Genomic DNA, 61695 nt, shown 5'->3' on the forward strand with positions numbered 1-61695 from the left:
GTCAAGTGGCCGAAAAGGATTTTCGGTGGGTGCGGATGCGGTTTTGTATCTTTGTATCTGTGTATCTCTGTATCTCTGTGTCTGTCTGCCAATGTCTAAATCCCCCAAGCCAGATAAATTGTATTTTGAGGGCATTACTGTGGCAAATGAATGAATCACATGCCTTGGCATCCGCACAGCCACAATAGCCGTAAAGCAATATGTTGACAATGACAATGAGTTTGGGGTCAAGACGGGGTGTTAAGATAAGATGGTATTCCAATACCTGTAGCTGCTTTCCATATCGCAGATGAGTGGACCACCGCACAATGGTCAGCAACAAATACACCATTTCGCCATTTGCCCTTATCAATTCATCCATCATTCATTCACTCAGGCGGCCATTCATTAAGTCACGGCCAAAAAGGGCGTGGCCCCCGGTCACAAAGCTATATATCTTTCGACAGCATTAATCATGTGACAATTGCGCTGATAGACAAAATGAGATGCGTTTTTCATCAAAGGATGCGGCCCAGTCTGAATCGCTCTTTAATTGATCGATTCAAGGGAAGTCAGAGGATGGGTTTATAATAAAACAGTAAAATTTGGAAAAGATGATATGTAAATAACGATTTTCACTTCCTTTTTTACTAAAATAGTTTATTTATTTTAGAATATTTTTTTTTATGTATTTATAGCCAATCCGAAACATAAATAAACCACTTTTAGCTAATCTTATTTTATCTTGTATATTTTTTCGGTTATAAAAATCTATTTTACTTTTTTTTATATTTTTAAGAATTAACTAAAGTCGAACAATTAAACAAAGTACGAATTTAGGTCATTGCAAGACTTTCAGTTAAGCCAAATTGCAGTTTGTTCAAGTCAGCATCAGCAGATAAGACAATATGCATACAACTCAGGCCAATATAAAACTGCAACCGCAATATCTTTACCCAGAAAACACAGTCCATTCATAAAGGCGACATCACAAAGGGAGATTTGCCCTTTTGTGAAAGTGTGAAATATTTGCGTGAGATGCCCAATGAATATCTCTCTTTTCTGTCGCATTGCGGGTATGGTATATGTATATTTTAGTCTTTTGTATTTTCGTATTTTCGAATCGCCAGGCCTTTCTGGCTTTCTGGTGAAATGGCCTGACACTTGACGTGGCCGAACATGAGACACCGGGCGAAAAAAAGGATGGGAATCGTTGAGTTACGCGCATCCAATGGCCATAAATAAATGCGCAATGCATTAAATGCCGCGCACACACAACAACAGCAACAGCAACAACAACAATCAACGGAACAACAACAACTTCGGCTCGATTCCCGCATCGCACGTCTCAGTAATTAATTAAAGCATTAAGTGCTAATTTTACGACAACTCGATTTGTGCGTTGGCCCCCTTGCAATCCGCAGTTCGCAATTCGCAATTTGCATGCTGCCATCTCACCATCGCCATCTCTCGACATCTCGCCATCGGAATTTGGCAGCCGCTAACAAAAAACAAAAAACAAAAAACAAATGTATATAAAATAAAATAAAACGTTGAAAAGGAAGCAAAAGTGTCGTCTGGTTTGCCTTTTGGTAATGGGAGCGTGACTCACGCTAGAAATTGATTGGCATTTCACAAGAACAAAAGCGACAGGTGCTTAATAGGCTGCATACAAATCCATTTTAGTTTTTTATAAAATTCCATGTCAGAATGTTCTTAAAGAATATTAAAGCATAAGCTATATAAATCGTTGTTTAAAACTGTAACCCTTTTGCATGCAAAAAGGCTAAGCTTAGTTAACCAGTTTAAATCCATTTAATTATATTAACTGGTTTTAACAAGCGAAATAATGCTTACTTTTTTTGAGAATTTATCATTTATTCAATCTGTTTTCATATTTTTTTTCTTCTTTAATATTTTTTCATTTCTTGTGTTGTAGAATTTATTTTTTTTTCTTTTTAAAAATGTTTTTTTAATATCGCTTACTTTGTTTGTTTTTAAATACTTTTATTTTTCTTAAATTAAATAAAACTTTATTTGTCTTACTTTCAAACAGCAGACCAATTATAAACTTGTTAAATATATTACGCAAATTTTAAAAGATGATTGTTAGTTTGTGAGTAGTAGGTTTATATTAGTATTGAGTTTTACTGAATTCTTTTTAAACAAATTTTTACTTGATGGTTTTTGTAATATCCTTTTTAATTTTAACTATTGAATAATATTTGTTTTAATAAAGAATTTTGACTGAATTGAGTCTTGCTGACTATCTTGGTTTTCCTTGCTGGTTTTGGTTACTATATTACATACTTTAAAGCAGTCATACACATTTTTTGGGGTATTTTCGTTAGCTTGGGTCTCACGTTTCCATCTCCATAAAATCGCTGCACCTTGGCTCTTTTCCCCCGGAGATTTCCTGGACAGTGTCGACTGTCAAACGTCAAACGTGGAGTCGCCTGTCAGCCAGACAGTCGTCAGATGAAAATGAAGATGAGGACGAAGACGAAGACGAGGACCAAGATGCGGCTGAAACAAGTTGGCCCATGCCAATGAGACGATCTCCCCAAAGGCAATAATAACAGAAACAGAAACAGAAATACAACAACAACTGTTCAACTTTTCAACTGTCGCCAAGATTTTCATCAGTGCCTTGGGTTTTCCACTCGCAGCACACACACACACACACACACACACTTCCCAATTTTCCCTGCATCTTCACCAAATCGCTTGCAGTTTGCAGTTCATATTTTCACTGGCCTTTTGTTTGCTTTGATGTTATTTTTAAAAATGCGGGGAAGTCGAGGGGTTGAGACCACATACTATACAACATAAAAATGCTCATTTGTTGTTGCTGTCACAGGGACAGAGACTCCCTTGTAATTAATCATATGCATTTGCTTTCATTAGCAAGTCAACAAGAAAAGATACTCTTCGGTGCATCTTACAGATGCGTTGATGGCTTATCGAGGAAAAACGCATTTTCAGATATGGGAAATAGGTTAAACAATGCTAAAGAAAAGATGAGTGGGAAAGCTGGTTTAATAATAAACAAGTCAATGAAGAAATTTATAAAAATATCATTATACAAATATTAACTGTGATAAAAATCAATTAATATATTATAGTTGTAGCGCAAATATAAAATTAATTTTTATTTGGCAAATATCATGCATCAAATTAAACTTAAACTATTTCAATCATAAATTTTAAAAGGTTAAAAGGTTAATCCATTTTATTATTTTGAACAACAGCTAAATTTTAACAAATTTTTTTTTTTAATCTATACAAATTTTGTTAATGTTTGTAAGTATCTATAACGTGTTGAATATTTAAGATCCCTGTATCAATCAGCTTGTCTTGTGTATGCTGTTACCATACAACATTCAATCTTTGCTCTGAAAGTTAATTTTAGATTGAGACAGCTCTCGATAAAGCATCGTTTTATTTTCGTTCCTTTTTTGGCTGCCACAACAAATACGAGTTCTTAGTCATCGGTTAAACACAATGGATTAGGCATATAAAGAGGAAATAATGAGTGGAAATTTATCAGTTGGCCCCTAAGCTTTGTGCATTTATAGTTGGCCATTAGGGGATTACACAAACGTTGGCCAAAGTTCCTCAATCTTCTCGTTTACTATATATCCCATAGTTGATCGGGGGGATTATTGTTTCCAGTTGGCGAGGAGGGTGAAAAGGATCGGAATCATTTGCTTGAATGATCACTGGAGTCGGACAAAACCACAAAATCGGTAAAAGATTTCACAAAGGTGGCAGCCATAAATTTCGCATTTTGCATACGCAATTCAGGTAGATTCAGCCATTAAAATTGTAGCACAATTGTTGGCAAAAATGTCTGTAATTACGGCAATGGCCATGGAAACTGCACCCTGGCACTCTTGACTGCGTTTCCGATTGTTCAGGATGTTCGGGGACATGAGAAGAGTGTTGGCAAATAATTGGTTATGGGTGATGGTACGAAATATGCAGGCTACGCCGGGAAAAATCCGAAAAACAAATGAAATGAAATACTCTCGAGTTGGAAGGGGGAAAAATCGCTTTCATTTCCCAGTAGTTATCTACGCATTTCTCCATTCTGACGTCTGTCAGCCGCATTTTATATGGCCCGAAGTGTGTGCGTGAGAGTTTTGTTCAATCAATGCTTGTAAATTCTGCCTACAAATCACATAAATCCTGTCCGTTGGAATAGAAACTAGCCTGAGTTATGAATTCAATAAATAACAAACGGAATTTCGAGAGCTTCGTTTACCTGAAGTGAAGTTGTTGAAAATCGAAGTTGCAATAAATAATTATATCAATTTTTGGAGTTTTGAATAATTTTTATTGCTAGGAAATGTAGTGGGTGTATGCAAACAGAATAATAATGCATTTTATTGAAAACTTGATTTATTAAGAAATCACTTTATAAATGGTGAAATCAATAGGTTAATAAATGCATTACCTACATAAAATCAAGTACAGCATTTAAATACTAATCAAAGTACCCAATATAAAAAGTATATACTATTTATAACTTGCATTATATTTCATTTACATATACTTAACATATTTTTTGTAAATACAATTACAATCCATCACCCGTTGAACTTTGTTCCTTTCCCCTATAAAATCATCATCTCCGCACTTCCTTCTTCTCAATTCGTCTCAATTGACGGTTATGCACTTCCTTATGCAAATGAAGTTCAGCTTTGGGTTGATTGCCATCGCAGATCATTAATATTAATTCCGGATATGCCACACAAAATCTTTGTAAGTATAATTAACCGCAAATGCATAGCCAATCCCAAAAAAGCATCAGCATACGTAATTTCCCGTGACATCGAACAGCTACTTACTCGTATGAGTTCTACTTAAGCCTGTTTGCGCAATATATACCATATACCATTCGTTCTGTAAGACATTTTCGGCTGCAAAGGAATGTTAATGCTGCAAATACAACAAAACATATTCCCAGTCATTAGGAGGAATCCCCATGCCCCACAACTTTTAAGGAGGGTTGGCAAACATGGCAGAAGGTGAACATCAATTTTGAAACATTTTTCTCCAACGCACGCAACAGTACAAATCGATGTCGATGGGCACGCCCCCACAGGGCAGATACACTGATGAAAAATAGTATTCAAGTGGTCTGACGATTTGGCACTCTCTTGAAATGGCAAAGGGAACAATGATAAAAATGGAATGGTAAAAACAAATGGCTATAAAATTCAAAATTTGTATTCAAATTAAAAGTAAAATCATAATATTAATAAAATTCATATTAAATTAATATTTTAGTTTGCAAAAACTTTGTATTAATGTTTAAAATTTTACATTTAAAATAATTTCTTTTTGCTATATATATTTAAATTAATTCTGGTTTTAAAAATTAATTACATATTTGTGACTTTAAAATCTATTTCGATAATAGTCAAATTAAATATTGAAAAACTTGGAATATTGCAATATTTAATATTACTAAAATTGCATTGAATGACAATCAAAGCGAAAAATATTAAAAATTTAGTATAAGTAGTTAATCGATATAATGATTTACTAATTTTTTTTGTAATTTAAAATTCCAGCTAATGTGATTTTATTCACAGATGATCAGAAATGTTTCAGTTCACATGTTATTTAATTATTTAGAAGGCTGGTGCAGAATTAAATCGTTAACTTTTCTAGGTGTAGCAATCCAAATCCAGTCCGTTGCTGATTTGTAGGTGTTGTCGTCTTCATCTCGCCCGTTTAGCCGGCCATTCCGATTTACGCTGTGGCCACACAATTATGCTCATCAACATCCGTCAGTCGTCGTAGTAGTCGTCGTCTTCATCGTCGGTGGAAAAGTGTTAAGTAATGAGTTAATCTGCAACAAGACTCGCATGATTAAGTGCTCTGGGCCTGTTTTCACTCGGGAGGAGGTTAAATATGGATGTGGAGGAGGAGGTTGGGGTCGAGGTGGCAGTGGAAGTGGATGTGGATGTGGATGTGAATTCCACATTGAAATGGAGGTGGGCCAGTCAAATGGGAGGTGGTTGTTGCTAAGAGTGGGTCTTTAAATAGATTCGTTCCGTCCAGGCTTTGAATTCATGAATTCATTTAAAAAAACTAAGTTAAATATTAATATTTATAAATAATATTTATAAAATAAATTTGGAGGAACTTAAAGTACTTTGTGTTATTTAATATTAACTAATATTCTTTTTAAAGGGATAATGATTTTTTTTCTTCAGGGTCTTAACTAGCAAGTGAGTTATAAAATTTTGTTAAAAGGCTTATCAAAGAATCCTGATTTTTATGCTGACATTAAGTTACAACTTATTTATAAGTTATTTATTTTTGATAATATTTATGCTCCCATTTTATCCCCAATTTTCGACCACTGTACGATGGGTAAAACTGATAATTATGATTGTGGCTGGGCAGACGATTTGCTCGAATGGCGGGGCGCACATTTGTTGAGCTGCGCTTATTATTTATCACGCAAATTGAGTTAATGTGGCCGAGATTAAGGACTAGCAGCGATCATAGGGCAGCTATTGATCATTCCACCTCCAGATGCAGACATCGCGGAGACTCTATCTCTCAGGGGCCTTATCAATTTGATAAATTACGATATAGATATAATGCCAGCCCCGCCAGTATCTATGTGGGTGAGTTTGGTCAACGAAAAAGTGGCAGTAGCCGTAGCCCATGACTGTGATTGACATAATTGGGCGCACCATAAACGCACACACACACTCTGTAGTGTACACTGAAACACATAGTTTATGATCGCCACAGACAATGATCAATTACAATGAGCAATCTGAATCATAAATATTGTCAGTTTGACGGCAGCAAAAAAAAAAAAAAAGAAATAACAACAAACGAAAAAAACTACTCAATGCGTTGATTTTTCTTTATGCCGAAACTCCAATTAAAATTGTGATTATGATGAAGCACTGCGAAGACGCAAGAGAAGCCACAAAACAAAATCAAATAAATAAGGAGAAGTAAATGAAGAAAAAAGTGAACTGCATCCAGACTTAGTTGGAGCACTTTTGAAGAAGGTGAACCCACAGCGAGCCATAAATTATAATTATCGACGAGATTAACTCTTTGCCGCGCCACTTAACTGCGATGACACACGCTCCCAAGACGACTTGTAAGTGAGAGAGAGACGGGGCTAGGGGTAGAGAAAGAGACAGCCGGCGAGGGGCTAAGGGGGCGAAGAAAGAGACAGCCAGAAAGGTGGATCTGAGTCTTCTGCTAAAAGAAAGCCACCGCAGATAAGCAACAAAGACGACACTAAATCGTATGCGATAGCAGCAGGAGAGATGGAACAAATAATGTAAGGGTAGACTTCGAAATTACCTTTAAATTAATACAAGTTTTAAAATTAAATATTATTAAAAAACAAGAAAAATGTAATAGTTAAAATACAATAATATAATATTTATAGAAACATATATAGAAATGTTAAATACATTTCTTAAATAATCTTTATCTTATTAGTCCTTAAAAATCTTTTTAAAATGTAAAAATAAAACAAATACAAAACTAAGAATTAAACAGGTTTTTTTTTACGATTTTTATAAATTGAAGTTGTATGTTTTGAATTCAATTTCATTGGTTATTTTATTCAATTTTTTTCAATTTCATTTGTATTATTATTAACATAACTTTTATTTTTATATAAATACTATAATAAAATAATCTTTCCATTATCCCCTAACATGAAGGGGCTTAATATCTCATTTTAAGTCACCCTTCAGCGCAAGTTGTCATGTCAATACCCCTTTCAGAAATACCCTTCACCGATAATTCCTCTCTTACATGACACATACCAATATAAAAATACAACCAGAAAACAAAAAATAAAAGTTACATTGAAAGAAAGAACAGAACTTGTATCTCCCAGTGGAACATTCTTTATTTTTTTGGCGATAACTTTGGACGCAGGACGGCCGGCGGCTACTTCAATTGATATTATTTTTTTCAGGCAAACAAAACGCAAGAAGCTCGAAAAATTTATGACCCCCTGTGGTTTTATCGACGCCTCTGCGACACAACCCTGATTCGATGCTCCGTTCCTGCGACGATTGAAATGCAGACGAAAGACACGGGAATCCGACTTCGAATCCGAGGATGTCACAGCTAAACAAAAACTATAATCATAAATGCGGATGGGGATGGAGAGCATTGTTTTTTGTGTCTTTTAGCTCGAATTTGCCATGGCGATGAGTCGAGAGATTGTGAGATTCCCAGACCCATTTCATTCAGTACGCATTTCATTCATGGCTGCGATTTCAGATGCCCTCCTACCCTGTAAAAGTATCTGTATCTGTATCTGTATCTGTGCCTGTGTCTGTGCATCTGTATCTCTATCTCGTTGTGTTGGTAATTTTCAATTTTTATAGGCGTCTTGGGTCGCCAACGCTCTTGACCTGCCAGATAACGATTCCCTACTCCTCATCCCGTATTTCCAGCACCGATTTATGACACACCACAAAGGCTAATGCTTAATTATGGCAAATTGCAAATCGAGGCCGTAAAAAAATTAACACGAATTTCATTTCTGTGTGTGCATTCTCCGCCCAGTTCCGCTGCAGCAATCGTCTCGGCCAAATATTTTAATTAGCTTCGACGACGATCATTAAACTCGACGGCGGGGGAAAAAGAAACTGTGAGCGTTTTACGATCTGCCAGAAGCAACAGCTTCACAGTTTTGTTCTTGTGTCCAAAAGAGTTTGCACAATGGAACGCCTTAAAACGAAAATGCATTAAAATTTAATCATGAAACTCACTCGCCTAACTGGAACATAAACAGGGATCACGGATCAAGTTAAGCAATGAAATTCGAAACACATTCTTTTGGGGCCACAAAGAGATTAGTCAACAAACTTTGGACGTTTTACAGTTTTTGTGTAAGCTTTTTTTGCCTCAAAGGGGCTTAAATCCCACGAAGGTAGTAAAAGTCATTGCAATTTTAAGGGGAGCTTAGTCATTTTTATGCCTTCTTCAGTATAATAACAAAGTAAAAATACTTTTATCTTTTAATTAGTAACAGTTTTGTTTAATTAGTTATTTACTTATATTTATTATCTGGGGATCGTGGGTGTCTTAGATGATAGATTGTACACAACCCTTTGGCTTCCTGGAACTCATATAGATCACATTGATTATTATCATCACCACATCTTCATAATCATCATCATCAGTGATGTTCGGAGCTTCCTGTCCGTGTTCCGTGTTTTGGCTACTCAAGTCGATCAATCGACCGAAGCCCATAGAACGCCAATGTCTGCATCTTCCTCCTTTTTTTATAAATTCTCAAATTATCAGTTTATGGCTGCTTTTAGTTTTATGAGCCGATCACGTACTAACCATTCAGACGCGATCACTTCGCCAGCGCCTTTGCTTTTGCCAAAGGCACTGCTAAAATCTGTCCCTCTTTTAAAGATGGGCACAGTGGTCAATCTCCTAAAGAAAAATCATATATTCAAAAACAAAATTTAAATTAATATATGATATTTATTAAATTATTATTTACTCTATTTATTTTAATTACTCTATAAAATTTGTAACAAATTGAAAATTATAAATGTAATATTTGTTTTTTGAATTTCATTTGCCAGTGTTTACTGTACTTCTATTTCTGCCTTTGCTGACATCCAGAAACCCCGCTCACCTCCCTTTCTTCGACTTGTCTGCGTGCGAATCTTTTGCCGGCTTAGTGATGTGATCCCCCTCTATCCTCTTATATCTATACATTTTACCCCCTTTCGCTGCCCCTGATCGGTTCCCTTTGTTATTGTTGTTGGCCGGAGCCGTTTCGCTTCATTTTCAGCGCATTTTTATCGACTGCACAGCTAATTAAAAGTGAAAAAGAACGTCGAAAGAGACGAAACTGCGGTTCCCGAGGGTCTTTGTGGTGCGCTGTTAGTTTGGCAGAAATTTAACAAATTATTTAATGATAGATGGTTGTTAAATTGACTGGCCCATGGTCCGTCTGGATGGATCTCCTCTGACCATGGGTTATTGGCGGGTATTAAGTGATTAGAAAAGGAAAAGGGGATCCAAATGGTTGTTAGGGGATTAGCCAGAAAGCCGAAAGCAAAGCCAAAACCCGCTGAACTTTTCAATCGCAATTCAATGGTACTCGAAAAAATGCTCATATGAAAAGGGCAAGCAGAAAAGCAAACAAATGACAATTCGAACCATTTCGTAATCCCCAATGTCGCACAATTGAAATATGTAATTAATTATGCCCATAGGCGGTGGTCGCCTGCTGTTTATTTTCTGCTACCAGAAAACAACAACAAAAATGGAAGCCAAAAAAAAAAAAAAAATTGAACAACAAACATTATTTTTTCGATAGAAATCTACAAAACTATTTGCCACACACTGAAAAGTCGGGGGACTGTTGTGTTTGGGTTTTTGAGGGACCGCCAGCAGCTTCAAAAGCGTCGCTTTTTTGTTTTTGTTGCTGCTCATATTTCGATTTTAATGAATCCACTCTATGATTATCTTGATTACGAAACAGTTCCCCAAAAACAACAGAAAAAAAGCCAAAAAGCGCCACACAAATAAACCATTCAAATGAAATACTCCCGCCCACTCAAGCCAAAAGCTTGAATGCACGACTGAATGCATGAAGAGTTATCGCCATCGCTATCGCTATCTCTGTCTGTCCCCTATTGCCGTCTCGCATGGTGGTCTTTTTCGGCGGCAAACTACTGAAAATATTAATTAAAAGCCATAAAAAGCAACAAAATGTTAATAAGCAGTTATCATCGCGTGCATTTCCAATTTGAAATCCAAATGAATATTAAAGCACATGCAAATTTTAAAGCACATGCAAATTTTACAAAACATTTGCAAATAAATGTGCTCTAATTTCGCGTAGTAGAGGGTAAATGAGGTCGTTTAGTTGGCAGCTAGAAGAGAAAATAAATGAATTTTGGCTTTAAAACAATATTATCCTTGTACAAAAATAAACATTATATTTTATTTTGTTACAGAAAGGGACTTGCATTTTATATTACTAATGCAAAAGTTATGTAAGTGCGGTTGTTTCGCATATAAATCTATTTATATCTCAATTTATTTTAAGTAAATGCTAAATTTAACTTTAAAAAACAAATCACAATTTTATACTTCAGTGTTTTTCATATTTATATTTATGAAAAATTTTAAAACAGTTTTTTGCCTTTTTAAGTAAGGGCAACTTATATATATATATTATTTTTAGCCTTCTCTTAGTAACTTTTTGGTAAATTCCAAAGGTCAAAAATAATCATCATTAGGCTCCAACGAATTCGCTTGTTTAATTTTGCAATTAAAACCAAAAACAATGGCTATTTGAGTGCAATTATGCTGGCCATATCCTTATAACGCATTCAATTGTTGCCATTTGAAATATTTTTGTTTTTTGTTAGTTGATTTATTTTATGAGCATAGGAGGAAAGTAGTCATTGATTTTTATTGTTCGAGTTAGTTAAACTTTTATTGACTTTTAATTTCATTTGTTGTATTTAGTTTATGCTAATGGGATTACAATTTTATGGCAGAGCTGTGGCTTTTTCATTTTGAGTGCCATCTGTGCATATTTTTAGGATCGACGCGATTAGAGTGTGTGGTGTGTGTGGTGTGTGTAGTGTGAGTGTGATAGACGATGTGTGAAAGGGATGGACTTACACTTTCAACCCGACACCTTTGAAAGGCGTAATATTTTATATACATAAATAATTTGAGGAAATTTTTTTAATTACAACCATAAGTCATTGTGGAAATCATAGAAGCAGCACTCCTGCCCATAAATTTCACACTCAACTCATTTCCTGCTCATTATCATATATCCAGCAATTGTACAAAAACCTCAGACACAATCTCAATGCGTTCTGGGTTGGGTTTTGTTGGTTTCATATTGATACACAACAACAAAACAAAAATAAATAAGTAAATAAAAAAAATGTATATAAATAAACACAATATAATCAAATAAATGCCGGAATATCATATATTTGTTTAATGATATCATACATTTATATTGTTTTTTATTTACTTATTTAACAGAAACTCATAACATTAACTATTATATTGTTTTCCCAGTACATTTTTGTTTTTAATTTCAACTCCTATATTTGAAAATTGAATGAAACATATTAGAGAAGTATAATTATTTCATATTAACATAATTTTCCTACATTTCTTGTTTGTTATTAATGCCTTTGAAAATATTTTTTTATATATACGCCCCTTGTTTTTTTTAATTGCCTAGTTATTTTTTGTGATTGGTTTTAAACCATTTTCTTTCGATTTAATATCAACAAACTTTTTGTATAATTATGGTTTTTTTTATTGGTTTTTGGCAGGTAACTAGGTTTCCTCAAATTTGTCACATTTTTCCCAGTGTAGAGGATGGGAATCGGGAAGGCAGAAGCATCCACACTCGTGGCCTGTCCAAAAAACCCACTCAATAGGGGTTTGGCACTCGGCGAGTGGGCGTTTTGGAGTCTTTGGATACAAGATGCGTGTGTATCTGTATCTTTGGCCGCGTATCCGCATATCCGTATATCTGTATCTCGCCCTCTCACCTCACTTGTGTGTTTGTCCATGAGATTTGTGGCCTGGGCGGTTCCCTCTGGAGATGTTGGGGAAGGTAATCATGCTGTCACAGTCGCTAATTTCAATTATCTTGAGTGTGCACGTATACGTAATTTGTTTACTTTTGAGCGCACAAATGTCCCAAAGAAAAAAAAAGAAGGCAGCCGCATCCTTCCAATAAAGTTAAACACGTACATTAAAGTGCATTTATAAGTTTCGTGATTCCCTGATTTTTCCTCTCATCTTTTTCGGCTTTGGCTTGACAATCAAAATGTCATTCCATTTCGTTTTGGGAAGCTCGCAAATCCGCAATTGAGACTCAACTTACATGTCATTAACATGGCTTAAAGCAACCGACATGACAGACAAACAGTCAGTCAGTAGATTGTGAGTGAAAGAGAGGGACAGCGTTTGGAGGGAATGAGAGGGAGATAGGCCCAAACATGACAAAGGCAATGTCAACATTTCAGCCTAGATAATTCCGAATGCACTGCCATGTTGCCAAACTTCTTGGGAAGGCAGTTAGCTGAGGTCATGGGTTATAGCAGGTTTAATCAGGCCAGCATTGGGTGTAAATATTTTGGGTATTGAGGTGAAATTTTAAGAAATTTACTCATATTTTCTGAATAAAACACTGTTCTGAATTATATAATTAAATAAGGACCATTTAAATTTGCGTTTTCCGAAATGATGCTAAGGAATTATAATAAATACATAATAAATAATATTAAAAAATTACAATGGTCTTGTGTGTAGATATTTTCTAGCTTTAATAAGGTAGTGTTTTATAAAGTATATTAAGATAGTACAATAATAACACCAGACCAGTATGTAGATATGTTCTACTGTTGAAGATCAGAATAACGTTCACTATTAAAATTATTTAAATAAATGCCATAAAATGTATTTCTATATACGACACATGATCCCTGCACTGTTGCCCAACTTCACTTGAGTGCTAATGAAGCGTGGCAACCGGGCTCTCGGATATCTCGCCTTTCAAGCAGAGCAACTCGCCCTGGCTGTAAATTGGCCAATTATCAGCATTTGAAATATGGTTTACCTGCCACAAATTCCCTCATTGCCTCTACCTGCATTCTTCTCCTCTATAAAAGGTAAGAATCGAGAAGGAGAACTGGGAGAATCGGGGATCGGGAGACTTGAGAAGGCAAACGCACTTTGACCTTTCTTTCTGGCAAAGACAATGCACATTGTGATGCATTCTGAGATGGGGAATACACACCTGCCCGCTCCTAAATGCACGCACAATTCCAATTCCTATTCCTATTCCTATTCCTTTATGGACGAAGAAACACACCTTTATTTTACACTTCTTTCCTGGGCCGTTGTATCTGTATCTTTTCTGAGCACCGGCATTAATGAACCGACTTCACACTCTACCTGGGCGGAGAGAAAAAGTTATTGATTATTTAACAAACGTTGGGAAATTAGGCAGCGATTTATAGAGGAAAGCCCTTTCGGATATGCACTTTGATAAACTAATACAATATCGTCTGGGCTGGACATTCAATTGATTTCGAAATTCATTAGCGCGCCGGTGAATTCTGTGATATAGTCGCGCTCGATATGGAGAAGTGTCCAAGAAAGGGGTCTCCATCTCCCACTTTGATTTCTATTCATCGCATTGTGCAACGGATCGTCTAGAATTTGTGTGTCTGGTTTGGTCTGTTCTGGCTTTATTGCAGTTTGGAAATAGATGAGCTAACAGCTGGAGAGTGAGTGCGGCACTCGAGCAGATTAGATAGCAAATGGTCGCCCCTTTGAGGCGCTTCTCGACTGTCGCCGGCACCGGAGGGTTAAGGCGGACCGGGACCACAAGGGGTTAAACGGGGGGAACAATGGAGCCAAGGGGGCAATCAAATGCAACAAGTAGGGATTATCCAAGCTCGAAATGTTTTCGGATTTCAAATGGAAACCATCGAAGCTCAGCAGCAGCACAAAGGTTGGCAATTTGTTGGCTTGACAACCTGAAAAAGAGTTTAAATGGTCGAAAAATATTGAAAAAGAGTTGGTGGATAAACATTTCGAGCTGAGAAATTGATGTGGCCTCGTGTTAAAGTCCATTTGAATGTCGATTTGTTGTATTTCCACACAAAGCAAAATATTTATGGCCCTCTTTTTATTTACTTATCAAATGAACTAACGCTATATTGTCGATAACTCGAGAAAATTACTTATTTTTATATTAAGCTACATTAGTCTAAAGTCCCACCATTAAATCATTTTATTTACATACTCCATATGCCTTATCTATATTGCATTGCAAATATTTTTTAATTCAGTCATTTCCTTTCGCAAATACCATCAATGAAAAAACCTTTTTTGTCTTTTCTTATCACCTTAATAAATATACCATGTCAAAAAAGCAAACAGTTTTTTGTTATAATTTTATATGCTTAAATATTTATCAGACATTCTCCTTCGTTGAATGTCTTGCAAAACACTTTTTTTATTTATTTAGTTTTTATCAACAAACCAAGTTCGATAATATATGCTCGATATTCTCATATTAAATACAATTTTGTAAGCCATTGAAATTTATTATGACTAATATGTCTGAACTAAAATGTTTTACAAAAATATCCCAATTGATCTGAATTGTTAGGATTGTTTATATTTGGCATAATAGGTTCTGAATCGCAAATTCTCCCTCCAGAAGGTGCAAATAAAGTCTTGAAAAACAATAAATCGCAAACAGATCTCTTGACTCTGCCTTATCAACTTGGTGATGCATCATCACTTGGATAAAATCCAAAATGTTGCTCGACTTGGTGAACCTAAGGCACGTGGAACATTTGCAAACGGAACAAAACAAACCGAGTCTGCAGTCCAACAAGTAAACAGAGGTCCAATGCGTTCCACAGCATGCAACAAGCGGTACAACTGGAACTCACGAAGTGAAAAACGAAGTAAAACCCGAAGTGGATGGCCGAGCACCAACGAATGCGAAACGAAATGAGAAACGAATGAAATACACTCGAATGTTATGTATACACTCCATTTATCTGTTAACTTTCATGCAAACTTTTCTTGCACACTGTTAATCGCCATACAAAACGCACTCACTGTTAAAAAGCCCTGTTAACTGCCCTACGAAATCCACACATAATTCATGCTCACTGTTAGCGGCCATACAAAACGCCCTCACTCTCCTAGCGCACTGTTAACAGCAGTACAAAATCCACTCGTTTTTCCACTCGGCTCATGTTAACCGCAACCAGATCCAAACTACCCAGTTTGTTGGAAGAAATTTCCTGCCGTTTAGTCGAATTTCGAGTTTCAGGCGGTTTGCATGCGTTTGGGGGAGTAGCTATATCCGTTCGATCCGTCGGCTTCCGCGAATCGTTCCGGCTAACGGACTTTGTGGCGCCATGGACTCACATTCTAGTGATTAAAATCGGACGAATATTGTGTGTGTGCCAAAAGAATAACGCGAAATGAGTGCAAATCTATTTTAAATGGTGCGTAATTAAAGGAAGCAACAAAAGAGAAGAATACTTGACAAAATGCATTTGTGCGAGGTGCGTGTGCAGCCCCAGCGTTTAGCTTACGAAAGCGAAATTGAAATTAAAATTCAAAGCAAAAGTAAAAGTAAAAATAAAAAGGAAAATCAAAATCAAAATCAAAATAAAAATACCAGAGTCAGCGAGATCAAACGCCGGCACAGAAACAATCGAAATGCTGCTGCTGTTGGGGACCGGCTAAAAATAATCAAAGTCGATCGCAGTCGACGGCTGATTTTCCCACTGCTGCTGCTCCTCACGGGATTAAATGGATTAACACAAGTTGGAGCGCTCAAGGGTAAGTGTCAACAGATGCAGATACATTCGGAGTTGCAGTTGCAGTTGCAGTTGCACATAGAAGACACAATTTGAAGGGCAATATGACAAACTGTTTCCTCCTTAGGCCCAAGCAAAATCCTTTGTGGCCTGCACATGAGTTTTCCACTCCCCATTTATTTATTAGCGTCATTTGTTTCCATTTACGTTTTTTTTTTTTTCGTCGACTCCATATTTTTGGCTATTTTCGGCTGCAACACACAAACAACAAAGTGAAATTAAGGCACTGCGGTTTATTTATGCCTGCAACGTTCGCTAATGGATTTTAAGGCCGCTTTATAGACAACGCGACATCGTAGACCCATTATTCATGCCTCTCCCTCAAATTCTCATTAGAGATGCACATTGTGGGCTTTATTTTTTGGGTAGATATGGCTGAATGTTTGGGATTGGATATCGTTAACATAATACCAAGGCATCACAGAAGTTCTTGGCAGGTTAAAGAAGGCTAAGAAGTTCGTTGGGATCGTTTTGAATGAGTTTGTTTTAAGACTTGAGACTTGGAGATTTTGTTTAAATTATAATAATATAATGATTTTTTATTGGGTAAATATTTTTTAACTCCTTTGATAATTTAAAATTTATAGTATAACTTCTCTAAACTTAGTTTTATTTGAGGATTTTTCTAACGACTATGAAATTGTACAGATTTTCCTTTGCTTAAATTATTTACCTATTTTTGTTTCTACTCTTAATAATAACTAGTTTTCAATTAGTATTTCTTTTATAAATTATTAGAGTCTACCCAGTCTAAACCACGTTTCTTCTGCCCTAATCTAACTAACCCAAATCAGCTTTCTTTATCACCACATTAACAAAAACCCAAAAATGTTAACCCAATGAACCCACTTAGGGATCACATTTGGGAAAACTAAATACAATTTTCAAAGAATACGCAGATCGTATTACGCATCAAAATGCATGTCAGGAAAAAAAATATGGATGAGGGTAGGGCAGCTCGAAACAAAAAATGTGAAACCCCTAAGGGAGGATCACGGGAAAGATCACTCACCAAAAGCCGAACTTTAGATAAATGACTAATGAGTTGGCAGTTCGGTGCTTCACCGAAAAAGACTAATCAACCGCGTATAGTTTTCCCCAAGCCACAGTAATCTCACAACTGATTACAAGAAAATCAAACAAAGAATCGAGTTTGTGGCTTTTGTGGTCTGGAGTTTGGGAGCAAAAGGCTTTTAATGTTGACTGGGGGGTTAAGCAATCCCTTTGGCGATTTCATGGCTCGACAAATCCGCCGATAAAACATATATCTAAATGGGCTTAGGCTTAGGCCGTCACACCCCTTTATTTTTAGCCACGGATGAGGACTGAGAATGTTGTAATCTAATGCTTATTAAACGCTTTTTAATGCCAAACCAACGATATCGGCCGTGGACACACGCAATTCGGATTTTTGAATTCGGATTTCAGTTAAGCACTTAAACACGCAACCTGAGGCTGTACGGTATGCCAGTATAGTACTATATAGTATCTGTATCTTCCCATCCCGAGTGACGTGGCAAGTGTTGCACGCGACGTCGCTCGTTTGATATAATAAATTGTATAAAATTATCTGCACTGGCACACGACAGGATTTCTGAGTCCTCTCCTTACTTTACACTGTATTTTGCTGGTGGTGTGTGGTGTATGGTGTATGGTGTATGGTGTGTGACCAGCGAGGTGGCAGCTTTTTGGGTGGTGGGTCAATCGCAGTCGGCTTGAGAATCTGCAGGGGTCATAAAAATTATCGCCCTCGACACAAAGTTTCAGGGTTGACAAAAGTCTAGCTGCTAACCTTCCATATTCCATATAATGCCACTCTGGGGAGCGTTTTTCCAGCTAACTGGATTCGGTGCACTTTTTTCGTGACTTCGGGGGTGGTAGGTAGACTGTCTATCCTTACTTTGTCTTGGCAAATTTCTGTTAGCATTTTTTGTGCCTTTCGGCTCTTGTGCAATTTTCTCATGTGCATTATGCGAAAATTGGGCTAAGTAGCGGTCTTACTTTACTTTCCATTCCCTGGCGATGGAAATGGAGTCAAGTGCTGTGGCAGCTCCGTAGCATGTTATTTGCTCAATCACATGATTGCCCTACCAATCGCCAACGCCACTCAACGAGATCTCCCATTTGCAACAAGGCTGCAGGCAACATAATGAAGGGGCTATATAGTACCTAGCCATAGCTAGAGCTATAGCTTGCCCCGATATGTTTGGCACACAGTTTGGGGCAGGAATGTGATTGAAAATCGACTTTTGGATTCGGATGTGGGTGGAGGTGTTGCTAGTCGACTGGCGAAAGGTTGCCAAGTATAAAGATGTATTTTGAAGTGATTTTTGAGAGTACCTACTAACAGCAGCATAAAGATATTGGGTTGTCAATACTTTCGTTATGTGTTTAAATTAACTTACAATTTTGAAAGGTCACTAGCCATAAATTAGACTTACAAATTAAAGAAAAACAATATCAAAAATAATAATAAAACTCAACATATTAAATAAAGGTGTTCTTTATAAGCAAGTACTTAGAATATTGTCTTTGTTTGGGTTTACATATCAGCGCATCATTAACTCATTTAAATAGGCTATACTTACAAACAAATTAACTGAAAATAATTTGTGGATAAAAAATATATATTTCTATGCCTTCATTCAAAGAACTATTTTGGCTGAATGTTGTTTTTCACATTAAGGAAATTTATAAGTAAGGGTTACTTTTTACTTTGGAAAGGAAGAGATTCAACGATTGGCCAGAAATAATTTAATTTCTAAAATTAATGTGTGTTTTATTGCATTCATGCCGTGATTTATTAACGTTAAATGGTTATAAGTATGTTCTTAAAACATCTTAGAAGCACTTAGTTCCTTCTTAAAAGACCGCTCCTGAAAATATAACCCCATTCCCCGGGGATAAAGCATTTTACTACTAATTGCAACTACCCATGGCTGCAGTTCTCCTACCCAGAGCCATTCGATCTCGAGTCGTCTATTTGCCAACTAAACAATAATTAATTATTTAAAACAACAGTCTTACAGGCTGCTGCCAGAACCGAGTAATGGCAAAGTCTGGCTGAAGAAGGCGACTACTTGGACATGGTCAGCTGGGCAGTTGGAGCCAAGTTTTGCCTACGCAAAGATTTTTGTTATTTCTTGCTTCCTGGAGATCTGGGGGACCCAGCTTGACAGCCAGTCCACATCGCTTCAGCATTGTATCTGTATCTGTGTATCTGTGTATCTGCGTATCTGTATATCTGTATCTATGTAGTTGTTGCTGGCTGGACGTACTTGATATAGCCGTGGGTTTTATGTACATTTTGTGGCCGTTGCTTTGGCTGTGATATTAAAAATAAAGGAAAATTAAGCCTGGCAGCCGCGTAAAATGCAAACTTGCATCCGAAATGTTGCAGTTATGCCAGTTGGCGTTTTAAAGCCGTTGTTACTGTTGTTACTGTGTGCCTGCTGGCCACATTTTTGCATGCAATGCAATGCAGCCTGGAAAATGGTTATTTCGTTTTTTTGAGAAGGCGTTACTGCATTTTCCGAAAAGCCTTTTTTTTCACTGCCCGTTTATATTCGTTCGTGGTGGTTGGTTGCTTAGTTGGCTGTGTTAGCTTGGAGCAAATCTGAGCTTGGTGAGAAAAAGGTTCGCAAATTGCATTGGAAATGCTATGTGTGAAGGAGGTGGAGATGGAGAATCGCCAAGAGAAAGGCGAGAAAGGAGCTGAAGGAGGCGTGTAACCCGAGGAGGATATGCAATTCTCGAGAGGTCAATCAACATGGAAATTTGATGCACAAGTTATGGGAAAAGCAGTAAGCAGAAGTGGCTGAATGGCGACTTAACTTTGGGTCAAATATTGGAAATTATTTATTGAAATACACTAAAGATAAGGTAAAAATACTAAAAACTACTCATTATATGTATGTTTTACATAAAAATAAATACTTATCTTATGAGGTCATTTGTAATAGGCACCAACTATATAAATTTCAAAAATTCTTTTGCATAAATTCAAATAAAAACAAAGGTTTATACCTTTTTGGCAAACATTACTCCTCGAAAAATTGGACTAACGAAAGGTAACTTTTATAGTAGCAAATAAATTAGAGACATGAAAGTTTGACTTTAAGTTAAATTATTTTCCTTAATTGATAAAATAGCTTATAAATTGGTGCAACTATGTGTGTATTTCCCCTACACCAAAAGCCATATTTAATCTGCCGGAAAACGCATTTACAGTTAGGCAAAGTGAGTTAACTGGGAAGATCAACAAGTTTCGCTCGGCTAATACGTATTTAATTACACAAATCTGAAATTTCCGGCTTGGCCCCAAAAAGAGGTTTGTCTTTGTCTTTGTCATTTATCCTTAAGCCAAGTCGTCGGCAGAGATTTGCATATTTGCACTTGATGATGTTGCTGCTGCAAGTTGCTGGTTGCAAGTTGCTGCTGTGCCACAGCCATGGCCGCCAGCAATAGCCATTTGGGTTTTTCGTTTTGGTTATACGTTTAAGTTTCTGCTGCCTACGCGCGGCAGGGAAATTATGAAAAATTTTCAAAGAATCGCCTTGAGTCATCGTTTGCAGTCAGTTGTGGCAACAACGTTGGCGTTGCAGAGTGGGGGTCTCACAAAAGTTTTTCTTTTTTTAATTTGTTAACAAGCCCCTAAGAGAATCGGCGCCGTGGTCTGAAGTCGCGGCAATTATGACAAGTTGACAAACGGCTTAATCTCAATCGGCGACTTGCTGTGCGATCCTCGAATCACAGAAGATGCGCGGCATTTAAATCAATAAAGTGGAGAGTCGAGACGTTTATCGCATTGGGGATATCTAATATCTGGATGGGGGTATCCCCATCGACTGCGACTTCAACTTCAGCTTCAGCATCGACTGGGAACTGCCAGATATCCAAGAGCCGTGTTTAAAGTCTTGCCAGCGAGTGCGACACATGCAAATTGGCCAATGTTGCTAAACAAGTTTCGCGGTTGTTGCTGTTGTTGTGCCTTGTACTCACCTGCGTACGACGACAACAACAACGACAACAACAGCAACAACAACGACAACAAACATGCAAAAATTGGATTGCTGGATCTGCGTGCAAATAAGGCAACAACAAAAAAAAAAGCACAAGAACCCAAGCAAGTTGGCTATAAAAAGGCGCTGCCGTTGCAGACAATCAGCCATAAATCTAAATGACTGTCAACCCAGGCGAAACCCACAATGGAGTCTTGTTCTTGCAGCACAGCAACATGTTGCCAATTCCCCGCTTACTTCACCCCTTACTTTACCCCTTACTTCACTCCCTACCCGCACAGCACACACAACACAACACAACACTCATTTGCTGCCATTGGCGGCCGCTGATAAGACACTAAAATATGCTAAAAAGCTAAAATAAACTTGATATTGATATTGCGGTGGCATTGCCAGTGCCATAAAGCAAAAAAGCATTTAGTTAGGGATCATAGTGGAGCTGCAGGAATTCTTATAGAGTGGTAGGTGGGGAATTTTATTGCAATAAAAAATAGAAAAATATGTTAAAGATTGTCTTTAAAGTCATAAGATGCAATAGACAGGGACACCATATTTTAAAGAAGTAATGAAATTGGTCTTGGAGTTTTATTAGCCATTTTAAATAATAAAGAAATTGAACGCACGAAATTCAAAATTAATAACTTATCTTTAAAAGTAATATATGTATGTTTATTAGAGGGCGTAGTTTAATACAGTTCCTTAATGAATTACATTTTAAATTACATAAAGCAAAAAGGTTATTCAGATTATTTTATATATTTTAAGATTTAAATCAATTTATAATTTATTTTAAATAAGAAATATGTAGTTTGGAATTCAATAGCAAGCTTTTATTATTTCTTTTTTATCAGTGTATGCACTTAACTGGTTAGAGAAGTAAGCCCACCAATTTCAATAATCAGAATACAAATTATGTATTCCTCTTAAACTATCCCCTAAATTAGATTAAACAATATCAAATATTCAACAACTTCATTTCAGACCAGCATTCCATAAACCTTTCAAGCAAATTACGCATAAATTTTCGTAGGTAACCAAAGCCTGACCACTAAAGTTAAACACTTTTAATTCAGGTATCGCCGCATCGAATTGTGTATTATAATTTATTTTTTTTGTTGTTCTCCACCCAGCAAAGTGGGAAAAATGCCAAGAGTGGGCTGCACAAACTGCCCACGTTCGTCTGGAGATTTGGTAGCTTTTGCCATTCAACGAGTTTGTCATAAAATTAATTTGGTTTTTAGTTGCTTAGTTGATGATGAGAGGATGGTCCAGCGGGCAACCTGCTCTGAGGCTTAAGATCTTTACTGGTTTTTCCCTCTTTATTCGACTTTTTTCTCTCTTTTTTTTCCTGTGAGTTAATTTATTGCACTTTTGCGACGACGGCAAATGGGGAAATGCGATATGCCAATCACTCGAGAGTGCGGCGACACTTTTCCCGACCATCTCCCCTCGAATTTCCTCCATTTCTTCCATTTCTTTCACTCGGGGCATGCATTTAAGATAAGGCCTCACTTGTCGCCTTTCGAAACGATTCTTCTTTGTTTTATTTTGTTTTTTGTTTTAAGCATTATTTACATTTTGAAGACTCTCGAAAGACCTGCATTCGTTTGCTTGGTTGTCCCTCTGGGGATCGTTTCGAATTACAGAACTCTTCCGACATTTGTATGTGTACACTGGTAAAAAAATTTAATAGTAAAATATCTGACATATTCTAAATTTATATATTTAAATCATAAAATTTAATTACAATGCTTAAGAAATTGAAAGATTTAATACTATTTAAATAAGTGTAAAAAAAATAAGATTTAAAATATTTAATGTTGATTTAAATGTATTTTAAAAAAGTTAAATATTTCAGCATTGGATACAAATCAAAGCGTAAAATATTTAAATTTATTTGAATTTACCACTTTTTTCCAGTGTAGATCTGTTTACGGTTTGGTAAATGCCTTGGAGAACTTGGTAAACATTGCAATCAGAATTTAGAACTGGGTTAGACGAAAGTCGAGAGGTGTGTCTTTAAATATTTAATTAGCTGACGCACCTTGTGGGAAATGGTTTTGTATATTCTACGAAATGCTAAAATTTATGTTTCCTTTCGATTATGAACGCCCCAAGGAAGCGCAGGAATCTGGCTATAAAAAATAAAAAATTAATTAAAATTGCAGCGGCAATTAATCAAGTGGAGGAAGGACACAGAAAAAAAGGGGAAGGAATTTGCATAGACTGTTCGACGATCGACGATCGGCGGTCTTAAAGTGATCGTCCGACAGCTGAGTGATCTTTCTTTATCTGAGATTGATGCACATCGCGTGCAGGGCAAAAAAGATCCACAGAGACTATATCGCGATCTCTGGGCAGCCGCAGCATGATCATTAATAAACCGCTGTGAGCTGTCAATAGGCATCAACGTCCAGCGATTCGCGATCCGCGATCTGCAATCTGCCATCTCTGGGATATCTGGAATCCATGGGGGGAATTAAGAGGAAAACTGGCTGAAATCAACACGTGGATCGGGGATCGAGGATCGAGGATCGAGGATTGACTGACAGTGTTTGGCACTCGGATTGGCTGCGATTCGGTTCCTGTGACAATTGCCAATTGGCTGGCAGGGTGATAACTTCATTTGATCGATCTCAACGGAAATCGCCTTGCGGGAGCCTTATAAACATTATGGCCCAGCATTTTGTAAACATTCTCAGGCAAAGTCATAATAATTGCCATTGCCCCACCAGCAGACACCCAAACATGTTGTCTTCGTTTTCTTATAAACAAAAATTCAATAATGCATAACAAAACAAAAAAAAAAAACGGAGAAAAGGGAAAAGAACATGGGAACGAAAGGCCTTTGGGGTTGCCTGCTGCAACATAAAATAATGATGATGAAAATGTTGCACATGCCAGGATGGGAATGAAAGGCTGACAATGATGAGGCATGATGACAGACCAACAAATCGAAGGTTTTGCAGGCTGCAGGCCAAAGTTGCCACCGCTTTTGCTCGTTCGTTGTTGGTTGTTGTACGTTGTTGTTCATGGTTGTTGCTTGTTGATGTTGCAATCGACAGCAATCGTCATCGTTACCACAACACACAGTGGAGCACATTGTAGAACATCTGCACAAAAGGGCAAAAGCACATGGAACGACCATGAAAAGCAGCAATTGCTACTAAAATGGGGGGTAAAAAAGCGATGCCCATTGCAAATGATGGGAGAATTTTGTGTCTGTGGAATGTGTGATAATCATGTTTATGCGTGGCAGGCAAATCGGGAATAATAAGATATAGTTCAGAGATAGTTAGATAGAATGCATTAGATAATGAATAAAATAGAATCAGCAAATATAGTTTATTTTAAAGCTAATTAGTATTAAAAAATTGATGTTTTTGAACAACTTTGCTTTTAAATTATTAGGTCTCCTTAAAAACCAAACAGAAATATGTAAAAAAAATTTACTATATTACAACTAGACATTTGATTACATAAAAAACTTTTTCTAAACAGGATTCAAAGGTATTTTTCATTGAAAACTAAATTTTTCCATAAAATAAACTAACTAAAATACCTTTCTGTTTCCGAATATGGACATTATAAAGTTATAAATATAAAATAAGTTTTCTTAGTTATTATTACCAATATTTGGATTCAAAAAAGTATTACAAATGCCTTCTTGACCTTAGAACAAAATAAGTTCTGAAATTTTAAAAACGACCTTTAAAGTAAACGGCTACAAAATTTTTTGCCAAATTCGATGGCCATTAAATAAGCAATCCAATCTTTTCCCGTATCAGCAACAAATCCTACTCATCGGCGACTTTATCTCCATGCCATTCGTTTTTATTAGCAAATCCTTTATCAGCCAACGCATAACGCATAAACCCCATTGCAATATCTCCCTGATCCCCGAACCCCTCGAACCGGCATCAATTTTCTGTCTGTCTGTTCGGAATGCCCCACACACACAGGGATAAAACACGAAAAAAAGCGAAAATCTGCCGTCGGGCAGAAATTAATTTTTCATAATTTTTTTGCACCCTTTGCTGCTGCTGCTGTTGTTGTTATCGCAACTTGTTCGCCAAAGCGAACCCGAACTCGAACCCGACCCCTCCGACTTCTTGCCATGTTTTGTGTGTGGGGTCAAGGTTGAGTGGGCAAAAGGGGGGGCAAAATGTCGCTTTTCGTGTTATTATTAAAGTTGATTGTCAAATGCGGCCCTTAAGTGATTTTTATAGAGCTTTAATTGGGCGAGGACAAAGGCGGCTTGCCTTTTTTGAAGCTGGCCCAAAGGGACAACGACTGGGCAAAGGCATGCGGCTTAATTACTCACAGTAGCCAGAAGGCAGGAAAATATCTTTTCCTTTTTTTCTTCTTTTTTTTCCTCTGGTTTTTTGCAGGGAGTATCTGTATCTCATTCAAGGTGCAAACTTGCGCGCGACATTTTGTGTTGCTGCTGTCGATGTTGCTGGTTGCTGTTGCTGCTGGCTGACTGTTGACAGCATGACGTGACAACATGCAATGCAAATCGTGTGACACGATGCCCCAAAGGGTTAATGTATAAATTAAATTTCAGTATCTCTATTAGCTCCGCAGATACAAAAGCAATGCGGTTACAGTTGCCAGTTGCAACTACAAGACAGGTCAAGACCCCAAAAGTGCGTAGGTGAAAAAGGGAGACCAAAAGAATTGCCAATAAAGAAGTTGCCTTAACTTGGCTTAGCGAATTTCCACAGTCTCGGAAAAGCAATAAGTAACAGAAACAAAGACCAGACATAAAAGTTGTATAATTTCGCATTGGCAGGTCTAATCCCAGCAGGTAGAGAAACCCACACACAAAACGCACACCTAAATCCCACCGAAAAGTATTTATGATTATATATATTTGTTTCTTTGCTCCAAGGAAACTTGGCCGAAAACCAGCTGCTTTTGATGTTTTTTTTTTTTTGTTTTCCACAAATTAAATTCGCCTGGGCAAAAGTTTTGGCAATAAAATTTAACAATTCCCCGCCTCTACAATTTTTATGATTATCTCTTCCTTTTTTTTGGAGGACTGTGCGCTTCGTAACAATTTCCATTTACCATTTCGTTTAATGCCCAAGACCAAGAAGTTGCCTAATTGTGGCGGGAAAATCTATTTCAATGTTCGCCCGCCTGGAAAATGGCCGCCTAGGCAAGGTCAAAAGGAGTGGAAAATCTGTTTTCTCTATAGACACTACTGCGTAGGTAGAGGAGAATTCCTTTGGTGCAGCAGGGGCAGCATCATCTCACAGCTATGGAAGAAAAGAAAACCAAGTCAAACAATGGCGGAAAAACAAGAAAACGCATTCCCCGCATGAGCAAGTCATAAATTTTCCCCGAAAAAAAGAAAAACAATAAAAACGAAGCCAACAAAAGGAGAACACGAATCGAAGACTCGAACATTGAAAAAGCAAATAGTCCGGGAAAAGAGGCTGAAAAGGTTCTCCACGGCGACAGATTCGGAAAAGTAGGTAGGCGGCCAGCCATTCGATGGATATAGTAGATAACTGCACTCGTGGGCTGGCCAAGTATCGAAGTATCTGAGTACCTAAAATATCTAAAGTATCTTAAGTAGGTTTCGGCTTAGGTAGAGCCATGCAGGTGTCATTTGGCCGCAGGGCACAGTATTTACTCGCAGAAGAAAACACATGGCCAGGGAAATGGGAATGGAAACTGTATTAGGATAAGATATTTGAGGATTTCGGTCTAGGCTGAACTCATGCTGGCAGGGTCCTAAGATCTTTTGTGAAGATGCAAGAATGGAAAAGGTTTCTACAACTGTTTTCTTTAATGGTAACTAACAAACCTGTATTGCCAGGGCAGGCAAGTGGAAAAACGAAGTATTCTATTTTACAAAATATAGAAAAGTTTTTCTTTTTTGTGTTAGGAAGATATTTTATTATACAAAATATAGAAATATTGTAATCTTAGTGTAAGCAAAATATAAAAGAATTGTATTTTTGGTGTAAACAAGTATTTTCAATGAGGTTTTTTTATTATTTAAAATATAGGAAAGTAGTATTTTTCGCTAGAAAAGTTATGTATGTTGCATATGTGCAACTTGTAGAAAAGTTTTATGTTAAATAGTTTTCTAGCTTCCCAAACAAAATTCATATTTTATAGGAGAGTTTATTACTTTTAAAATAGAACCCAAATATGAAATAACTTCAGTAATCAACACATGCCTCCTCTACAAAACTTTTCAAACCGAAACCACCACAAGTATGCAGTTTAGCCACACCGCTGATACTTTGTATCCAAGGCACTTAAGTGATCGCTAAACGAACGCATTCGACCAGCCCCAAATCGCATTAATTCGCAGATACTTCCTCTGCGATATCCCAAACGCTAAACTCCAAGCTCCAAGCTCCAAACTCCAGACTGCAGACTACAGACTCCACTTAGCCAAAGCGATCATTCAAATTTCGGTCTTTAGTCAAATTACAGACTCTTTGGGATGGAGTTCGTTCAAGTTCCCCAGCGAGCGTCGTATCCGTATCTGTGCAATTTTGAGCTACAAATTTGGCGCCCACACAGATACACACACACACACAAATAGCCGAAAATGGCAGCTAATTGGAAGTAAATCGAGTTAAACTTTCTTTCGCTAAACTGGTAAGCTGCTAAGCCAGAAAAACACCGAAAAAAAGGCCGCGAATTGCACGCATCGAAACTCGAGGCATTTTGAGATACATGGTATCTTGTGCTGTGTATCTCATAGTTTGCATAGCTAATTAGCCAGCTTCGGCTCCAGAGTTTCCAATGCCAATGTTGTCGGTCTTTGATCATTGATCAGCACTGAGCACTGGGCACTGAGCACCGAGAGCCAAGGCTAACGAACCAAATGTATCTCATGGAACGTTCTCACATTAGTTACGCGTTTAACATATTTTCGTTTCGTTTCGAGGTCCGTTTTAAATTTAATATATTTCTTACCTGCGGAAAAAGAGAGAGAATGAGGGTGGGGGAGGGGGATTGGTGGGGTTGCTAGCGTATGCAAATATTTTAAGCTGCAAATCCAGCGTGCGTAACCAGGGAGAAACACACTGAGTGAAACTTAGCTAACAGATATTTAAATCAACCGATCTAATCCAAAATAAAAATAATCTAAAATAAAAATCTCTCATTATTATAAAAAAAATATTTATTATTGGTCCATATTTTTGATAATACATCCTTACGTAAATATTATTTTAAATTGTATAGTTGTTTATATCATACATTTGATCATTTAAATCTAGTCTTGTTTTTATTATTTCATTGTTTTACCAATAATTGATAGATACTTTGCTGAAATTGTTTTCTTATTTTATAAATCTTAAATAATTATTATTTTCAAAATCACTTGATCATGGATCAGTATGATCAACTTATTATAATAATTTTAACACTAATACTAGTCTTTGGTAAAGATACAGCTTATATATGTTGCAACTACATACAATTTTTTATAAATTATGCTAGCATCGGACTAAGTATCGCATGTTTTTCTCAGTGCTTAGAGGGAGCTGAGGACCCAGACCCGTACCCATCTGCATATGCTAAACACAGGGTCCAGCATTGTCTCTCCGGGCTTCTCTTCACCCCTCAACCCCCCCTTTGGCGAGCACTTTTCTTGTATCTGATTTGCGACAGTCAAGTCAAGTCAAGTCGCGCTATCTGCTGCCTTACGTTTTTCCCCTTTTTCCGATCCGATCCGATCCCCAGCTGAATATGGTAAAGAAGCTTTGGTAAAATGCTAGCGAATTAGGAACGCGGAATGCGATCGATACGTGCAACAGGGAGCAGGCAGCAACATGTTGCACATGCCGCAATGTTGCTGTGGTCAGCAGGCAGCAGCAGGCAGCAGCAACCAGCAACTAGCAACTCGCGATTCGTTTCCCATATTGCTAATGCTGAAAGTCGTGCTCTTGGCCACTTGGGCAGCTGCCTTGGAACTTCGGACTTCTTGGCCATGCCAAATGGAGTCTCCCAATGGCAATTAAGGAGCCCAAAACGTTCTGTGTTTTCCAGCCTGTCCGGGGCATGTCTTTTATAGTTGCTGTTGCTGCTGTTGCTGCTGTTGCCAATGTTGCTGCTCGCAATTCTTAACGGTAATTATGTTGTTCGTTTTGGCAGGCCGCATTTTGCGTAGCCCTCTGAAATGGATTGAAATTCCCCAAAGTCCGCGAAGATCTTGTGTTAAATTGGATTAATTTGACAGTAAAATGCAAATGAGGCAAATGCGAAATGCGAAATTAAACTTTTAGGCTGCCACTCGCAAAAGGGCGAACTTTGGACATGTTGCCGGCAACAAATTATGTGTTGCTCCTTGGCAAAGCCATTTTTCTCTGGCTGCCGTTGCGGCCTTTTAAAATAATCAACATGTTTTTTCGGGGGGGTGGAACTAAGGAGGAGGCACATGTTGCTGCCGTGCAACAAGCAAAGTGCAGCAATAATTTTTAAATTGAATTTTTTTTTGTTTTGCTCCTCTTACTGCTTTAGAGCCGCCAAAGTAAAGCAAAAGCAAAAGCAAACAAATCTGCCCAAAGAGCAGACAAGTTTTCCTGTGGTATTTCTGTGTGGTTGATGGGGGGGCAAAGAAGTCTTGAAGTTGCTGCTGCCCTTTGGCAACATGCATCACCACCGCCGCGAAGTCGGCGTCGTTTTTCATATTTCTGCACTCACATGAGTCGCCGTTTTACTGCCCGTTTTTTTCTTGTAATTTTTAATTCATTTTCTTTTTCAGTCTTTTTTTTTTTTGGTTTTTGCAAAGCCGGAGATTGCTTAATCGATTTGCCATGACTCGGGCGCCAGCAGCAGCAGCAGCAGCAGCAGCAACAACTGATAAATTGTTTTGCCATGTGTTTATTAATTATAGCGAAAATGGAATGTCAGTGGTTTGCAGAAAAGGGGGAAGAACTCTAAGAACTCTATCAGCTTGCTACTCCAGGTGGTCTCAGCCAAGAAAACCTGACAACAAGACAAACATTCGTTTGTTTGCTGCTCATTTTGGTCATTTACAAATGGAAATTGCATTGATTTGATGTTGCTGTTGCTGCTGATGCTGCTGCTCCATGGCTGATGATCCGAACCGTTGACTATCTACTTTGATGATATATTGCCGCCCAAGTAACATTCTTTTTTCAAGCCATTCCCCTCCATTCGACTGGCCATATTTGATGCCCAGTTACAAGTTACATGACGTTGTCGCTGTCTCAGTGCCTCATGTTGCTGTTGTCTTTGCCGATGTTGCTGCTGCTGCTTTGTGTTGGTTGCTGTTGCAGTTGTTGCAGTTTTTGTTTGCATTTATTAGCATTTTGCCCTTTGCTTGCTGCTGTCAGTTGCTGCTGTTGCTGCAGTTGCTGTTGCTGTTGCTCCTGTGTGTGGCAACATTTTCAATTCAATTATATTTCATGTTCATGTTGCATCGATTTACATTATAATTTGTGTCCGTGGCGGAAGTCATTTGTGAGAGAGAAAAAAAACTACAAACTGGCAATCAGAGAGTTTAGACATGGGGGATATACATATATATACTTTGTTCCCTTTCAAAATCATGCACGCTTTATGAGAGCCCACATCTTAATCAAGTTCTCATTCTTAGGAGATTTTCCTTGCCCACTCAATAGTTTGCTGTAACAAATCGTCTCATGATTTTTTGATTAGTCAGGCCAGTGAGTACCATTTTCATTTTTCCCTCGACTATGAGCATTTCCCAGCCAATCTTCAAGTGTCGCTTTCATTAAGCGCATCGAATTTCCCCGCGCGATGACAGCTGCTCCAAATATTAAACAGAAATATTCCGAAAAATGGGAGGAAAGTCAAATAAATATTTCGTCTGTTTATTTTAAAAGAGAGGAAAACTTTCTTTGACACCTTTGACTCTGGCATATGGCCAGTCAATCACCCGATTCGCCCCATCAATCAATCAATTAGAGCAGTTTTCTTTTGGGGCAAAAATTAAGTTAAAGTGCGTTAAAGTCTTGGCCGTCTGCACTCTTAATGTTTATCGTAATAAGCTGAGTAAACAGTTGCTGCCAAGACTAATGAGGGACCATACTACAGAGTGGGAGTGATGGGAGGGAGGTATAGTAGACCTTCATGATCTAATGTTATGACAGCTCATCAAGTGTCAGCGCAGAATGGTGAACGCTGCCAAAGAAAGAGGAGAAGACGCCTTTTCTGGCTGCTCTCTAATGACATTTACTTTTAACGCTTATTAAATGTTGTGTGTGCCAAAAGAAGCTTAAATCAGTTTGCCAAGGGCCAAAGGCACAGCACTGGACATTAGTTGAGGATAATAAGGGTTCGTTTTAATGGCTTTTTGCCACCCAAAATCAGCTCAAGGGTAAACAGACTGGTTGAAATTTTATCAAGTTTTATTTTTGGTTTTCTGGATTTTATTCAGTTTCTTTGGGCAGACTGAAATTTGTTTGATTTTTTAACTTAACTAAATCAGTAGTTTTGTAAAAATGGATTCTTAATAACTAAAAAATTTTCAACGGAAAATACTTAAAAGAGTGAGAATTTACCTTAAAGGGTATTTAATATTTTATATTTATTTTATTTTGTATTTACTTTCAAAATGTTATTGAACTTAACTTGATTTATATAATTTTTAGCTTTCTCCCCTCATGTTAGTTTTTTATTAATAAGCTAAGTGCCATTTAATCTCACTGAAAGAGTGATTCTTTGATAAATTCCCCTGTGCCGCACTTTACCCACCGATTTCCCCAACAAGTAGTATCTCATTTCATTTAAAAAGTATCTCCTTCCGCTCTGGCTTTAATAACAGCAATTTGTATCATCATCAAGTCTGGTCTCTGGACTCCAATAATAACGCTTAGAATCTGTTGATTTGCCTCTGCTTATTTCGTTTGGTGTTTTCTTCGCTTTTTGTGGGTTCTTTCATGCTCGTGTTGTGTTTTCTCTTTCAATGCGATTTCATGGCCCTTGATTAAGGTTGTTTCGCTTTCGTTTTGTGTCGCTTAAGCTGCTGGTACTCGAACTCGGGTTTTTCGGACAATGGAGACCAGTGACCAGTGCCAAAAAGCCTATTAGCTTTTTGATTTCCTTTTTCCATGGCTTGGGGCTCCGACTTCGACTTCGACTTAGACTCGGTGGTTCAGTGAACGCTTTGGTACGCCTTATAATTATGCGCTTTTGGCAATTAAACGACAGTTGCCCCGCCCCCTTGCCCTTTTCTCGAGCAGCTCTGCAAAAATGACTGGCTCCAAATATGGCTAGTGTCATAATTCTTGTCAAAAGCCAACCCCCAAGCGACTGAAGTCCACAGACGACCGACGACAGAAAAAAGCGGCGGCGACGAGGGGCAAAAAAAAAACTGCATAAACATTGCTGATTGAAATCAACTTTGGCATGAAATCAATCATCGCAGGAGACGGCAACCCTTTTTTCTTCTCCAGCCTGCCATATATATTTTATTTTTTTAGTTTTTGGTTCAAGTCTCGCCGTTGTCCTGCCTTCTGCTTATCCGACGAGCAAATCTTGCCCAGGGCCGATGAGGCTGTTTATTTTTACGCTTTGTGTTTCAACGCTAAATGGATACCCTAAAAAAAGGGTATCATGAAATCATGAAAAGAGAAAGGATTTACTCAAAGCAATTCGAATATTAGATTTAACAAGAACTATTCAATGATTTGATTAATAAATTAAATATGGTTCTAAAACCCTACTTTAATTATGAAAATTTAAAAGTAAATAAAAAGGCAATCTAAAACATTATATTTTATTCATATTAGTTATAACCAATGCCAGTTTTTCAAAAATATAATCTTACTAATTTGTAATGCAATATACAAAACCATTTGAAGTCAACATTAGAAAGTCCTTTCATATAATCAAATAAATTAGTTTGACAGCAAAACATTAGCTTATTGGTTTTGTAAGTATTTGAAAATGATCCCTTTGTTCACCGAGTGTTACCAAAATCATTGAGCTGGAAATCACAATAGGCAAACCATTAAAAAATTTCCACTGCCATACCCATTTTGAAGGGCATTTCCTCTTCGACTTCATCCACTTTTTTATCCCTACCCATCGTTTTTCCTTGGTCAGTGTTGAGTTTCGCGCTTCGAGTGGCCCTGGATTTCGATCCCGATTCCTGCCTTTGCCTGCAGGACATGCAACATGTGACATTGAGAGCCTCCAAGTTGGCTTTTGTTAGTGGCCACTCAAGTAGGAACACCATTCGGTGCCCAAACTGGCTGGCTTTATTTATGATCATAGCAGTCGGATGGCAATGGCTATTTCTGCTGCCGTTTTTCAGCTCATTTATTCATATTTACATTTAACATGCGTTTTTCTCTAACGAAGTCAGAGCGTAAATCGATATTCAATAAACGACATCTGTGAGCATTTTTTCTGTTTCTGTGTTTCTGTGTTGCTCCAAGTCGGCAGTCGACAGTCGACAGTCGACCCTTACCCTGCTCGATAATGATCTCTTTGTTGGATTCGGAGGAGGAAGGCAGGCAGGCTGGCAGCTGGCTGTTCGCTCAGATCCGGGGGTTATAGCATATATAGTAGATGCATATCTGTCAGGGATGTCAAAACGACAAAACATAATTTATGCTGCACATGCGACAGTCCGTCCCATAAACGGGCTTTACGTTTATGTGCAATTGTTTATGGCTCTGGTTTGAGTCTGGTTTTCAGTTTCGGTGGCTACTGTTCCAAGATTTCCCCGAAATATACCACTTCATTTTCCATTCACCGCATGATTCACTAATAAATTTTCTTTCTTCTCTTCTCTTTCTAGGTAAGCAAAAAACATATAGATAACGATCTGTTGGAGAGATCTTCAAATTCCAATATTAAATGTGGAGCATTTTCGGAAACTGTGTCGCAGTCATTAATCACACAAGCCATTGACACATTTCCTAGAGCTTTCGGTCTGTATTTTTAACAATTCCAACATCTATCAAAAATAATTAATAGAAAACTTGTCGAAATGTCAATGGGGACGACAAATGTAATTAATTTGAAGCCACAAGAAAAATTGACAAATTATGAACTTTGCTGGGTTTTACATCTTCCAAATGAATTTTATTCTGGTTTTTGATTCGGTTTCGGATTTCGTTTACCGCACAATGCAAACTGGGAAATTGTTCAAATCGGCTTATGAAATAGCAAATTAAAATCTAAATAAAATACAATTAAGAGATTAGGCCGAATGATTAATTGGATTTGGGTTTAAAGTTTTTTTCCACGCAGACATTTTTCCATCTATTATTCAGTTGTCACAATACATACTCTATTTAAGTTGAGCGTGGGGCATATTGGTTTCGTTATGAAATGAACTTTTGGCAGGTGATAATGACAGGCTTGATGGGATTATTTTTTAATTTTTTTGAGGGTGGGATGATTTGGCAGTTTTCTGGGGTAGTATTAGTAAACATTTGTGAGGGTAAGAGACATGATATATATTTGGATAAGTGAGGGAGTGCCACTATATCCCCTTTGAACATCAAAGTTTATTTAGAAACAGATGTGGAAATAAAATACTGATAGAAGCAAGCAAATAAAATAAGGCAAATATTTTATATTATGACTCTTACAGCTTATAGTCTTCAAATACAGTATCCATAACAAAATTAAAACGTCTTTATCATCTAAAAAGCAACTAAAACGCCATCTCCTCTCATTCTCACCTTCATTATGCACAGTATTCACCATACATCATCTCTATCACTTCATCTTTTGACAAATGATCTCACATTATAATGCAGATTTTGGATTAGCATAGCTCTTAGCTCTTAGCTGACTTCATAAAAGATGTTGTGTGTAGGATAAGCTTTTTGGTTACATCACAAGCCGGTTAAACGTTCTCTTGGCCAAAATGCAATTTCTCAATAAAGCACTCAGGGACCCTTTCCCATTTCGCATAAATGGAGCCCGAAAAAAGGAAGGCCAGATAGAAAACAAAGATATAAACTATAAAAGAGTTGATAAAAAAGCTGTGTAAAAAATATGACATTGATAGTCCCCTCTTTTTCTTTTCCCAGCCACATGTGTCCCTTTTTTTGCGAGCACCTCTCATATATATTTATGACTGGGGACTGGATTGTAAATATGCTGGTGCCGAGAACCTTTAAAAGGATTTCAGTGTTTTTCATTTATGAAATTATTGATAAGAGCCGAGGCAAACTGGCGACGTTTTTGTGGCGGTTTCTCTTCTCTTACCCTGTTTTTTTTTTTCGTTTTATCAAAAAATGCATATTTTGCTGATAAGCAAAGTGAGTGAGAGGAAACTTGGATCCCGAATTCCCTTTGGCGGAAAGTGGTTTTCCTCCTTCCTCCCCCTTTTACCATAAAAAAGCACACACACACACGCACACATGAGAGTTGAATGTCGAATTTAATTAACAGCGCAAAAGTCGCACAAAAATGGAGCAGAGCAGAGAACCCCAGCAAAACCCCTTCAGACAATGGAAAAGTTATTCCAGGGGAAAACGGGGTCGGTGGTCTGGGAATTTCGTACCCTGTGGCGCCAAATTAACAATATGCGTACAATGTGCGAAAAAAATCCGAGAGCAAGACCAAAACCAAAACCAAGATGGAACAGACAGAAAGACTGTCTGAAGTCTGAAGTCTGTAGTCTGAGCATTTTCCCTGGCACCTTCGGGCGATTTGGCTCATTAGCGACTCCGCCAGACTCGACTTGGCGTGCCCTGGCATAAATTTGACATTGAAAATGAGAGATGAAAATGCTCCAGACTAGACAAATGGCTCCACAAAACAGTGGTTTGATCGAGCAGCCTAATAAAAATATAACAATGGAATTTATAAAATAATTTAAAGGAATTGCACATAACAAAAAACGAATTCTGCAAGATGAACAATATACTATATAGACAAATGGTTCTTCTTTGTAATATGGAAAGCTTATAAAAATTATAAAAACTTATTTCAATATTATTTTAATGCACACCATTTGTTGGACACTATAAAAAAAATTCACTAAACCTATATTATAAAAATTTCGCTAAAAATTTAAAAGCTGTTATTCCAATATGCTACGTAATATTTTCAAATTATTATTCCCACATTTAGCCCACTGTGGCCGCCTTAATTCAAGAGCTCTCAGCAGGGGAGTCGCCTGCGGTTTCTCGCTCCTTGTTTTGCCTAATCAAATGCTTCGCCCAACGGGATTGACTCCAGATGGGAAGTCCCTGGAAAAGGTTCTTGAGGGTTCAGCTGGGAGTATTCGGGATAAGCAATATGTTTCACTTCTATTAATATGCGTGCATGGGTCCAAACAACATTTTGAATAATTTATTTGATTTTTTGATTTCTTGTGCATTTTTTTGTGTGCTGTAATAACGAAAACAATAAAAGCCAAAGTCATCGAAAGCGGGAAGGGATAGGGATAGGGATATATATCGTATGAGTTTCCCGGAGCTTGTTGAAAATCCTCACATTACGGACCATAATCCCTGTTGGTTTATTGCGGTTTTTATTGCTGCCCCAGGGCATTCCGTTTTGGGCAAATATTTGGCTGCTCTTCTGCCTGTCGGTGCTGGTTTTGTTTCCCAAAATCTTGGCCCGTTGTGCATATTACATAAATGTGATAATGATTTATGCTGCTTACCCTCCCTTTTTTCCCCTCTTAAGTTGGCCCACATCCGCCGTGTTGGTAGGTAAATACCAGCATTTAAATAATTGGCAACCGGGCAGCTTCCGCTCCAGGAAGCTGTTGTTGTTCGTCTTATTTTCCCTCCAGTTTTCCCTCTAAGCAAACAAAAAACAACAAGAAGCAGGAGGCGAAGACGCAGAAGAGCAAACTCCAGGGCGCGCAAATACAAAGGCAAACAAATAAAAACAAAAAACAATGCGTAAAAAATTTTCCTGAAACATTACCTCGGAAAATATTATTACATGTGTCGACTGAAAAATTCTCTAAATATATATTTTTTTTTTTTTAAATTCAGGTACTAAAAAATATGGCATACTTTTTTGTAAATAAAAAATGTATTTTGATTGTGCTATTTTTGTAAAGATAGAAAAAAATTAAATGAGCAAATAATCTTTACAAATTAAAGTAATTTTTATAAATGCTTTTAACTGCAACCTATATCCCTTTTGAGTTTCAAAAACGGGTTGTTAAGACTTTACTTTAAGACTTTTCTTTTCAAAAGCTTGGCTTAAAAAGCAAGTGCAAAATTGTAAGCGCCTTCGTTTATTTAACTCAAACAGCAGTCAGAAAACACAAATCTGAAATACTCATATACGGAAATACGAAAATACACAAACACCCACTCTTATTTCCCATTTTACTTGTACAAAAGCTTAAGTGGCAAAAGTTGTGCCAAAGGCTTACAAAGTCCTCAGCTTTTAGAAGCCCAAGCCCTCAACTGAAAGGATACCCATGCCCCCAATTTCCCGGCCAAGTTGCATGCCCATTTAAAATTAAACATTTCAGCATAAATAAATAAATGGTAGCACAAAGTTGAAAGCAGCAACAACACAGAAGCAACCTCCATCAGATGGCGGCAAATCAAAAACTTGGCTGTGTTGCTTTTGTTTTTGCCCGAGAAGTCGCGTTGCACTAAAAGCTTATAAATTATTGTACAGTTTGTTGTTGAGCCAATGCAAAAACAATAAGAGCAACGACAACAACATTGGGGAAAGAAAGTACAGAGAAAAATATTAAAGAAAAATACTTTTTGATAAAATAATAAGAAAACGTTTATGATATTAATAGAATAATTTTTTCCAATGAATTTATTTTGTTTAGATGTTTTTTTTTTTTTTGCACTTCACCATATAAAATAATTAGAAATCTCTTATGTTATTAAAAGTATTATTTTACCAGTGAATTTATTTTGTTTATTATTTTTTTCGGTGTTCAAATACAAGCGAACAATGAAAACTCAAAATGGCACTAAAACAGGAACAGGACTAGCTGAAGCTCAGTTAATTTTTTAACAGACCCTCCTCGCCTGACGTCACAGTTCACATCAAGGACTTTCCAACCTGTCGCTTTCCCCTTATTTTTTTAAATGGGGGAAAATAGAAAAGGCAGAGTGCAAAAAAGGAAAATGGTTGCAGTTCTCAAGCTGCCACAGTTTGACATTCTGTGATTTGTGAGGCGGCAGCAGAAATAAAAAACTTTTACTTTCTGACGAGGGCTAAATAAAGTTTGGTTGTATTTAAAAAAATTAAATAATTTGAAAAATAAATTTTAAAATTTCTGTTTGTACTCAAACTTTTTTTTTGTGAAGGAGTCTGAAAATTAATTTGTAGTTTTTACAACAAATTACAAGTGGCAGGTGTTCTGTTGATTTAAACCTATTTTTGGCAAAAGAGAATTTTTATAAAATTGTAAGGTATTTATTTTAGGAAAATTTAATTATGAAAATAAATTATAGCTTTAGAAAACTATTGAGGTTGATATTAAAAATTTTTAATTCAAATATGTATAATTGCATTAACAATAAGATATGTGTATACATACATCTTCAATTATCTGAACATATGTAGCTTAGTTGATGGTTTTCCGGCAGGTTGCCCCCAACAACTTCTCCTGCTCACCTGTTTACCTCATCCCCCCAAATTGCGTCTATTCGTTGTTTGATTACAAGTCTGTCTTGTGGGTGAGCAACTGGACAACATATTTGCATATACATTTTGAGCAGCTGCTCGTATACACGTTTAATGTTGCCGTCATTTGGGAAAGTTGTGATTTTTGTTGTGTGTGCTTGTGTGCATAGTATGTTGTTGACATGCTAATAATGATGCATATTGGCATAAGATGCTTGAGAACCCCTGGAGTTTTGAGTCTTGGGTCTCTTTTAGCACCTACTGGCCCAAAGTCAAACAACGGGGCAACAGCAAATTAGCAGAAATGCAACAGCATCAAACAGCAGCTAAAGTTGTAGTTGCAGATGTGAATGCTTCTAGTGTTTTTGTTATACCCTATAATGGGGTATATTGTTTTTGGGTTCAGTTCAACTAAAAAATTTCTGATATATAAAATTATTTTAGCATCTAAAGAATTTGGGAAATACAAAATAATATATATCATTTTAATATTTTATAAAATGGGATAATAACTATAATTTTTGAGACACAAATACAATGTTTGGTATAACCGCTACAAAAGTTATAATCTACCGACATACCAAATTTAATAATAATTCATAAGGAATCAAATCAAATATATTTGTATAAAACCCCATATCACCTAACTTCGTTGGAATGTGATCAGAACTTTTGGGATACAGACTTCCAAAGACATAATAAGCTGCTATACCAAATTTCATAAAGATTCAAAACCCCGTTCTTGCGAAATCAAGAGACATAACTAAGTAAATCACAGTCGAGTGATAGCTACTTATTGCTCTTATGTTGCTCCCGGGCTACACAATTTCTTTTATGCTTATGTTGGACAAACAGACAGAAACGGCGGCAAACAAAAACAACAAAACACGGGGAGAACAACAACATAAGCTAAGATAACAGACAGCAGCCCGGCGATTTCTTAACAGCCAGTATACGAAATGCATTTCCTGTTATTATTGTTGGTGTTTGCTGCTGCTACCCGCAAAACTCAACCAAACTCCCCAACACGTTAGTTGTGCATTATGAGTTCTGCAGACCCCCTACCTATCTCTGTCTCTTTTTCCCCCTCACAGAGACTGTCTCTTTCTGGCCCCCAAATGTGAACGCGATTGTTTGCTTAGGTGCATGCTTGCATGATTTCATCGCCGGCAGCACTTTTTGCCTCTGTGTTCCTGTTGCTGTTTATTTACTCAAATCTTCTTTTACATTTTCCACAGCGATGTATGCATGCATAAATTTCCATACCACCCACACATATGCATGTACTTTCACCCACACACACACGCACAACAAATGAAGAGCATATATGCCAAATGAGCGTAATTAAGTGCTGAGGATAAATGGGTGATTGTGTGGTACAATCTGAGAAATTGTTCAAAATTTTGTTACAAAAATATTACTTTTTTAAAATGTCTTAGATATCAAAGCTGAAACAAAATTAATAATTTGTTGGAAAATTTTAAGAATATATCATTAAATATCTTAAAAATTTTAACTTAGTATTACTAATAGATTTTTGAAGAATTACAACTTTTTCGTGGTTAGTTTTTAAATTTATAAATAAATTTGATTTGAGTTTAACTAGTCACAATCTAAATTTTCAAATGCACTTTTTTTTTATTGTTCTTCGTGCTGTTAAAGTTTTTCTGCTGAATATTTTCTCGCAGTTGCATTTTTACATATTATTATGAAAAACTTCAACTCTCACTCACTCGCTTTATTTAACAACTGCCGCAGTCTGTGCGTGTGGAAAATTCTTGCTGGAAAGTTTACACATTTTACCTGTTTTTCTTTCTTTTCTTTTCTTATTTTTTTTTGCTTTTACTTCTGGCTAGCTTATCGAAGTCCTGACTCGCTTTGGTTTTGCTTTACTGTGTGGTTTCGTTTGCTTTTGGTAGTATAACAAAAAAAATGCTGAAATATTTATAAAACAGCAGCAGATTTTTGCTTAATTAAATATTTTGTTTGTCGGGTGGAGAGAATTTTCTGGTTACGAAAGCAGGAAAAAATATGTAGACTTTGTGGTGCGTTTTTAATAAGCTATGCGTTGGCATGACAGAACTATTGGAGTATATTTCATCATTTAAATTAGCACACAAGAAAGTAGCCATGACAACGAGGACAAATGGAACAAAAGGGGCAGGCACAATGCCTTTGGACATGGCCAAAATCAGATTCAGACAATGGCTCAAAGCCCATCCACTACATCCTTTTTTGCCACCCCCCCACTTTTGCAAATTTAACAAAAGGCTGCTGTCCGGGTGGTAACAGCAAATACAACAAACACTAAGGCAACAACAGCAACTTCAAAAGCCAAGTACAACAACAATTGACAAATGTCCAAGGTGCAGTTTCAGTCCTTCTATTTCCCCACCAGCCTCTTTCCTTTTTTTTTGCCCAAAACACATTTGACAAATGTCATCGTTCATCTGCTGCTGCTGTTGGTTTGAAATAGAAATCACTGGATGCTGATTCAGTGATTTCCCATAGTGATAACAGTGTCACGATTCGATTTGCATATTGGCATTGTCAGGGGTTCAAAGGTCACGCCTTGGGTGTCGAATTGCGAGCAGATCTAGTTACTTTTGGTTGAGTTAATGAAATAGGAGATGTGTTGGGCTTAGAGTGACAAGGTTGCATCCCTTTTTAAGGGTTATTTATAAAATGAAGACTACATCATAAGCTTAGTATAAAATTAAAACATCAATTACAGATTTTTTATTGCTTTGGCTCTAATTTATTGAAGAGTTAATCTAAAAATGTTTAAGTTTTGGTAGAAGGTATAAAATTATTGGTTTTTTTTTATAAATAATAACATAACATATAATATATGATACTACATAATACCCTTAAAATCATTTAAAAAAGAAAGTGTTTCTTTAAAAATTGGCTTAGGATGCTATAAAATATGCATTCAATTTTTTTATTTTATTCTACTTCTTGAAAAGGTAATGAGTCATAAAATGATTTATAAATAATAAATTTAAAATCCACAAAACAATCATTAGCTTAGGATGCTATATAAGTTAAGTTAAAAATAAAAATCTTTACCAACCCATATACCCAACAACTACCTGCATCCTGTGATTTATTCCCGATTTTCCAACAGTGATACCCAATGCCCATCTCTATGCACTGTTTGCTCTGGTTTTTCCGTACCTCCCCGTCGCTGCAAGCTCTCATTACTATCCGCTTTCAATAAATCTGGAAAACTTAATTTCCGGCTGAATGATGTTACCAACCAAAGGCATTCCATTCCACCTCAGACCTCGGATTTCCAGCGCTCTTTGGCAAACACACACATTTTTCACCTTTAAGCGCTTTTCGTAATTACATTTCAGCTGTTGCCCAACAACTGTATTCGTTCGTTCGTTGGTTCGTCCGATTTTAACTGCTTTTCTGCTGCTGCTTTTAATAAAGTTTATCTAGCGATGTCCTTTGTTTCATCCTTATCGACATGTACAAATTTATGTTTAGTCCTGTGGGGTCCTTTGTGCGCGAAGAAGCCGTGGGCGGGCAAATATTTTCATGAAGTTAATTGAATTCGAGAGGAGGCAAAGTGAGATGAGAGGTGGCTGCCTCAAGTGAAATTTCGTTGCTGCTTAACATAATTTCTGACTGGATTTCCCTACACAGTCTACTTAATGGCCTCTTAATTGCCGCTGCATTAAGTGACAAAACTTGTTTAGCCGTCAAAGATGAGTTTTTGTGTAGGGTAAGTCCCCAGAGATGATGTGATGAGTAGGATCCTTCACTCAAAATGAAATACAACACGCACTCAAGTGGCCAACTCAGTGTAGGGTTACACTACATACACAGAAGTATACTAATAAATAAAAAAAACGTTTCCTTTTTTCCCATTCCCATTCCAGGTGAAAATCCACGCATCATCGAGCATCCCATGGACACGACGGTGCCAAAAAATGATCCATTTACGTTTAATTGCCAGGCCGAGGGCAATCCAACACCAACCATTCAATGGTTTAAGGACGGTCGCGAACTGAAGACGGATACGGGTTCGCATCGCATAATGCTGCCCGCCGGTGGTTTATTCTTTCTCAAGGTACGCATCATAACCAATCAACTCATTTCGATTCTCGATTCAACTCTATCATTAGGGGTTTTACAGCTGTCGATGAGGAGGCGTGCATTTGGGTTCCCATGTGAAACGCAACATTTGCTTATAAGCAATTCTTTTTCTTTTTTTTTGGCCTCGCCATATTATTTTATGGGCTTCCGTCTGGTTGCATTTCAGTTGATAGGCAAAACAACCTGATGAACAAACAAAAGATGTTGTTGTTTTGGGGGTTAGAGCCCCAAGTACTAGACCAACCCCTATATCATTTCGTGCGTGCACATTGCGCAATTTCAGCTAACGAGACTCCTCGAAATCCCCAAACTCCCAGCAAAGAAAGGGTGTCTCTTCCCATCAGACATTGCAATTTCCTCGGACTCTGTTTATATTAAATTCCTACTCGTTTTTTTTTATCTTTCCATCTCCCTGTTATTTTCATTAAATGCAACAAATTCTGTCGATGTTTTGTTATTGTTTTTCCACAAATTATTAATGGCTCAGTGAGTCTTAAAGTCTGGCTTAAATTTAAATTCAAATATTAAAAAAACAAAATAGCAGACAAAAATTTCAAGTTGAGGCCCGAGGCAAACCATTTACTTTTATTATTGTCCATAACAATTTCTTCTGCAATTTGTAATTTTTTTTTGGGGGTAAGTCAACCCCATCCAAAGGCGAGATTCAGTTTGTTGCCAATTAAAATTGAAGTGGCCAAGTGATTAAGGCCCAACACAGGCAGGATGCTGCCCCTTGTGCTTGAGTGTATTTTTTAATTAAATTAAATTGCGTATACGCAGACTGGACAACGGCGAACGAACAAAAAGAGTGGGACAATGGGCCATGGCACGTTTCACTTTTATTTGATTTCGGATGAGCGATTTTGAGACTTTTTGATCTGACACGTGACCCGGGCCTAAGCTGCCCAAAAACTACTTAAATCTCTTAACTCGTGTATCTAATAATCTCTTTTCCCCGCCCGTTTTTCCCCGCAGGTTATCCACTCACGTAGAGAGAGCGATGCGGGCACTTATTGGTGCCAGGCTAAAAACGAGTTTGGAGTGGCCCGTTCCAGGAATGCAACGTTGCAAGTGGCATGTAAGTAACCAAAATTAACAATAACTGCTTAAATATTTATGCAGCAATTAAGTTTATGGCATAGTACACCAGTTGTCCATTTTGTTTATAAATTAATAGATGTTTTATGGTTTTTATTACGTTCGTTTGGGGTTATTTAATGCAGTTTCATCAGTTTATAATAGCTGAAAGTAACAATGTTTTATTTTTATTGGTAAAATTTGTGTATTTAATTTAAAAAATGCTTTATTGTTTTTATTCCAAACAACTGTGGTTATTAATTGCAGTTTTTCAGTTTATTATAGCTTTAAATAATTATGTTCCATTTCTGTCGGCAATAATTGATAGTTTATTGGTACAGAAAATACCTATATGGCAGCTTTATAAATTAAAAAATCCATTAATTTTATTCCAAACATTTAAATATATCAAGTGAAATTCTTTGAGCTTATCATGTATTTTAGCAGCTTAACCATTACAACTTTTTGACAACTTCTTTAGGGCTTAGAAAAATAATTCAGTGTTCAAAAGCAGGAATGTTAGAGCATCAACCACCCAAAAACGACATTGATCGATTGGCCTTTGGGCCAAGGCAAAATTTTCAGCTAATTGGAGGGTTGCATTTCATGAAATTTACCCCAAAATCGAGCAGCTGCATTTCAATTTCCCCTTTGCGGAGTTCTTGACTTCTCTACTGTGCTTTCTAATTAATAAAATAAAATAAAATAAAGTTGGGAGAAATCCTTTTTTGTCTGTAATCGATAGCCAACTCATTAGAGTTGTGCAGATTTCAGGTGCACGCAGAAGTTGAGATTAATTAATCTGGTAAACCGTAAAGGATTCCGATTTCAGCAGAGCTTAAAGTCATAAAAACTTGACCATTTGCCGGCATGCTATCCTACTTATGGCAAAGAGAAGCCAACGCGTTGGTGTGTTTTCATTTCGGTGCCTTTGGCGTTCAGTGGAGCGCATTATGCGTTTATTGAAGTGCATTTTGCATTTCGCATTTTACATTTTGTATACTCTCCAATCATTTTGCATTCTGCATTTTCGCTCAATAAAAAATGCGAGTGAAGAAGATGTGCGAGTGGCGGGCGAATAAATAAAAGTATAAATAAAAATAAAAATAAGCATTGCAAATGCCAAAGCTTATTAATATTTCCGTTGAGCGAGAGAGTTGTGTCCGTTCAAAGCCGTAAACCTGAAACCTGGGCATCATTACCAAGCTTTTATTGGCATATTGAGGCAGTCGTGGGATGGCTTGGCCTGGGATGGGATGGCTTATAAAATATGGAGGAGATGTAGCTGTAGCCGGGCAAAGTGGACGTTGCTGCCTGTACACCTGACAGTTATTAATATTGAATCAATCAAAGCTCTTACTCCGGGCCATTTTCTCATACTCACTGGCGTTTCGTTTGTCCACCTTTTCCCATCCCATTTACCCACCAGTTTTGCGCGACGAATTCCGCTTGGAGCCGGCAAATACCCGCGTGGCCCAAGGCGAAGTGGCCCTGATGGAATGCGGTGCCCCCCGAGGATCCCCGGAGCCGCAAATCTCGTGGCGCAAGAACGGACAGACCCTGAATCTGGTCGGCAACAAGCGGATTCGCATTGTGGATGGCGGCAATCTGGCCATCCAGGAGGCACGCCAATCCGACGATGGACGGTACCAGTGTGTGGTGAAGAACGTGGTCGGAACCAGGGAATCGGCCACTGCCTTTCTCAAAGTCCATGGTGAGTAAAAATAAATACATTTATTTAAAGTATCTAAGAAAAAATCAGAAAAAAGCTATCCTTGAAGCTGGCGATAAACGATGCATCTAAATCAGCTGCTGCATCGTTTACAACTTTGAAGGATAAAGCTACAATAAAAAATACTTTTTTTTTTTTAATTTGAAAGCTGGTACTAAACAATGTGCAGCAGCTGCACAGTTTACAACCAGAAAAAGAAATAAAGGAAGAAAAAGAAAAATAAGTAGGTCTTTAATTTCTACTTTTATTAAAATGCAATCTTTATTAAATCTGGTGATAAACGTTGCCTCAGCAGCCTAACAGCATACAAGGCTGAATCAGCAAATGCACCGTTTACAACCAGCATAATACATCGTTTTCATTTAGTCTACTAAGGAATTAACTGTAATTAAAAATGTTTTTTCTAGTTTGTATTTCTCTAATTTCCTGTTTTAATGTTATCTTAACTGAAATTATATTTTCCTCTACTTTATTTCCCTTCCAGTTCGTCCCTTCCTCATTCGTGGACCCCAGAATCAAACGGCTGTCGTGGGCAGCTCGGTGGTCTTCCAGTGCCGCATTGGAGGCGATCCCCTGCCCGATGTCCTCTGGCGACGCACTGCCTCCGGCGGCAATATGCCACTGCGTAAGTTTTCTTGGCTTCTCATTCAGCTTCAATTAGCCGGAAATGCTCGGGCAGCCATGTTGCTAACGTTAGTGGCTTGGCTCTCTTACTGGGCCAGTTATTCACACATACACAGGCTGCAATTTCAAATGAAATTAAAGCTTTTTTGTTTACCCATGGCTCAAGTATAGTCGAGGGTTCGTTACACACTCACACAGAGCAAAAAAAAAAAAAACTGCAAAAAAAATAGAAAACAAAACAAAAAGTTAGTTTATGCGGTTGCTTTGGCCTGTGGCTTTTCGTGTTGCCAATTGGATGTGTTTACGGAATGCACTGGGAAATTTTTAAAATTTTCCTTCGATTTGAGAAGAAATAAAATTTGGCATTTGTTTTTATACAAATTTTAGGTCACGTAAAACCATTTATTAGGAATTTTTGTCAAGTTTTCAAATAAATTTATAAAGATACAAGTTTTAAAAAAAAATTAAAAACTTAACCATGAATTATGGTAAATATTTTATATATATTTTTTGCCAGTGCACAAAACACCTCTATAACAACACAACTCCCCCCTGCAATTTCGTTTGCTGTTGTTAGTTTGGGTTCACGGTTGGGGTGGTGCGGTTTTCGGACCAGAGTAGCCACCCTCTCTCCCAGTCTAGCTCCCGGCCACGCCCCCTTTTCCGCCCTAGCTGGGCAAACACAACTGTAACTTTTAATTCCGTTAATTGCCAATCTCTGTTGGCAGCAATCAACAATTTTGCTTGCACAACACTCGACTGTTGCAATGTTGTCCTTCAGACGGAGTCAGTTGCCAACCCGAAGGGCAGTGCAACCACTAACCCCTCTTTGGGGGAGACATCCATGCCATCTCTCACCCCCTTGACACTTTTCTCCAGCTAGTTTACGCTTCTTTAAAGACCTCAAAGAAAATAGTAGCAGAAAAGATGCCACTCAGGGGATGGGCCATGGAGACGCCTCGGTTGTTGTCCTAAACTTTTGTTAAGCAAACAATTGGCACAGAGTGGCCAGGAACACACAGAAGCAAGAAGGTGCACCCACATTTAAAACCTATTTCGCAGTCAACCAACCAAAAAGAAAGCAGAGTCAGCTTTGCCGCCAACCCCCCCAAAAACCTTTGTCTTTTCTTTCTGTTTATTGTACGGGAAAAACCACAAAAGGTGCTCTGCCCCTCCTTTGGGGAGAAATGGAGGGCATGTCGCATCTTGTCTTGGCTTACTTTGCTGCGGTTATTCGGCTCTCCGGCTGTGGAGAATACGGCTTGGCCATTTTTCCGCCACTTGAACTACTAACGAAGTAGAAGCAGCAGCAGCAGCAGACAGATAGACAACCAGAAAGTTTGTTTTTCTTTCGAATGGGTCTGGGCCGATGGACCCATATCCACCCACACATGAGATTCATTTCGCCGATTTTCTCCATTCTTTCGACAGGTCGTGTGCACGTACTTGAGGACCGCAGTCTGAAGCTGGACGACGTCACGCTGGAGGACATGGGCGAGTACAGTTGCGAGGCGGACAATGCGGTGGGCGGCATCACGGCCACGGGCATCCTTACTGTTCACGGTAAGTTAATTGCCAAAAAGCGGCGGCCAATGCTCAAGGATTGCACTTTGAACAATCGTTGGGCGCCACTTATTTATTGACAAAAACATTTTAAAGTTAAAAAAACACTTTCAAAATTTAAAAAAAAAAAAAAAACAGAAAAATAAAGAACAAAAAATTTGCACTATTCTTCAAAATCAATAAATACATATTTCACCATAACAAAAACGTTGGGCGCCAACCAATGAAGCTTATATAAAATTTAAATAATAATTCTACCAAAAGACTTGTTAAATCCAAAAATATTAAAAATAAAAAGTTATGAACATCAAGTTGGGAATTATAACACAGCTTATTAATTTGCACAATTCTTAAAAATTACTTATACATTTTTCTATACATTTTTCTCTAAGTGCTAACATTTCCATTCTCCTCCCCCATTTTAGCACCCCCCAAATTTGTGATACGCCCCAAGAATCAACTGGTGGAGATCGGTGATGAAGTGCTGTTCGAGTGCCAGGCGAATGGCCATCCCCGGCCAACCCTCTACTGGTCGGTGGAGGGCAACAGCTCCCTGCTGCTTCCCGGCTACCGCGATGGGCGCATGGAAGTGACTTTGACCCCCGAGGGTCGTTCGGTGCTTTCGATTGCTCGATTTGCCCGCGAGGACTCCGGAAAGGTGGTCACTTGCAATGCCCTCAATGCCGTAGGCAGTGTCAGCAGTCGAACGGTGGTCAGTGTGGATACGCAATTCGAGTTGCCACCGCCGATTATCGAACAGGGTCCGGTGAATCAAACGCTGCCCGTGAAATCCATTGTGGTTCTGCCCTGTCGAACACTGGGCACCCCAGTGCCTGAGGTGTCGTGGTATCTGGACGGCATACCCATCGATGTGCAGGAGCATGAGCGACGAAATGTCTCGGATGCTGGAGCTCTGACCATCTCGGATCTTCAGCGTCACGAGGACGAAGGCCTGTACACCTGCGTGGCCAGCAATCGCAATGGAAAATCATCGTGGAGCGGCTACCTTCGTCTGGACACTCCCACAAATCCCAATATCAAGTTCTTCCGAGCAGCAGAGCTTTCCACCTATCCCGGACCGCCGGGAAAACCACAAATGGTGGAAAAGGGCGAGAGCTCGGTGACTCTCAGCTGGACGAGGAGCAACAAGGTGGGTGGCTCCAGTCTGGTGGGCTACGTAATCGAGATGTTTGGCAAAAACGAAACGGATGGCTGGGTGGCTGTGGGCACGCGAGTGCAGAACACAACCTTCACCCAAACTGGATTGCTGCCGGGTGTGAATTACTTCTTCCTAATTCGAGCGGAGAACTCTCATGGCTTATCACTGCCCAGTCCAATGTCGGAACCCATTACAGTGGGAACGGTGCGTAATTATTTATTATTTTTTTTTTTTTCATTTATTAATTTTTTTGTTCTTACCATTTTGGCAGAGGTACTTCAACAGTGGCTTGGATCTGAGCGAAGCTCGTGCCAGTTTGCTATCCGGAGACGTTGTGGAGCTGAGCAACGCCAGTGTGGTGGACTCCACCAGCATGAAGCTCACCTGGCAGGTATATAATCGACCTCACAGACAATACCTTCAACCCAGTCCATTACTCATCCGTCACCTTCCCTTTGTTCATGCAGATCATCAATGGCAAATACGTCGAGGGTTTCTATGTCTATGCGAGACAGTTGCCAAATCCAATAGTCAACAATCCGGCGCCCGTTACGACCAATGTCAATCCGCTGCTGGGCTCCGCATCCGCATCCGCTTCGGCATCCGCATTGATTTCGACAAAACCAAATATTGCCGCTGCCGGCAAACGTGATGGGGAAACATCGAGTCAAAGTGGCGGAGTATCATCCCCACCACTGAGCACCAAGTACCGCATGCTGACGATTCTGAATGGAGGTGGCGCCTCATCCTGCACCATCACCGGACTCGTCCAGTACACGCTGTATGAATTTTTCATCGTGCCATTCTACAAATCCGTCGAGGGCAAGCCGTCGAATTCGCGCATCGCCCGCACCCTTGAAGATGGTAAGTTGAACAAATTTTAAGGGATAGAAAAAAGAGGGTTCTTAGAAATACCATTAGCTCCTTTGATATGGGATATTTGACTGCGTAAAGTGCGTACAGGGCATGAGCGTGCTGAAGATGCATCGAAAATAATGAAACTCTGTAATCGATAAAATTGTAATTTCGATATTATAGATAGTTATACTTAGCAAGCTTTGTCTCATTTTATATTGATTAACCTTTCGAATTTATCAATTTAAAAATTGATCAAATTTATCGATAAATAGTAACTTGAAGGCAACGTTTCAACCTATTACAGCCAAAATTGATCGAAACTATGCAATCAAAAAAAAAATCAGTTTGGACACTAAAGGTGATAAATTTTATTCACATTAAAAAAATGTATTAAAAAAAAAAACCGTATCAATTTTTATATTGATTAACCTATCGAGTTAACCTTTATAATATTTGCTTGTAATTTAGACTTCAGTAACTTGCCCGCCGAGTATTCAATCCATTGATTGCTATCTTTGCAGTCGGGCTTAGAAAATTCAATTTCCAGCTTTTTGGATTGTTTTTTCATACTGTCAGTCAGGATTTGTAATCAATTGTGAGCACTGTTTTCTCTAGAATTTCTCCCGCCCAAGCTAATGAAGCATGTGCATCAAATCCAGGCGCAATCCAACAAACCGTATAAATACCTTTACAGGAAACAACCCCCGTAAATCCGAGTGAAAGCAACCCCAACCCCCAGTCATGAACCTCATGTGACAAATGCAGAAGGCGGGTTACAGGGCACTTTTTGCATTGCAACAATAACCCAAATTCAATAAAAGGATATGAGCGGTAAAAGGAAAACGGCTGAGCCTTTATCCTTGGCGGACATCAGCTGCACTGAAATGCGGGTCGCATAATCGCAAATTATTTTTGCCAGGGTCGCACAACCCAACAAAAAAGAAAAGGGCGTAGGCAGTTGGTTACTTTTTTTCTTTTTATCGGGGGCCATGTTAAAGGGCGAGTAATGGAAAGTATGTCAATCACTGAGCACCGACAAAAAGCAAATCATGCGTACGTAAATGCCAAACCATGTTAGAAGCGCCCAACCGATGATATACCAAGGACAGCAAGGTAGGGATGTCAAATCCACGTGAAAAACAATTGCTCAAGGGGGCGGAGGATAACATTTCCAGTTGGGGAATCAAAAAGAGTCTCAAATCAAATGCGGTTTGTGTGCGGAATACTTGATGTCGGCGATTTACATGTGTTATACATCTTTTGGGGGTGGTTAAAGGATTGTCTGCAGTTCAGCCAACGGTTTAGGGCTATCTAAAAATATCATTGACAACCAGGGAATATGTCAGATAAGATTGTTTCAAAAGCTAAAAACTTACTAGCCAAGGAAAATGCAAACTCAACGGGAAAAAGAGGAAACTTTCCAGACAGGTTTATCACTTCATTCCATCACCAGCAAAGCTGTACAGATACAAAAACTTCCGAAAGTGCAACGAAAAGTGAACAATTCTCAATGAGCAAAGTATCTCAAAGGGCGAGGAAAATTAAAAAGAAAATAATTAAAAAACAAAAGCCAGGCAAACAAAGTAAGAAAGGGAAACGCTCGCACAGTGCCGCAAATAAGTCAACAAACCGCAGCAATATAAAACGCACAAACGTCGCGAATCTCTGTGCCACCTGCTCCTTTCAAGGATCAACCCCTTCTCTGCACCCTGCTGTCATCAAATCAAAACTCATTTCGCATGCATCACATTTTCACTTGGGTGACAACAAACCCAAAGAAATTGCCAACGCAATTGTGTAAAGATAAACAACAATTATTGCTGCTATATGAAGCACTCAGTACTCTGAAATACCCCGCTCCTTTACAGTGAGCCACAAAAATTTGCAGTGCTGGCAATGCAAATTTGATGCGAGTTTGCTTAAGCGAGGAGAAAAGGCTAGGACTCCTTTGCACCCGCAACAGGAAACATTTTTACCCACGTCGGAAGTTGGCAAATAAAGGTGTGCTCCACAGAGTAAATGCTAGAGGGTAGCAAAAGGAGGTTAATTTTGAAGATTAGACTGGGAACTGATGACTAGCGTGTGCCCTGTATTTAAATATATGAATACAATTTCACTTTATGTGCTTTATATTGCTTATAATTAATTAAACTCTGCTTTAAGCATGCTTACTAAGCAAGTTTATTGTTATTAGCCATTTTTCTTACTGTCCTTCCAAAAGTGTTTCCAATTGTTATGCTAGACACCGAAAATGTTATTTAAATATATGGTTCAGTCATTTGATTTTTTTAGAATTAAAAACTTTATACTCTGCATTAAGCATGCTTATAAAGCAGATTTATAGTTAGTTGCCGTTTTTCGTTTAAGTCCTTCCAAAAGTGTTTCCCTTGTTTTCTTAGACACCGAATATGTTGAAAAAGGAGTGGTCACTTTAACCATCAGTCACATGCAACCCAATCTGAGTCACATTTGTGCACTATCAAATTAACCCCCGAAACAAGATGAGTCATATTTTTGCAAAGGCTATTGAATCGAAACCCACTAGACTTCCACGTTTAGATAAGCTGTCTTCGGTTGCAGTTGCATTTTGAAGTGATCACAGAGCCAATTTGGAGTTTTTCAATTGCTGGAAAGTGTGTGTCTGAGACAATTGTCGAATCTCGTGTGCCCGGGGGTCATTTATGCCACACAATGGCAGATACGTGTTAAGCATCGCGGTGCCTCATCAGCGGAAGAAAAGGAGAAAAAGCAGAAAGCATCACCAGGAAGAAAGCAAAGGGGTACGAAAAACGCCCGCATAGACAAAAGCACGACAAGCACTTTAGCATGTCGCAATGTCGCCGAATGGAAAGGGGAAAACTCAGCGAGCTGGGTAGCACAACAAAGCCAAAAAAAGACAGAAGAAGGACTACTGCACTCCACTTCACACTCCAGTTGAATATCGCTAGACGTTGCCTATTTAGAGATTTCCCGCTTTCTCCGCTTTGTTTTCCCGGTCTCCCACTTTTGTCTCGTTGAGAAATTTGCACGTGTGTGTTTATTTAAAGAAATTGCTTCACTCAGCCGCACACACAAAAAGATATAAGACACAGGGGATGAGGAGCTGTAAGGGATGAGGGTTTCACTCGAAAAAAATATATAATTCCTACGAACTTAGCAACAAAGGAAATTAATTATTACAATTTAAAAATTTCACAAATGTAATAATTTCATTTAACAATGATTTTTTAAACTATAAATTTTAAAAATCATAAAGAGTAAATGGAAATACTTTAGTTAAACTTTTGTTGCCCAGTGTATCCACTTGTATAAAGCGACAGCAGGAAATAAATAAACAAATGAAGATGAGCTCTTCTGTATGTGTGAAGTGAGCTGCAACTGGGAGAAAGGAAAGGATTTTATGGTTCCTTTTCAACTGTTTCCTTTTTTGTACGCACTCGATGTGCTGGCAGGATGTGTCTGGGTGTAGTGCAATGGTCGGGAAACCCTTCAAGCCAAAACCCGGAACTAGTTGCAGCCAGATCCCCTTTGCGACCCACACACACACTAAATGCTAATTAATTACGGCCACCAAATCTCATTAGAGCGGACGTCAGCTGGGTGACATCACGCACCACAATCAAAAAGCCATTTAAATTTGCTCCTCAATCTCTGCCCCGGCTCAAATTCAAAATTCAAATCTAACCCAACCAAAATTCGTTTTCCTTTGCAGTTCCCACTGAGGCACCATATGGAATGGAGGCTCTGCTGCTTAATTCCTCAGCGGTGTTCCTCAAATGGAAGGCACCCGAACTTAAGGATCGACATGGTAAGTAAAGCTTAAATTACAGTAGCATTAGAAAATATTAAATGTATTTTATTATATTCTTTCAGGCATTCTCTTGAACTATCATGTAATAGTGCGAGGCATAGACACTGCCCACAATTTCTCTCGAATTTTAACGAACGTCACCATCGATGCCGCTTCGCCTACTTTGGTCTTGGCCAATCTCACCGAAGGCGTCATGTACACGGTGGGCGTGGCAGCCGGAAATAATGCCGGAATCGGTCCATACTGTGTCCCAGCCACTTTGCGTTTGGATCCCATCACGAAGCGTCTCGATCCGTTCATCAATCAGCGGTAAGTTGGAGTCCTTTTTGGGACTAATCTATATCTGTTGCCCCCTGTAAGTGGATAATTTCTATTTATAATTTTGGTTTTTCGTTCTCAGCTATCCCATCAATCAGGACCATGTTAACGATGTGCTGACACAGCCCTGGTTCATAATACTCCTGGGCGCCATCCTGGCCATCCTTATGCTGTCCTTTGGCGCAATGGTCTTTGTGAAGCGCAAGCACATGATGATGAAGCAGTCGGCCCTAAATACCATGCGTGGTAAGTGCACTGAAAACCTTTTTTTGGCTCTTATAGGAACGTCCGAAATTGGGCGCCAAATATAATACTTGTGGCGAATAATTGCTTTTTAAAGGTTAGCTATTTATTTTCTTAATTGACTTAATGTTAAAAAACTTAAAAACGAAAATATTTTCGGTGTAAATCCTCCATTATTCCACTTTACATATGCATGTGCCACAGTTATTGGGGGTTTGTGGACATCCGACTGCGGCCCTCAAGCTCTGCATCCGTTGCGAGCTGGTAGTTTTCGTTTCCTTCCTCGCCAGACACGCCACACAAACATTTGCATATATAAATAACGCTAATTTTCCATTGTTGGACACAATAACAACAACTAGAGCGGGGAACGGAAAATAGAAAAGAAAAAAGAAACCGAAATAGGTGCGAATAAATATTTTAGCAGGCAGAGCATAGAAGCCGCTCGACACACTCACATGCCACACATAATAGAAATTAACATTTTGCACGTGACGCCAACTTCCCCTATATCGGAATTCCTCGACTCAACCCCCTAATGGCTGCCATTGCAATTATGCATTTAGTTTGGTGTGCATTATTAACCAACAAGTTGTGTGTGTGCTGGTCAGCTATATATGTATAGCGACAGGAAAGGGAGGGCTGTGGTCTAATTGAAATTAGCAGCATTACGAGGTGAGTGGAGAGGAAGAAAGGCAATGGGCATTTTGGCTTGGATGGCCCAGGGAAATGGCCTAGATTTTCAAGCATTTAAAGAGTAATAATAAGGAGTTAAATAAAGAAAAATAAAGTTTAATCTTTAAAGCTGACAATGAAGCGGCTCTCTCGACTGTCAAAACTCAGCACTCAACAATAGCGTAGACAAGCCAAAGCCAAAAAATCCAAATGGTCTGAAACAGGACAGCAAAAATACAAAACAAGTTGCATATTCATGGGCGCCATTTACCATAAACTAAGCTGCAGAAAGGGAGATCAGAATATTCACCTGCCAGGCAACTGAACTGAAAAAAACAGACAAAAATATGAGGGAACACTAGACAGGAGGTGGCGGACTATAAAACACTCGCTTGATGCTCAGTTATAACCCGGGGACAGTTTAATTGGTTGCATTTTTTATGCAGCCCCCGCCGTTGCATTGGTTGTGTTTTGTTAGCAGGCAACGCAAGTGGAAAATTGACAATAATTTATTTGATTTTGTAGCCTGCGAGTGTGAGGAAAATATCCAGCCGCGACTCCACTGAATGGGTATAATATTATTTTAATGCGTTCAATTTATAGCAGTGGCTTTTAACTGTCCCAGGATTAAATTTCGATGGGAAAATATATTCTTTTGAGATATTATACATATTTTATGTTCATTTTTTTGTATTAATATTAATGGCACAATTTTATTATTTAAAAATAAAAATAAAAATAAAAACCTATGTTCCGCATTTTTTTTGAAACAGTATTTTGAAAATTTCTAAAACTACTTGCTAGTTATTTTGAAAAAATCGCTCTAATTTTGAAATCGGTTTCCCACAGAATCTCTCAAAAATAACCCCATCGAAATCCTTTAACGGAACACACAATTGTCTAGGCAGCTCTTTTGTATGTTTTTGTTTAATTTCCGGAAAGCAATTTATTCGGCTCACAATTTGTTGCACCACATTTAATTGCTCTGACTGACTGTCCCCCGTTTTACCCCGTTTTATCCCCACTTTTCGACCCACCTGCAGGCAATCACACGAGCGACGTGCTCAAAATGCCGAGTCTATCGACTCGCAATGGAAACGGCTACTGGCTGGACTCCTCCACCGGCGGAATGGTGTGGCGTCCCTCGCCCGGCGGCGATTCGCTGGAGATGCAAAAGGATCACATCGCGGACTATGCTCCCGTTTGCGGTGCCCCGGGTTCTCCCACCACCGGCGGTGCTGGTGGTGCCGGTTCCGGTGGTTCCGGCGGATCCGGCGGTGCGGGCAGTGGTGCCAGCGGCGGCGATGACATTCACGGAGGACACGGCAGCGAACGCAATCAGCAGCGGTAAGTTTTACCCCAGAAAAAACCAATCCAACAATATAGAGGGGCGGATAAAGGCTGACGAGCTAAAAACAATAACGAGTTAGGGATGCTCTTTTGAAAAAATGAAAAATGAAGGTTTTAAAATCAATTATAAAAGTGTCAAAAGTATCAATCAAACATTAATTACAAATGTCGACAATATTGTTTTTTATTGCATACTTATTATTTCATAACCCTAAAGATTTCTGTATTCAAGTTTTTAATAAGGGGCCCTGGCAATTTTAGAAAACATTCGGCTTAACTTAACACAAATATAAACAAATTCTCTAGTTTTGTAAGAAGTTGCAAAATAAAAGATTATATTTTTTAAAGTGAAACCAATAAATCCATAAACCTTAAGACCTCGTCAACATTAAACCTTCTACAAAGATAGTGTGTTTCGGCGAGACAGCAGCTCAAAGCGACGACAATAAAAATTCACCAAACTGTGAAATTGCATTTTTCTGCCGCGGCGACTACCAAAAAAAGCAAAGAAAAAGGAGCATCAAAAAAAAAAAAAGAAAACCCACAGAAAAAGCACACTTTTTGGCAGAGTTTTTCTTTCATTCTCCCCTGGGCCATAGGGAAAATCAAGTTACGAATAGAAATGTTGGCCACGCTATTTATGTTGATTTTTCGCCAAAGCCCAGTTGAGTTCGCACCGCAAAAAGAGCAATGAAATAATTATGGCCTCCGAGTGTCGGCTTTAACACAAATTTAAGGTTATTGAAACAATTTGAAATAGGTTTTAGGGTTGATTTAAAATATGCTATGCATAATTTGGCCACGAATTCGCAATTAGTTTTGTGGTAGATGGCGAATCAAAGTTGAAACCATGTAGCAGGCGATTTATTTGTCTGGCCCCTGGCAAATGCATGAAAATAGCCAAATGGGGCAGTGAAAATATTGTATCGGCTTGAATATGTTTTGGCGCAATGTTTCTGGCATCGAATTGTAATTGTTATTTATTTGCGGCTGATTTTATACTGGCCGCAAATTAAACCAAAAATTATTTGAAGTGGTTTTAATATGATTTAAATACTCCAGATTTAAATTAAAGTGAGAAGATAACGAAGATAAATTACTAAATTATAAAAATGGCATTTTGTTTTCATTCCTTTTAAAAGCAGTTCAACCAGAAAAATATAATGAAATCTGTTTAATGAAAAAATATACATGCCAGCCCAGCTGCTGCCCAACAAATGGCAATTAAATGCCAATCAGCCATCAAAAAGTCACACTAAAAATGCAGGGGTTAAATATCTAGAAAAGCAAAACAAAAATGTTTAATTTAAAAATGCAATGTCTGGCACTTTTTCCAGCGACTACTGTAAATAAATACGCAGCCCAGATAATTATAATTATTTTTGCACACTTAATTAGCCATTAAAACGCAAATTGAAAATGAGTCGCTGTGAGTGTGTGCAATATAAGAGAAATATTAATAATTATTGCAACAAAATAATAATAACCATAACAATAAAAGTAATCATGCAATAATGAGTGTCATATGTGCCGGCGAAAATTCGTTGATGAGCTGACCAGAGCTAAAAATACTCTACGGAGGAAGGCCAAGGATAATGAAAGTCCAAGGATATTAATGAATACTTCAGCTTAAATGTAGTGCTCCCCTCGAATAGCTTTATGATAATTAATTCGTTTAATAATTTTAAATGCTTTTTCCGCCGTTGAACCAGACATTTGACAAGCTCATTACTATTCCGTGTACACAGGACCAACTTTCATTCCACGGCGGCACTCATTAAGGGCATTAAAAGCCTTCTATGTGGAGTGGCTGGGCTTTATCCCCTTCGCCATGGCAACTCCATCAATGCGCCATATATTTTTACAAGCTTTTCAGAGTTTTAAAATCGCTTTTTTCCCCCTTTTTTCGGTTTGAGTTTGAGTCGGTCCCCCGTCAGGTTAATCCGCTTTCAGTATTTAAATACGAAAATAATGCTAAAAATGCGAGAATGAAATGGTATGGCATGGAAATTGGGGCGGCTTTTCGAAGAAAGCCCTAGCATTTTCACCTTTGTTTTAAGCTGGTAATTTATTTAATGGATGTAAGGATAACCGTCTCTAGCACTATTTTGCCACCTGATTTTGGTCTATGTGTGCCTTGAAAATAGATGTTTTTGGGAAATCCCAACTAAATTCACATATTTCCCGCTTGGAAAAGCACGCAGGCAGCAGCAGCCGAATGCAAATTTCCAACCGAGCCATAAATTTCACAAATTTATAACTAAAGTGGGAAGGGGAGCAGAACTCAAGGGAATATTGTAATAAACAAGCCAAGTAATAACCGAGCTTTTTTTGTTCTGTTTTTATCTGTTCGTTTGCAGGTACGTGGGCGAGTACTCCAACATACCCACTGACTATGCGGAAGTGTCCAGTTTTGGCAAGGCACCCAGTGAGTATGGGCGGCACGGCAATGCCTCACCAGCGCCCTATGCCACCTCTTCGATTTTGACGCCCCACCAGCAGCATCAGCAGCAACAGCAGCAACAACAACAGCAGCAACAGCAACAGCAATCGCGTTATCAACAGCGACCAGTAGTGGCCGGTTATGGCCTGCAACGTCCTATGCATCCGCACTACCAACAGCAACAGCAGCAGCAACAGCAGCAACAGCAGACACACCAGCAACATCAGCAACACCAGCAATTACCCCCGAGCAACATCTATCAGCAAATGTCCACCACCAGCGAGATATATCCCACGAATGTGGGTCCGCCACGCTCCGTTTACTCGGAGCAGTATTACTATCCGAAGGATAAGCAGCGACATATTCACATAACCGAGAATAAGTTGAGCAATTGTCATACCTACGAGGCAGCTCCTGGTGCCAAGCAATCCTCGCCCATTTCCTCGCAGTTTGCCAGTGTACGACGACAGCAATTGCCGCCAAATTGCAGCATTGGCAGGGATAGTGCCCGATTCAAGGTGCTCAATACGGATCAGGTTAAGAACCAGCAGAATCTCCTCGATCTCGATGGCTCTTCCCTATGCTACAATGGTCTGGCGGACTCGGGCTGTGGCGGTTCGCCATCGCCAATGGCCATGTTGATGTCGCATGAGGATGAACATGCTCTGTACCACACGGCGGATGGAGATTTGGACGATATGGAGCGGTTGTACGTGAAAGTGGATGAGCAACAGCCGCCATTGCAGCAGCAACAACTTATACCCCTAGTGCCACAACATCCCGGCGAGGGACACCTGCAATCGTGGCGAAACCAGAGCACACGGGGCAGTCGAAAGAATGGCATCCAGGAGTCGATCAAGGAGCCAAACGAGTTGATCTATGCCCCGGGAAGTGTGGCCAGTGAAAGGAGTTTGCTGAGCAATTCGGGCAGCGGCACCAGCAGCCAGCCAGCTGGCCACAATGTCTGACCTATGCCCTCTGGTTCAGCATCCTTGGGCCAATCTCAATCGAAACCGCACTCACAATCACAATCACAATCACAATCCCAATCCCAATCCCAGAGCGATTTGCACTCACAGGAGCAACTTTATGCCCGCGAAGTGCGGGAATTACTCGCCTGGTGCGAACGCTTCAACAATGGAGGTGTGGAAAACTTTGAATAAATTGGGAAATGGAAAGGGTATTTGCAGAGGTTGATGCCTGAGGAAAGGGTATGCGAAGGTAGAGGGGTTCTGATTTAAAAGCAAAGAAAGGAGCGCCAAGGGAACGAGGAGAGTAATTTAGAGGTAAACCGTTTTTGGTTACAAATGATCTATTTTTGGGTTACAGAAATTAAAATCAGAAAAATTAATAAATTAAATTAAAATAGTAATCGTTGAAAATATTTATTTTGCAGAACAAGTCAAAAAAAAATTTTTAAGCATTTTTCTCAAAAAACATGTCATTTTTTTATCAATAACTTTATTTTATTGTTTTAAAAGCCATATCCAAAAACCCTGTTCACTACGGTGTGTTCCATTAACAAACTAAAAACCATCACCTCATTGCAAAGAAGTAGCTCGTTTCCCTTGCTGCCATTGTCACAAACTGAAAAAGTGACCAAGACTGAGACTGACAGAGTGCGAGAATTGTGTGAGGATTACTTTTAATTTGATTAGTATTACAAGGTTTCGTTTCTATATGATGAGAAGCCGATTTATCGGCCCTATGCTAGTGATAGACATATTACCCTTTTTCTCCAACTCTCCTACTCTTTCTATTCTCTAACTCGCATTAAATCTCCGACTAAGAAACTGCTTTCGTTACACTGTAGACTAAGGTTAGCTCTAGCAAAGATCATTGTAAATTAAACGAAAAAAAAAGTATGATAAGTTCCTCCAAGTATGCAGACGATTATAGCCAAAACGCTGCGTTAGTTTTAGGATACATATATATATATATATAGAAAACACCCAACTTAGATAGATCGATGGGGCAGCATTTTGTTTGTTACTTAAGGGGTTCGTAATTAGGCTTATATCGATTCTATACCCATGAATGTTTATCCACTAAATGTACATATTGTAATGCACTAGCTGTAGTTAATTATACGTACATATACATATACATATACATCTATAAATATCAAATGAATTATTCAATCTAATTATGCAAATGTGAACACAAATGAGTAGACATAACAAATAATATTTAAACATAAAGAGTTACAGACAAGTGAATAAATTGTGCATATAGTAATTTAAAATGTAATAATTATAGCAGCCTACACACACACCCCCTTAAATTAGTTGTTGTTTAAATACATATAGTAATAGAAATTGCATTAAACAAAAATACCACCAGGGCATATATGAAAAACAATCCTTCAATTTCGAGCCAAGGAAAGCAAAAAAACCAATTTTTGTACATTTCTTTGGTTCGCACTAATGAACTGTTCTCACAGGCAGACAATTATTTATAGATATATCCATCGATTTGTACCGAAATATCTCTTTTCGAGAATTTTCAGCAAACACAGGTTCATTTGGCATGTTGTTTATCGCACCCAAATTGATGGAAATTAAGTGCGTTTGTATGTGTGTCTATGCGTAATTGTAATTATTGATATTGAATACGTATTTACAATGTAGCAATTACAAAAGCAAAAATAAAAAAATGCCATAATTATGAAATTAAAACAAACAAAAGTCTTTATTTACTGTTTGGGCTCTGTTGACTTTGGATTGGG

The 61695-nt window shown here is 38.3% G+C and overlaps 2 protein-coding genes across 2 annotated transcripts; one reads left to right on the forward strand and one right to left on the reverse strand.

Moving 5' to 3' along the window:
* Window positions 1–4824: 4824 nt before the first annotated feature.
* On the reverse strand, window positions 4825–5020 carry LOC128262712 (uncharacterized). The gene is given in 3 exon segments (XM_052997156.1): window positions 4825–4878; window positions 4881–4970; window positions 4973–5020. Coding segments are annotated over 3 exon segments (192 nt in total).
* Window positions 5021–15847: 10827 nt separating this feature from the next.
* LOC128263559 (roundabout homolog 2) lies at window positions 15848–60081 on the forward strand. The gene is made up of 14 exons (XM_052998685.1): window positions 15848–16389; window positions 42898–43088; window positions 44090–44192; window positions 45621–45905; window positions 46408–46548; window positions 47979–48110; window positions 48536–49473; window positions 49541–49660; window positions 49737–50133; window positions 53840–53935; window positions 54001–54247; window positions 54339–54502; window positions 56218–56521; window positions 58885–60081. Exons 1-14 carry the CDS (start codon window positions 16095–16097, stop codon window positions 59933–59935), a joined length of 4464 nt encoding a protein of 1487 aa, XP_052854645.1. The 5' UTR covers window positions 15848–16094; the 3' UTR covers window positions 59936–60081.
* Window positions 60082–61695: the final 1614 nt, after the last annotated feature.

The sequence above is a fragment of the Drosophila gunungcola genome, unplaced genomic scaffold (genome assembly GCF_025200985.1).
Source record: "Drosophila gunungcola strain Sukarami unplaced genomic scaffold, Dgunungcola_SK_2 000001F, whole genome shotgun sequence".
NCBI lineage: Eukaryota > Metazoa > Arthropoda > Insecta > Diptera > Drosophilidae > Drosophila > Drosophila gunungcola.

Coding starts and splice junctions, on each gene's coding strand:
- LOC128263559 (XM_052998685.1), top strand. CDS start 16,095: ATGCATTTGTGCGAGGTGCGTGTGCAGCCCCAGCGTTTAGCTTACGAA. Junction 48,111..48,535: donor GGGCATCCTTACTGTTCACG/GTAAGTTAATTG, acceptor CCCCCATTTTAG/CACCCCCCAAATTTGTGATA. Junction 54,248..54,338: donor GATCCGTTCATCAATCAGCG/GTAAGTTGGAGT, acceptor TTTCGTTCTCAG/CTATCCCATCAATCAGGACC.